We start from the raw sequence: 60,948 nt of genomic DNA on the forward strand, positions 1-60,948 counted from the left end.
ACATGAGTTGCTATCGTCAACTAAGGTAGATATAGATATTATATGTTATACACCTAACAAATTCTCCTTCCATGAGGTGAATGTAGGTTAGCTGGAGTAGTAGACAACGTATGTACAGTTGACAGGGAGAGGCTCATGATAACGTTAATTTTAAGATATACCGAACAAATATATTAGAGGTTCTGATAGATGTAGGGTGTGTGCGCGTATTTATAGGAGTGAGTATATATACAATTTAAGTGTCTATATTTAAAATGTGTTTTAAAAACAAATACTCCTTCACTTACGTTCCTTCACTATTTACAGGTAATAGCTAGCAAAATACCTATGCTTTGTCATAGTTTATCAAATAGGATAGTATCACTTGTTTGTTTATTTAAACATGTGGTATTCACTTATTTGAATTAAATATTGGACTATTCCATGATATAAAAAACAATATGGGCTAATTTGTAAAATTTGCAAAAGGAGTGATGAGGTGGCAATGGCAGATTCACCGCCACCATGACTAGTAGTGCCTTTTAAAGGAGTATAGATTTTGGGAGTAGCTTATTAGAACAAATGGTCCAAGAGCACAGTAGAAGAAAACTTTTTTTTTAAAAAAAAAGATATTTTAGGACCGTGAAGAAAATAATTCGTTGCAATAATCCTGTAGAAAAGCCAAATGAACACTACACTGGTTAGCGAGATATAGAGCTCATAGGTTAATAATGAGCTGATCAAACAACGAAAGTATGATTGATGATTTTTTTTTCTTTTTTAAAAAAGTATGATAGAGCTAGCACCAGCTTCTCTCTCTATATATATATCATGTAAAAACCTAGCTGTGTTTGCAAGAGCAAGTTACCAACACTCCTATCTTGTTTTCCACGCACCCGCTATTCAAACTGCTAAACGGTGTGTTTTTAAAAAGTTTCTACACAAAAGTTGTTTAAAAAAAATCATATTAATCCATTTTTGAAAAAAAATAGCTAATACTTAATTAATCACTCCGTTTTCCGTGCTCACTTAAGTTTACTTTGGTCCCTCTATTTGTCACCCAGTCTGATTTTCGTCCCTTGATCGCAAAACCGGGTACAAGTACAACAGGTCCCCCAACTTACGGAACCATTTAAATAAGGTCCCTCGGCAGTATTTGAACCCGATTTTGGTTGAGGTGGCGCCTACGTGGAAAATTTGACTCAATCTTCATCCGACATGGCATTGACGTGGCGCTTACATAGCAAATTGATCCGAAAAATAATAAAACCTATGGGACTCACATGTTGTTTCACATACACAATAATAGAAAAATGGTGGGGCCCACGTGGTCCCCACCTATCATCCTCACTACCCTTCTCTCTATCTTCTCTCCTTCCTCCTCTCTATATCCCCCATTCTCTCTCCCCTGAGAATGGCGAACGGCAGCAGGCGGCGCAGAGGGGCGGCGATGGAGCTGAGAGGCGGCAGGTGGCAGATGGAGCGGCGGCGAGCGGTGGGTGGAGCGCGACGACAACCACTGCGGTGTTTCCGAAGACGATGACGACGACGACGCTCTGCCCAGAACTCGCGTCCGTCCTATCCTCGCCCGTCCGCCGCACGCCGCTCCTCCTTGGCCGGCCGCTGCGCGGCGACCCTCATCGCTCGGCCGCCGCACGCCACCTCCCTCCTTGCCCGACACGGGAGGCAGTCGGCACGGATGGGCGGCTCCAGCTGCGTTGGCGGGAGAGAGAAGAGGGAGGCATCGTGCCTGCACAAGGAGACGAAGACTCAACCGCCATGTCGCCGGCATTTGCACCCAGCGCGAGCGAGGAGCCGGAGGAGGAGAGCCCTTCCGCCGAGCCAACTGAGGAGCCATCCGCCGCCGCCACCGCCGCCATCTCCCAGACCGCGGCCGCCGTCAGCGAGGGCCCCGCGGGAGCTCCCGACCCCGAGGCTGCCGAGGAGGAGAGCGCGCGGCGCTAGTACCATGCAACATGGCAGCCTCCCCGCCGCGGTGCCGTCGCCGCCACCGCGTAAGCCTCCAGGGAGCAGCGGTAGTTGACGGGGAACACCCGCCCCGACATACCTGGCGATGCGGCGGCCGCCCCACTTCGGCCGCTGCCGCTCCTTGCCCGCCCCACTCCGGCCGGCGCCGCCGCTCCTTCCTTGCCCCACTCCGGCCGCCGCCGCTCCTCCCCGCCGCCGGCACTGCTCCGGCCCGCCGCTCCGGCTGGAGAGAGAGAAGAGGGAGAGAGAGGATAGAGAGAGAGAGAGTGGATAGAGAGAAGGGGTAGTGAGCATGACTGGTGGGGTCCATGTGGGCCCCACCATTTTTTTTAATTGTTGTGTATGTGAAATTGACATGTGGGTCCCATAGGTTTTATTTTTTTCGGATCGAATTGCCACGTGAGTGCCAGGTCAATGCCACGTCAGATGAAGACCGAGTCAAATTTGCCACGTAGACGCCACCTCAGCCAAAACCGGGGCCAAATACTGCCGAGGGACCTTATTTAAACGGTTTCGTAAGTTGGGGGACCTGTTGTACCCGGTTTTGCGATCAAGGGATGAAAATCAGACTGGGCGACAAATAGAGGGAGCCAAAGTGAACTTATTCCAAGAAAGAAATAGTGTACTACTATGTGTGGACTAGCAATCGTGCATGGCCCAGAAAGTTTTAGGCTTCAGGTTGCCAGGCCAGCCCGGCCTGCAAGAATGGAATACCAAAGAATAGATTTGTGGAAGAAGTCCAATCTTCATCCCTTATCTAAGGGTCGAGTTTCAATCACGTCCCTCAACTGCAAAAATAAATCTAACACATCCCTTATCTTACAAAACTGGTGTAAAGATCTAGTTGCCTAACCTTGTGTTTCGATAAGTTTTGGTGATTAATGACAACATGTTCTGGAACTAACTATTGCTATGAGTTTTAATAATAGGTTTATGTTCCAGCATAAGTAAAAAGGTTGATGGCTTATATGCTACTCCCTTCGTTCCTACATATAAAAGATTATGGTTGGATGTGACACATCCTAATATAACGAATCTTGATATGATGTGTCACATCTAATCAAAATCGCTAAATTATATTTAGGGATGGAGGGAGTATAAGGATCAGTGATAAGATTATGGTCTAATACAGAGAGATGATACCTCATATATTACCAATATCTAAACAATTTGCTTGGTTTGCCGTGCATGCATGTGGGGATGAGATCGACATGCACGGATGGAGGAGGAGGGACACGAGCTCGATGGATCGATCATGGCGGGATGCATGTCGTGTCATGTCGCGCCCAAAAATAGCTTCTCCTCCTCCCACCTCCCGCCGACAATCGAGCGCCATCGATCGACGACGTACGACCCACCGACCGATGGCCGACCACGCCGTGCACGTCCTCTCGCCGCCGTGCGTCTGCGCCACCCTCGTCGGAGCCGCCTCCTTCTCCTCCCTCCGCGCCGCCGCCGCCGCCGCCGCCGCGAGCGACGGTCATCTTGGCCGGGATCGGCAGAAGGAGGAGGCGGCGGCGGCGGATGAGCACGCGTGCTCGTCGTGGGAGGACGCGGTGATCGCGGCGGGGATGATGGGGGTGCAGCTCGCCGGGGCGGCGTACATGGTGGTGCTCGCGCCGGCGATGGAGCGGGGGCTCGACCCGCTCTTCCTCGTCACGTTCGGGAGCCTCGCGAACGCGGCGTTCACGCTCCCGTTCTCCGTCGCGCTCGAGCGCCGCCTCCTCTGGCCGCCGGCGGAGCAGCTGCTCACCGGCCGGCTCCTCCTCCGCTTCGTGCTCCTCGCGCTCGGCGGCGTCACGGGGTTCCAGGCGCTGATGCTCCAGGGGATGAAGCGGACGTCGCCCGCCATCGCCGCCGCCATGCCCAACCTCACCCCGGGCTTCATCTTCCTCGTCGCCGCCTCCCTCGGCCTCGAGCGCGTCCGCCTCCGCTGCTGCTACACCTGGGCCAAGATCGTCGGCACCGCGCTCTGCCTCAGCGGCGCCATCACCATGAGCGTCATCCAGAGCGCCACGGCGCCGCCGCCGACGTCGCCGGCGTCGGGGTGGGCGGCGGGGTGCTTCTGCCTGCTGGGCGCCGTGGTGGTGGTGTCGTGCACCACCGTGCTGCAGGCGGCGACGATGGTGGGGTTCCCGGCGCCGATCACGCTGTGCACGGTGACGTCGTTCCTGGGGGCCGCGCTGACGGCGGCGCTGCAGCTGGTGGCGCGGGGGAGCCTCGCCGGCGCCGGCGCGGGGGCGGGGGTCGTGGGGCTGCGCACCGTGCTGGCGCTGGTGCTCGTCGGCGGCGTGGTGAGCTCGGCGTGCGTGGCGTTCCAGGCGTGGGCGCTGAAGAAGAAGGGCCCCGTCGTGGTGTCCATGTTCAGCCCCACGCAGACCGTCGGCTCCGCCGTCTTCTCGGCCATCTTCCTCGGCAGAGTCGTCAAGTCTGGAAGGTAAAGCTGCTTATTCTTCTTCTGCTTTTTATTTCTCGAAAGAAAACACAACCGCAATAAAATTGCGCAAAGTTTCATATCTATCTATTATATACTAAAAGTCCATTAAACTTCTTACAAACACTCCGAAATCGCCATGTGGCGTTTCTACAAACGCTCCTAGGCCACCATGTGACATACTACAATTCCACCATTGATTTTCATTTAAATTGGTGGACCCATTATTTTACACCGTCAGATTAGATCTATTTAAAAAGCATATGCTTTATGTGTCCAATAGAATCCATTTACCAGAAATATTTACATACGTATACGCATGAAAATAGTTACGTAATATGGAAATACTTACGTACATATACATATGCAAATACTTTCATACGTATATGATGGAGTATATATCTAGGTACTGTTTATTAAAAAAAATAAACAAAGAACGTACGTGTGTACGATAAAAAAGCAACTGTTCACTTGGATGGAAATATACAAAAGGAACATACGTATGTACGGCTAACGCATAATAAGAAAAAATGCTATAAAGCCCTAAAGTAAAATATACGAAGTTATAACCATGGAAAAAATATACGGTCTTTTTAAACTAGGATCTTCTATACTATAAAAATAAAATTTATTACTCCACAAATATAGTCATGTTGTGCTTCTATAAGCGCTTTTGAACCATCACGTGGCACTATATAATCTCACTATAGATTTTCATTTAAATTAATGATCTATTTTATACGTTTACATTAGGCCGCTTCCTTTTTAATATCGCCTATTATATATAAAAGTCCATTAAATATCCTATAAACGCACTCAAGCCGCCATGTAGCACTACTACAAATGCTCCTACATTGCCGCATGGCATTTTAATAAATTAGAAAATTCACAAAAAATTGAGAATAAACAAAACATTTTTAGCCGTCAATTTTCACTAATATATGGTGGACCCATTGTTTTCTACCATTAAATTTATTTATCGAAGTAAAAAAAGATAAAAAAGTCCCACATATCCCAAACATCTTCCATCCAGTACGTACCACATATTTCCTTTTTCTCTTATTTTTCCATTATTTTTTGTCATTAGATTTATTTAGCCAAATATAAAAGGATAAAAAAAAGCCAGCATATCCCATCCTCTCCTGTCCAGTACGTACGTGTGTGCATACCTCCATACCTATTTCCTTTCTCTCCTATTTTCTTCTTTTAGATACATGGAAAAATATTTTACGATAACAAATTTTAAACAACTATTTATCTGAATCATATAGCTATTTTTTTATTGGTGCACTCCATTAGATTATTTACTATAAATTATTTTAAAATTAAAGATCCAAGTTTGGGACATATATTATTAAAATCATATAGCTAATATTATTTAAAAAACTCATTACTTTGGGACATATATTCTACGGACTAGCTATTGTTCACTGATCCATATATTTTTAAGAAAAAATCAAATTGATTTTTAAACCTTCTGATTAATAACATGTACCTAAATTAGAAAAAAATTAAGTAGTTTAATTAGAAAATACAATACCCAAAGTATTTCTAATAACTCTAAGATAAATTGTATTTATAGGATACATTCGATCTATCTTGAAAAACAATAATATCCTCGTATCCTCTTGCGTTGCATATACCTTTGACCCTCCCTCTCTCACTCTCTCGTCCTCTACTTCCAATTCAATTATCCCATCTTCTATTTTTTTTAACTAACATAATATAAAAACAATCATAGCTGTTGTTTTATTTTATAACTAAATAAATAAATCAAGATCATATTAGCTATATTTTACGATATAAAAGTAAAAATAAATCATTTGAAGGTAGACACTATCGTTTGCATGGAAACTAAGTAACAACGAAAAATAAATTAAAAATTTGTATCATGTTGTACTAAATCATTGTACATAACAAAAATCAATAAACGCCCTCTGGAACGCTCATAACTCACCATGCATCATATCCTAAAATTCTAAAAAAATCCAATTAAATTGTTGTATATATAGATCTATTTTTATGAAAATAAGTCGCCATGTGTCACATCCTATAAAAAGGGAAAGAATCTTTGAAATTCTTAGAAAAAATGAAACACCCCATCAACGGTTTTCACTTAAATAATATAGAAAAAAAATAGAAGAATAAAATCTCCTCCACCTCCTCGCCCTCACATGCACAAAACATCGTCTGTCCCCTCCCTTTTTTTAGCTATTATTATATTATACTAAAAGAGAAACAATCAATAATATTTTTTAAGAAATACAGCATAACGCATACGCTCTAAGTGCGCGCACACTCACCCTTATGAAAACACACAGAGAGAAACAATATATAATATTGGGTATTTTTGAAAGAAACATCATACAAACGCAAGCGCTCACAACGCGCGCACACTCACCCCTATAAACTCTCACACACACCTTCTACCCCTATGAGTATCTATAAAGACTGGGCTGACATATTTTGAGATTGACGAAATCACCACGAACACCTCGCTGCCGACGGGTATGTCAACACTGAAACAATAATTAGCCGTAAATGCGAGCACCCGTGTCAAGTCTAGGACTTGAATCTGGGTGGGCATATTCCATCACAAGGAACGTAACCAGTTGAGCTACACTCACTTTGCAATAATATTGGATATTAAAACAACTATAATTTTTAAGCTACATTTTTTAATACTACTATGCCTTTTAAACTGGTGGAACCATTGTTATTTCTAACAGTTATATCTATGTTATATAAAAAAACAAGCGTGTATTCATGGGACATCACATTTCAAAAATATTATCGCCCAATTATATTTCGTCATTATCGTATTCATGTTAGGTTGTGTGGAGCCTCTGACCCACTCTAAATGAAAATGTTCATGGATGGATCACCTCTTAAACTACATCAATCATATTAGTCTATATAAACACATACATTTAGTGAATCCTCATGTCCCACCCAATTCATCCTCTAATAAACCATGATAATATATATGCAATTTAAAAAAAATAAAAACACATTACTTTTACTTTGGTTGACATATTTTCTAAAGAAAATAAGACTATATTATTTTCAAGTGATGAAGAAGATTATAAATAAATGCTTACATATATTACTTAAATATGATATAACACAGAATGTAATAGGTTAGAAAATTATATAGGCAATTAATACCGACGAAAATAATTTATGGAGAAATCGTGACAGTTGATCTCCGGTTAATATTTCGCTCTTATAAATATCTTATACTTAGTGTACGTATGATGCATGCCCGTGCGAATGCGCGGGCTACCTTTCTAGTTGATATAGTAGTAAAAAAATAGTTAACATAGATATATACGAATAAGTCGAGTCGACACTGTTCGACTATCCTGAAAACAAGACGGGAAATTCTAAGTTTTCAGCCATGAGCCATCGAATCCATGTTGAGATTCGTGCATACGATCGGAATAAAAAATCAACCACGGGTCATTCTCGCACGTCAAACTCGCGACGCATACCACACTATACTATGGTGCGATTTTAATTTACATATTGTTACATCTGATTTACTTGTATTATAGCTACATTGCATTATAGTTATAATGTTATGCTATAATTATATTATAGTTACACTAAAATTTTTATCAAAATCTTTCGATAATGTTTATAGAAATTCTTTTTTAAAAAATAATAAAATTAGTTTACATCTTTGGTCTCTGTCGATATATAAAAAACCGATATTATTACTATGTCATTTTTGGTTTGTATGTGTAGTGTGGTAGGAATGATTCTCCTCTTCTCGGGGCTCTATGTGGTGCTATGGGCAAAGAAGAAAGAGACCACCATCATCAACAGCGACGACTCATGCTCATCCATGGCAGTGGCGAGCAAGGATGGCGACGACCCAGAGAAGCAGCCACTCTTGTCTCGACGACACTAATACTCTCTCACCTTCACTAATTAAGCTAGCTAGTTGATTAATTAGCTAGTGTAATCTTATGTAAGCTCTTATGTATATTATGCATGTGATTAATTAGTCCTCCTTGGCTTAATTTCGTTTGTATGGATGGCAGCTTATGATGTTTTTTTTTTAGATTATGGTAGATTGTACTTAATCGACATTTTTTTTGCTATAAATACACCATAAGATTTAGATTATTTTGTTTCATATTATTGTATTCTGCATTAGCCTGCAGTACACATTTTTATGCTAATGAAGACAGTATGCATTGTTATATGCTAATGAAGATCATTTTTTTTTAAACTTTTGTATAAACTAGGAAGGAAGCCCGTGCAGATGCGCGGGCAACTTATTTATTGTTTATAAAAAGAAAGCTAAAGAAAGTTGTTTGTCACCTTATTCACTATAAGAACTATATACTGCTACCTTATAATAATAAAAGAATGAAATAACTATATCAAAAACCATTTACTTGATATACTAAATGATAGTAATGTCTTCTATATTGAAACATAAATTATTTTGTCATGGTTATATGCCTATCACCACTAATTATTATGGTACGGAAACATGAATGCATTTTTGATAGATGGAATTGCATTCATACCAAAAGTAAACCTAATACGTTATCAGTACTATAAAGCGTTCATTTTCACTTCATACCACTGCATTCCTAATCGATGGTATCTGTATATAATATTTTAAAATACCTTTGATAAACTAATAGGTTAAAACCATTAAAATATATATCAATGCACCTCTAACGGGTGAAACCGACTGTAGCCACAAATGCTTTCTTTTCTTATGGCTTAAAATTAACATGGGTCTCATACTGACATAATTGTATCTCTTAAGATCAACGTAGAGCACAATTTTAATGTCAAATTCACTATCAACACACTTATAAATAATTACATTAATATGTAGTTCAATTGAGCTCTATTGCTAAATTACATTAATATGTAGTTCAATTGAGCTCTATTGCTAATGATGACTTCTCACTGGGCACCTCTATTGCCTATGCATGCCCCTACCATACATACATTCACGTAGCAAACTCTAGTGTTCACAATTGACGTCCTTCAGGGAATTTAGAGAGAAGATGGATGTGATGCAGATATTCTTTTAAAAAGTTGAGTCAAATTGTGATATAGAATAGACAACAGTACAAATATAATTTTCCCTTTTGAAAATAAGCAGGAGTGATACTTCGACACTACTTTAAAAAATCTAATAGGGTTGATGGAGCCATTTGTAAATGAATATAATGCCCGCTATTAATTATTTGAAAAGGATAGAGTAATTGCTAAGAATATTTGGATGAGATTGAAAAAAACATAGAATATTGTTCCACATAATATTTTTTAAATTAAAATATATAGTTATTTATGGGATGTAACGATATACATCTAGGATATATCCTAGTCAAATACCTAGTAAAACAAAGGGGAGTGAAATTAAAGGATCCACAGAGGAGTGGACTGAAAGTTAGGAGGGAAGGATTCATAGTTTATTCGCAATTAGTAGTCTCCCGGCAAATAGTAATCTCTCTACCATATATAGATGTATATATGTACATATTTTTCCGGGCGAATAGTACAAATTAGACAGGAGATTAGGAGGAAGGGATTATTTACTTCAGGAGATATAATTAATCTACTAATTGAAAATAATAGGTTCACTAGTTTAAGTGTAAATTGATCGCTCCATGTTTTGTTTTCTTCCAAATTTTTTAGATTTTATTGATCCTAAATTATCAGTTTAACTACAAATTAAATTGAGACATTAAACTGCATTAAATTGCTTGCAATTCCTAGGAAGTAGAGAGAAGGGAGAGAGAGGAGATATATGTCCTGCACGTAGCCCATGTACGTATACAGGTACCTACGTATGGGTTCGTTACGTACAGGGGAGAGAGAGGTGGAGGTGGAAGGATTTGTTTCGGTTAATCTAACGGCTGAATATAATGGGTCCACCAACTTTAATATGCTAGATGTTTTGTTTTTTTCTCAGAATTTCGTGGATTTCTCTATTTTTATAGAGCGCCACGTGGCAGCCTAAGAGCGTTTATAGGAAGTTTAATGGGCTTTTAGTATATAATAATAGATAGATAGATAGATGTAAACTTTATTAAGAGGCATTGCATTTTAAGTTCGCGTGCATTTTGGAGGGAATCAAAGTCAAACATATCCCTCGATACTTTGGAACTCATGAATTAATCTAACATGATTCCCACCGGAATCACATTAGTTATTACTCATCAAACTTGAAGTTCACTTAGCTCTGCTTTAAACTTGGGAATTTGTTTGTTAATGATGGTTCTATTTTAAAACATTTAATTTTTAGTGTATTCTACCAAACTGGAGATTTTTTTTTCTGTGACAGTTAAGATTTCGAATTATAACATTTAGCATGTTTCCAAACCGAGACTCCGTGCCAAACACATTGGTATGGATTCCTCCTATGGTTTTTTTCGTGCTGAAAAGCTTAATACACGAACGGTTTGTGATAATTATTCACTAGTACAAATGAACAAATCACTTATTATAAAATCAGAAAGTGCATTTAAAAATATTTTGCAGAAAGTTTTTTTTTAAAAAAAAGATCAAATCATTTAGGAGCTCTCGAAAATCATGCGTATTCATTCATTCATTCATTTGAAAAGAATATGTCGTTGTCCAATTCTATAGCTTTAAATCGTTGTATTTGGTAGGGACTCATTTTAGCTTATATTATAAAGTTTCAATATTTTTGACGTTGCCATAAAAAAGAGTTGTCCATTTTGCCCCACTTAACTTTTGTGTTTATACTAGAAAAAATGACCGTGCGTTGCAACGGGTAGAGAAAATTTAATTTGTACACATGTGTTGCAATGGATAAATAATCACATCCTATTGTTTCATTTATTTATGTGCTTATCTGAATCACTTATTACTAAATAAAAGACTATTTATGCGTGCAAATCTTTTATATACATGTTCTTAGCGACTCAAAAGCAAATCTTGTAAAATAAAGTATAATAAAAAAACCAAAAAGTCGAATTCAAAAGTTAAGTTCTAAAATTTAAAATTTTGACTTCTAGGAATAAGAATAAGCCAAACAATTAGGCCTTAAAAAACGAGCTCGATTTGTCATCCAGCTTGATCTCAAGTCAGACAGGAATTGATGACAGACAGAATTAGCTGGTTTCATTGGTGCGCTGTTGCTGAAGCTGATTCTCAGCAAAAGCCCATCGGTTCAATTATTGGGCTGAATAAGCATCAACGGTTGGTAGTGGGTCCAATAATTCCCGACTCTTTTCTACGGTTGATGGAAACGCTTAGGCCGATAAGCATCAGACTGCTTATGCTGAAAAGAAATAGCATAAGCCAATTGATAGATCTGAGCAACTTCAATTATCCTTTATTTTAATTGGCATGTTCTTTTCGAAAGTAAAACAATCATGGCGACGCGCAAAGGCGCGTGTGGTAAACGGAGTCAGGCGCGCAGACCCAATTAATTCGCGTGCGTATCAGAGGGACACTATACTATAGGAAAAAAGAAAATGATTTGACAAAAACATAAAATTAAAACTGATTCTAATACGAACGACATACCGAAATTCTGTCGGAAATATTTTCAATTTTTATAATAGCAGAGATAATAATAATTATTATTAGTAATAATAATTTTTAAATAATAGTTACTTTAAACATTGAATATATTATCATATCACTCTTTACAAACATTAGCTCTACAATTTTTAAAAACAGAGTTTACACCCATTATATTATATTGTGTACCCATTATTTTAGACTAAATTTAATAAAAATATTTGTATATAGATTTTCACTTAAATCGGTATTGGACCATCATATCTATCTTTTTGAAAAAAAAAACAAAGCCTTGAAATGCTAAAAAATGTGAGAAAAAACATATATCCCTTGATTTTTCAATTAAATCGATAGATGACCATTGGATTAGACTTAAAAAATCATGTTAATCACTCTTCCTAATCATTCTGGCTAATCAATCTTCCTATCTCTGATGCGTAAGTACGTAGTTTGTATGTATGTGTTACATGTAAAAAAACATATGACCGGCAAACCCTCTCACTGAATTAGATTAAAAAGATCTTATCCCACCTGATCTCTAAGTACTTCCTCCGTTTTATAATATAAGTCATTCTAACCTTTCTTATATTTATATTGATGTTAATGAAATTAGATAGAATGTGGAAAATGCTAGACACCTCCTACCGGCTACCGCAGTCCGCATACTCTTGCCACCTTTTATTTTCCTCTTTTTTTAAGCCACTTCTTTTTCCAAGGTACGAATCGGACTTTTTTTTCGCTGTTTCTCTTTTTTTTTTACACCTTTTCGCTGTTTTTCTTTGGCTTTCTTTACGGTTTCTTCGCGTGCTTTTTTTTGCCAAAATTACGGACGGCCGAAACATCTGGACATGGGCCAGACGTACGCCACGCGATTTGGAACGCGTGGAAAGAGGAATCGGATGAAAAAAAAAATATGGCACGACGTACACGCCGCGCGGTGAAAAAAAGGAAATCGGACGGGTAATGAGTCGGACGACGCACGAAAATTTATGGACAAAAATATCTTAAACTTTTATAACATGTAAAGATAAATATACCATGTACTAAAAAACACCTTTCTTCCACACACGCTGAGGCTTCCTTATTAGGCCATGGCCAACGCTCTAGCGTGAAGCGTGGTCTCACCCCTTCCGAGGCAAATATTCGCGCTAGCTCGGTCGGGATCGCACCCCCGCAGAGCGCCGCGACCCCCAGCAGAGGGCCCTGTAGTTTCGTTAGCTTTTGGTCGAGGAGCCGCGTTGAGGAGAGGCCTCACCCCAAGCCGTCGCCCTGCACCAGGGAAGAAGATGGAGAGGGGGTGGACCGGAGAGAAGGGCCACATCGATCCCCACCGCGTGGCTCCGATCTGCACCACCTTCAACTCGATCCGCCGCCGCCACCTTGATCCGCCACCGCCGCCTCGATCCGCCGGCACCGCCCCGATCTGTACCATCTCTTCCTTGATCTCCCACCACTGCCTCAATTTCCACCTACTCCACCTTGATCCAATTCGATCCGCTGGACGTGTGCTCGGGAGGGTGAGGCGGAGCTCGAGCTCGTCGGCTTCTCTGCCACCGAGGAAAGAGAGGGGAGAGGTGGCGCCACCGAGAAGAGAGGGGTATGGTGATGAGGCTTGTGGGAGGAAGAGAAGCGCCAACGAGGCGAGCGTGTGTGGGAGGAGATGAGCAAGCGCGTGCAGGTGAAGTGCGAGCGACGGTGTGGGGTAGTGGCGGGGATGAAAAGGATAGAAAGTTAAGAGAGTATGACAGTGGGCCATTGACCAATATATAATTTTTCTCTACATTAAGGGCTGATATGAAAAAGTGCTATAGGGCCCACTTCAAGGTACATGTATTGGGAGGATGGTTGCTTAAGCCGGGTCTTTAATCACTTTTACTTACGTGTATGGTTGGGGTGCTGCCTGCGTTGGTCATGACCTTGGGTATACATCACTGCCTGGTGACATCCAACGATAGCCCACGTGTACCAAAACCACCATAAGAGCAGGTACAATAGCAGGCTATAAGCCAGCTATAAATATATTTTAAGAAGATAAATCAGAAGAGAGAAAGGCAGCGGGCTATAGATTTATAGCCAGCTGTAGCACGGATTCCAAGACGCAGTGTGTCTATGACAGGTGAGACTATGTATTAATAATGTAGTATGTAACTATTGTATGAATAAGCTATTAGATTGGCTATATATATGAATTGAAGCTAGTAGTTGGCTATACTATTATACTTGCTCTAAAGCCGTTTGAGGGGTAAATCTTATATTCGGCTCTGTAATTCATGGGTATATTGTAGAAAAAAAAAGTTCAAAGGGGATAAAATAATCTTCCAAAAAGAAAAGGAGAAAGGAACGAGAGCCAAGAACCTAAAGTAGTTCTATCCAGATTTCGTGCAGGGGAAAAAAACACATGAAAGAAAGCAAAAAACAACACCAACTAATTTCATTGGAATTTTGTGGGAGGTGGAGGGAGCAGATTGGTCTCTTTGACTCTCCTTGTGCGAGAGATTGACTTGGGATTTGTTGAGTTGGCAACTTTGCTTGGCTCTGCACGGACCAACGCCGACGACGACCGCCGGAGCCGCCGCAGCAAGCTCGCCGCCCCGCCATGCAGCCGCTGCTCAAGGTCTACGCCGACCGCCGGTCGCAGCCCAGCCGGGCCATAATCATCTTCTGCAGGTGACCCCAGCCAGTTCTTTCCTCTTTCTCTGTCACTCGCTTTCCCCCTGAGTCGTCCTGAATCTTGATATCTATCTTCTTGGACGCTGCGTTGGTTGCAGAGTGAACCGGATCGATTTCGAGGAGGTCACGGTGGATCTGTTCAAGCGCGAGCACCTGTCCCCTGAATTCAAGAGTAATCTGACGCTCTTTCTTGATCTTTTTTTTCTTTCCCTTTTTGTTTTTGCTGGCAAGAAAGTTTGCAAATCTTTCCCCACTGCTTTAGTTATACTGTAGAGCTAGTATATATATTATAGTTTTCTTCCTTTCTTCAGAGATAAACCCAATGGGACAGGTGCCAGCAATCGTTGATGGGCGATTCAGATTGTTTGAGAGGTTCGTATGCCCTCTCGAGACTCCTCCTGTCCTCCAGAATAATAGTAGTAACTCTAGCGCACGATTCAGTAATTGTCCTGTCTCTCAGACTCTCACCTGCCCTTTGCAATGTCAATTTTGTTCAGGACCAAATTTTTGTTCCAGTTCAGTTTTCGATGCGTATTTACAGTTTGTTCGGGATATTCTTCTGTCTTGTGTGTACACTTATAGTTTATTAACGCCAGAACTGTGCATGGAATTTGCAATTCCTTGCCTTCCATATTCTGTTTTTTCTGTTTTGTGAAAGATTATCCATGGAAGCTGCACACTTTTGAATGCCGCATATTGCGACTCCATACTTTTGATACTTAATAAACTAGAGATAGAGACCCACCAATTCAATTCCTGTTGAGGAGTGAGGACGCCTTATCTTCTTGACCTTTGCATTCTTCTTGAATTTCTACATTATTTCTTGGTTATTCCTTTTATGCCGAAACCATAAATTAGAGGCATTTGATGCCAACGAAAAAAATGTTTATGTTCTAGACTTTCCAGTAAGTCCATATTTCATTACAGTATAGTATAGTAACCCCATTTACAGTTTTAATCTGTTACATTCCATGACTGTGAACATTGCCGACTATTTTATTAGGTACAATTATAAAGCACTGACAAAACTCGCTCCTTTTGTGACAGCCATGCCATTCTGAGGTATCTTGCAACGGTGTTCCCTGGAGTTGCAGATCACTGGTGCGTAATGCTACTCCATTTGCATTGCCTGCTTTTTCGTGTTACAAGAATTTTTTCTTTAGCTGTGGTTTTCGGGCAACTTATGTGCATTCTTCTGCTATTGGATTGCCTTGAATTATGCAGCAACCGAGGGTCAAGTATACCACTTAGTCACTTACGTTGCCCCATTGTTGCATTTTATCCACATATTTTCGCCAAGTACTAGGTCTAGATGAATCATATCTCTACTCCAAAGGATATGCATTTGGTGTGCTGTCACTTTAGAAAATCTTGTGGCTGAATATACGTGGACAGTTGTGTGTCATTTGCATGGTCTTTTTTTTTTCCTAGAAAAGTGGCATTCTTTGCATATGCATATATGTATGTGATTGATTCATCTTAGAGAAAGTCAGTCATGCATGGTATTTTTAGATTTGAGGGTAGTTTTTTTGTATTTTTAACATTAACTCTTATAGAATTATTTATTTGACATCTTGCCATGCACAGTTACTATGCTTGTTATTATGACAAATAAGGCTATGTTCTTCCCCCATCTTTTCCCACTCAACTCTCTCGTTTTCCGCACGCACGCTTCCCAAACTACAAACTGTGTGTATTTTGCAAAAAAAGTTCTATAGGAAAGTTGCTTTTAAAAAAAATCATATTTATCCATTTTTCAAGTTTAGTTTAGCTAATACTTAATAAATCATGCACTAACCGCCACTCCGTTTTGCGTGTTGGGAGCTCCCGAACTCAGCCTAAGCATGGTATTGGAACCTTCACTTGCTTCTTTTTAGGCTAGACAGAGAAACTTGGATTGCAATTACTTTATTCCATCTTATATATAAACTATATCTTACAGTATATTCAGTCAAGCCTTTTGAGTTTAATGGTTTATTTCCCATGGTATTGCATAATAATTTGATTTGCTTCAACTGGCTTTGAGCTAATGGTTATCCAAAGATTTTGGTTGCTTCTATAACTTAAAGGTTTTGCTGTCGATTTTCCATGACAGCTCGTGCAATCTGATTCGTTTCAGTCACTTGTGATATGCTGGGTTTTCAAATTGATTTTCCTTGCAATAGCCCACAAGCTAGGATTCTTCTGTTCTTATTCCCTCCGGTCATCTTTATTTGACGCTGAGAGAGCTTAGTTTAGTTCTACCAGTGTCAAATATAAAAATGACTGGAGGGAGTATTTTTTAGTTAATACATTGCATTATATATTTACCATTGCTTTAGTCCAAAAAAGTTCAGCTTGTTTCAATTAGTTTTGAGATGACATGCTACTGAGTTTTGGCGAGATGATTCTTGCACTGGATATGCCACATTATAGCCATGAGTCTGCCATAGTGTGAGAGTTTGTCAGTCATTTTTTAATGAATGGATACTGTTCAAAGTTTAAGTCACTGTTTTATCATATCTTGTCTCTTGTAGGTATCCTGCAGACCTGTTCACCAGAGCCAAACTTGAGGCCATCTTGGATTGGCATCATTCAAATTTGCGTCGTGGTGCAGGTGAGAAATGAACCCGGTATAATTTAAAAAGGAGAGGAAGTGTTAGGCTTTTCCGTTCATCATGTGGAGTTATCATTAACCAGAAGTCCAATTTTCTGCTATAGCCCCATACTCTGATTTCAAATGATCCTTCCATCAATGCATTTGAAGCACACCTTAGACATAGAAAGGAACGTTTGCAGTTTGTGGCAACCTAAAAACCTAATTAAGTAAATTTATTTTGCACTAGCTAAGCTTTTTTTTTTCCATCCTTTAATTCGTTTTATGCAGCAACCTTCATACTGAACACCGTGTTGGCTCCTTCTCTTGGACTTCCGTCAAGCCCTCAGGCTGCAAAAGAAGCAGAGAAAGTACTATTCCGGTCCCTGAGACTGATTGAATCTATGTGGCTCAAAGGCAACGCAAAGTTCTTACTGGGCAACCCTCAGCTATCAATTGCAGATCTTAGCCTTGTTTGCGAAATAATGCAGTTGGAGGTACGTGTATATCGCCACATCAATTTATCCGCACCATTTCACATTTAACGCCCATGAGTGTCACCTCTAACGATGTACCTGTAAATACAAAATCTACTGAGTCCAGCCAGACTATGGTTTCCTCTTAAGCATGCAAACAAGCCACAACCACATCACTTTTGACTTGAGAAACTTGAAAACTTCGCATTAGGATGGTTTCTAAAAAAAAAAGAAGGGAAAATGACTCTGAAACTAATATGCAGGTCCTCAGTGATAGTGAACGCGACCGGATTCTTGGACCTCATGAGAAAATCCGCTGCTGGGTTCAGAATGTGAAGAAAGCCACAAGCCCTCATTTTGATGAGGTCCATGAGCTCATTTTAAAGGTGAAGACACGTACGGCTGCAAAGCTGGGATCTGAGCTGAGCAAAGACTTGAAGACAGCATCGAAGCTCTGAGGGTACTACTCTCGTATATAGCAGCAGTGTCCATGATGAATGAACAACAGGAAAGCAATAAGGCAAGGAGAAGAAGGAACAACAAGAAAGTAATACATATCTTGTCTTAAAAAAATGATTTGCGGTAAATTTGGAGGAAATTACGCTTGACTATTCCAATTTGTAGCATTACATTCTCGCAAAAAAGAAAAGTTGTAACATTACATAGTGTTTTTCAATTAGAACAAAAGTGGTGTTTGAAACATTTACTCTGCAATTTACTGTTCCAACTTGTAACATTACAGAGTTTTTTCAATTAAAAAAACTGTGGTGTTTGAAGCGAAGAGTGATCGCACATGCGTTCTCTGGTTTTCAAGGACTACTGTCTGCCTTAGTCCTCACATGTAATCACGGGGCTATGCATTGGAAAATGTATATCTGCACTTCGATTAGGTTAATTAACACTTGGATTAAGTTATTACAGCTTCTGGAAGAGGGGAGGCTTTGCATCTGGCTGGATGCCTGTATGAATATTCTCTATCTCTCTCTCTTCTTTCTCCTTATGTCTCTCCTGAGTCATCCATGGCGGCTCTACCCGCCTGAGCAGCAAGCTCTCCACCTCCATCACCAGCAGCAGGAGCCAAGAGCAGCAAGAACAAGAGTTTGGCTCTCTACTTCTTTTGCAAGGTCAGTAAGTTGTATTCGATTCAAGTATACTCCTACTTTTCAAGTGCAGTTTGTAGGTGAACACTTGTCTGTTCTGAGTTGTCAGGAGTCTGCAAGAACATCTAAAACATTTTTAGAAAACACAGCAAGTAATCTGAGTAGACAGGGTTTTATTGTGTAAAATTGGGACCGAAACAAATAGCAACATTTAGTTTCTTGTATGAGCCGGTCATTGGTACTGCCAGATCTGAGCAAACAATGTATGATCTGGTCATCTGATAGTTGTGTCCAGTGAGAGCTAAAGTTACAGAGGATGCCGCAACCGTCTTCTCTTTTATGCATTTGAAAGAACATCTGAAACATTTTTATACAATTGAAGGATTTGTGCTTTATTATGACTACGAGACCTTGATGTGATTCATTTGGATGCTGAATTATTGTTGTTAGTCCTTGACAAATATTATTGTTACTTACAGATATTGAGTGAGTTTGGCTAGCAACGATACCTGATTACCTGATAACTGTATTTCTGTCCTCTATTTAATAGCTTCAGCAGTTTCAACAATTATTCAGTTTTGCATTTTTTTCAAAACTCTGCCATATGTACAAACATGCTACGCCAGCTCTTTTGCCAAAATTTCCCATCCTTCAATCCTTGACAAATTACATACGCATTCATTGCTAACAGATTTCTTCATATGCTTTTCATTCCAGCAGTGCAGCTGTCTGGTGGTGAAAAGCACCTCATAATCATCACAAGAAACAGAGAGGACGGGGGGTGGGACGTAGTGAACCATCAGTAATGCAGTTCGCCACAGGTGCAATGGGCACGCTCCTCCCCAAGCTGGCGGAGCTGCTCAAGGAAGAATATGATCTGCAGAAGAGTGTGAAGGAGGGGATAACATTCCTCATGGCTGAGCTCAAGAGCATACAAGCTGCTCTTGAGAAGGTCTCAAAGGTGCCCCTAGACCAACTTGACAAGCAAACCAAGATCTGGGCTTGGGACATTAGAGAGTTGTCCTATGACATTGAGGACAACATCGATACGTTCATGGTACGTGTGGATGGTCTTGAGCCAGCCAAGAAACATAATTTCACATGGTTAATCGACAAGTGCCACAAGTCGTTGTCCAAGATAAAGATCCGCCACAAAATAGCCAATGAAATCAAAGATATCAAGAGCCAAGTCAGGGAGGTGATGGAACGACGCGATAGGTACAAGATTGATGATGTCGCTACTAATCTTCCAACATTTGTGGATCCTCGCATCTTGTCATTATATGAGAATGTCACCAAGCTTGTTGGCATTGATAAGGCACGTGATGATCTAATGAAGAAGTTGTCCGTGGGGGATGAGGCACCCAAGAAGATCAAGATGGTCTCTATTTTCGGAATTGGAGGCTTGGGCAAGACAACTCTTTCCAAAGTAGTGTTTGACATGCTTAAACTGCATTTTGATCGTGCTGCTTTTGTTCCTGTCGGTCAAAACCCTGAAATCAAAAAAGTCCTAAAGGACATCCTAGTTGAACTTAACAAGCACAAGTACTTGTCATTTGATGTAACATCAAGTGAAAGGCATATGATTAATGAGCTTCGAGAATACCTTGACAATAGGAGGTAAGTGTGTAGTACCCACCATTATTTTTTGCCTTTCATGTTCAACTTATGCTCATGGGAGTTCTATAAGCTACTAGAAAAGTGTTCTATTAGCTTATGGTTGCGATAGTTGTAGACCTTTATTTGTATTACTGGTATTTAGAACGGTTTATCATTTCACTAATTCATGTCCCTTCTATTCTCATGGGGATAGGTACTTGATTGTTATTGACGACGTATGGGAGCCATCACAATGGAACATTATTAAACTTGCTCTGATTGATAGTAATTGTGGAAGTAGAGTAATCACAACAACTCGCATTTTTCAAGTTGCCGATGAAGTTGCTAAAGAATTTGGTGAAGTTTTCATAATGGAAAAACTTTCTGATGATAACTCAAAAAAGTTATTCTACAATAGAATATTTGGTGCTGCCTGCAATTGTCCAACGAGTAATCAATCGGTTGAGGCAACCAAAAAGATCTTAAAGAGATGTGGTGGCATACCACTATCTATAATTACAATAGCTAGTTTGTTGGTTGATAAACCTGCGAGGGAATGGTCTGCAATTTATGACTCTATTGGATTTGGGAGTGGAGATCAAAATGTGGCAGTTCAGAACATGAGGAAGATATTGTCTTTTAGCTACTATCACTTGCCCTCATACCTAAAGACTTGTATGTTGTACCTAAGCATATATCCAGAAGATCATTTGATTGAAAAGGATAGTTTGATATGGAAGTGGATAGCCGAAGGCTTTGTCCAGGAGGAAGAAGATAAGACGTTATTTGAGATTGGCGAGAGGTACTTTATTGAGCTTATAAATAAAAGCATGATCCAGCCAAAGGATGAAGGTGGTAGTATTTTTTATTGCCACATACATGACATGGTGTTAGATCTCATCCGAAACTTAACAGCCGAAGGAAACTTTGTAAAAATATTCGAGAAACCACATGAGTTGCACAGGTTGTCTTCAGAGAGGACCACTGTTCGTAGGATAGCACTGCACGAGAGTTGGAACCACGGCAAAAACAATGACCTAGATGTTGGCATGACACACTTGAGGTCATTCAATGCTATCAATTGTACTATCAGCATGATGCCCTCGCTTCTGAGCTTCCAGGTTCTACGCGTGCTAGAGCTATTTGAAGTCAAAGTAACGGGAGGTTTATACCTCAAGCATATCGGGAAGCTACGTCAGTTGAGATACCTAGGAATGATGCGCACACGTCTTGCTGAGCTTCCAGTGGAAATAGGGGATCTCGTGCACCTGCAGACACTGGATTTCCGGTACATAGATTTGAAGGAACTGCCGTCGACCATTTGCAAGCTAAGCAAGTTGGTGCGGCTGCGCCTAATTGGAGAAACCAGTGTGCTAACGGGTGTTGGGAATCTGAGTTCACTACAATACCTAGAGTTGGGCGGTGATTCCATCGAAAATATCAAAGACTTCATCATGGAGGTGGGCAAGCTGACGGAGCTGAGAATTCTCAAGTTTTGTGTAGATGACGTGATTGACGAGGGTACGAAGAACACTTTGCTAGCGTCGCTGTGCAGCTTTCGTAGACTCCAGACCCTGGAGATAACTTTCCACTTCTTTTTTCGCGATACGGTGAGCATCTCTGAAAGCTGGCACCACTGGGAGGCCCCGTCGCAGCTCCGTGAGTTCCGTATACCCGGCATGGACCTGCCACGGCTGCCGGCGTGGGTGAACCCCATGTGCGTCCCATACCTATCCAAGTTGCTACTTGCCGTGATAGCCATGGAAGCACGGGACCTGGACATGCTTGCAAGGATGCCAGCACTCCGCATACTCATGCTGCGAACACAGCAGAGAATTTTGTGGACAGTTGGTGGTGCCGGGCTGTTTCCGAACCTGAGATTCTGTAGGATGATGAACATAGCACTCACATTTCTTCCAGGAGCCATGCCGATGCTCACCAAGCTTCAATTATGGCTGTGGGCGTCTGAATATTGTGCCGCCAGTGACGTTGGATTGGGGCACCTCCCTCTGCTCAATCGCGTCAAGGTTGTCCTCGACTGCGAGGGTGCGACGGGCAGGCAGGTGGAGGAAGCAGAGGCGGCGTTAAGGCGCATGGTGAAATCTCACCCGAACCGTCCCGCCATTGGTGTGTACCGACTTGAAGAGGTATGGCTGGTTTGGTTAATCATGATTAATCAGTTGATTAGTTCACATTCCCCTACCTACACGCATGCCTCCCCACTTCTGACTGTTCTGTAACCAATCAGCTTTACTTGTTCTCTGTTGGCGTATTTCGTTCCTCAGTTCATATCCCAATCACAATTTCTTTTTTAGCGCTTGATGAAAAGAGATGAAGATCATGACGACGAGGAGATTTCAGCTAAAGATCACATTGACAGAAATGGTGACGATGGGAATTCAGCATATACGGACAAAGAGGTGCTGCAGTTGCGCGTGACTCGTGCATACCAATTTGATCCTGGTTGCATAATTATTTATATGCTCTTGATTACTGACTACTGGTTAATTTTTTGCCTGTTTCAGCGAGACAATGATCCAGCCAAAGAAGAGGAGGAGGAGGAGAAGGCTACCAACCAATCTTGAACCGGCTCTCTGCACTCATTCGGTCATGCTTTCAGGTACATGGACCAAAGATGCACATCAATATCTTCATAACATTCTTCAACTTTGATCATACGCTGATCTCTAACTTTTCTTCCCGGCTGTAATTAAACAGCGGCAGCTGCAGGGCAAGGAGAAGAATAAAAGGGAGAAGAGTTGAGCGGAACTGAAGAGAAGCTCATCTCCATCGCTGGGCCTTTTTTCTTGGTTGTTGCTGTTTTTCTCTCAAGGATTTATATAGTGTGATTTGTAATAATGGTTGTCTCGGTTACAATAAGGCCCAAGTAGGCTCAGACAGAAATTCCGAGCATATTGGCCGCTAAACTGTCATGTGTGATTTTTACACTATGCTTGTTTCTCATGATCACCTGTTTTACTTGATTCAAAGGTTATTGGTTGGAACATGGAAGCATTTGTTTCAGATATGACGATCGTGGTAGCACCTGAATTCTGAAAGCAGCCGGCAGAAACAGCACACCATACTGATGCCTTGATCCAGGACTACATGATCTGTGATGCACAGGAATGTCCGTACTCTGTTTTCCTTTTCTTTTCACACACATGTAGCAAAGCAGAAGATCTGCAGCAAGTTCGCACCGGAAAATGTACACCGTATTCCTGTGTGTCTGTGTTCTTGTGTTGTGCGTGCCTGTGATCCAGGAGCTGTGCTTGCTCTCCTGGAGGCTGGTGAGCGAGGAACAGGAAACGGAGAGCTTCCTTCCATTGACCTGCTGCACCGATAGATTGAACATATTGGAAATAGAAAGTAAGTTCAGATTCGAGGCGGAAGACAAACCATGAACCATGGTGCTCATAATTAAGGTTTGAATCGCCACTGCACGAATTATATATATTCTTGCATATAATTAATCTGAAGAAATAGGTCTATTGATCTTAAGAATGTTTTTTCCCCTTGTTCTTGCAAATATTCAGCTTGTAGTGTTTCCTGACTGAATTCATATATAATTATGTTTTGTCAACCTGTAGAATATCAAAATTGTATGTTTCAACACCATTTTCCATTATTCCATTGAGCAACAGAAGTAGCAATGAAGACAGTATACTTGGAAGTGCCATATTCAACAAAAGAAGGGTCCTTAATTTTTCTTTCCATGATAGCTTCCAGAAATTGCAAGAGCACACATATATATCTAACTAGGAGGTAGCCCGTGCAGTTGCCCAAGCATGCATATATTTAGTTTGCCTTGAAAATAGGTGTAACAAAATAAGTCCAAATTAAATAAGGTATTTTTCATTTTTAACTGGATGTTCATTGCCACTCTTTCCTGAAATCTTTGAGAAACTTTTATTGCTAAATAAATGTATTTTATTTATACCTTTCTTTAATTCATTAATGCATGGCTGTGAATTAATAAAGATAGCAAAGTTCTTTAATAATATTTATTTTATTCTGAATTTAGGTAGTGAGTTATTTTAATTTCAAATTTGTTTTGAAATCAAATTTGTTGTTTTATTATTTTATTCTAAATTGTCTTTTGGGGGTTTTTAAATTGTATTGTGCTGTATTTAGGTTCTTCTTTTAATAATTATTTTATTATTCCAAATTTCAGATATATATATTCTACATGGACTCTTGTTATATTTTTATTACTAATTAAAATGAAAATTTTATTTTCGAATGCTTCTTTTGATTTTTTTTTCCTGAAATTTAATTACGAACTCCTAGCAGTGGATCTGCCATAGCTATTGACCTCGCAGATCATCTTGTCAATATCCATGTCGGTGAGCCTCTTTTGATTTATTGGCCATGATGTGATGGAGCTCGGATGGAGATGAAGCTGTCTTCTGATCTTTGTCGAACACGCTGAAAAGCTCCATCAGCTCCTCCTCGAAGTCCTTGTCCTTCATCTAATCATCTTACGCGCCATTAGGCCCACAAACTCTCCTGGAAGTCGATGTCGCCACTATCGTTGGCATCCACCTTGCTGATCATGTCCTGAGGCTTCGCCTCCATCGGGTTTCTGGCTGTGGCGGAGCTCGGCGACAGAGATGAAGCCGTCTTCTGGTCTTAATCTAATTGTCTTGCACGCGATTAGGCTCAGGAACTCTCCTGTAAGTCTATGTTGCCGCTGTTGTCGGCATCCACTTTGCTGATCATGTGGTAATTTGAAGATACTTGGAGTGCATGTGGTGAATACTTTTTTTACAAAACACAATACTAACACAGCACTTATAATTATAATTTATAAGTGCCCGTTCTTTGAGAGAGGTATATTGGTGCCGGCCTTTAAAAATAACCGGCAGGAATATCCCTTCATCAATGATCCTCCGCCCACTATTGATGTCGGAGCTTTATTAAAAACCAGCTTGTTTGCTTCTAAATAAAGTCATCACCACGCACGTTAAATAAAGTCGCTTGTTGCTGCTAAATAAAGTGAGATTTTCCAGTGAGACGCACTTGGCCTTATTTTTTTAGACCGGCGATCGAATAAAGTCGATTGCATTGCACAGGCGAATAAAATTTATCACCTCTAGTGCCGCACTACCGCTAGTACAGACGCTTTTGACTCCAACACGAAAAAAATTCATCTTTCTCGTCATATCAACTCGCACCATCCTGAGTGACTCATCCATGTTCCTGATGCCTTCACCAAACTAATTTAATTAACCAGAGCAAGCTGAGAATCAAGCTCTCCCCACCATATGATCACTTTCCCTGAAGACCTGCAACCTCACGCTAGCTGATCCAGCTGCTAGCCATGGAGACGCCTCCGAGCCCCAGTTGAACCAAGCTGCGCCAACATCGATCTGCAGGAAGAGTTGCCGGCTGCTCTTCAGTTTGTGAGGTCAGGTATACATCCAATAAAAGAAGACTCCTTTAATTTGCCCAGTTGTTTAGTGCAGTTTGTAGGTGTTTCAATTCCTGCGTTTTGTTGGAGCACTCCCAATTATCCTCTAATTAGGACACACAATAGAGGAGAGTCAAGGGACGACACAGAAGGGAACGCAGGCACCAGGTGGAGGACCGCCCATCAGAGAAACAATTGATGATGGTGAGTCGAAGAAGTTCTATTCTTTCATGTTCTTTAACTCACCATCATCAGCCTCCACCTGGTGCCTGCATCCCTGTCGGAGGGTTAACTCCTCCACCAGGGAACCGTGAGCCCTTTTTTGGTTCGGCCGGGGGCAGCGGGTGAAATTTGAGGCTTCGAGAGCGAAACTGAGTCATCTTGAGGGGATCAAGCCCCGCCCCCCCTCCCCCACAAGACGATGAGACAAAAGGGGTTTATACAGGTTCAGGCCGCTATGAAGCGTAATACCCTACTCCTGTGTGTACGATTCTTCTGTGCTTAGAAAGTCCCTGAATCCCTAGTATGCAAGCTAGGGTTAGACAAGCTTTGGCTCAGGGATTCTAAGTCTGATCCCCCCTCCTCGCTAGGCATGGTCCTCCTTTTATACTCTAAGGGGATACCACATGTGCTGCGAGTGCTACCTAGGGAGAAGGGAAAATATTCTCTATATTAATTACATGTCTTGTGCCTTAGCCCAAAAGCTATCTGCACGTCGGTTGCTGCGCGGGGCCCCTCAAATCATGCAGGGCGCCTTTGTCATTCGCCATTTAATGGATGAGGACTTCCGGGTTCTCGTTCACACCAGAAAACGGGAACCCGGGTCAGTTCAGAGTGGTTGGACCAGCTCTGACCGAGGTAAGAGGCTGTGAAGCCCCTCCTCATTATGATGGGACGGGATGGAGCATGCTACTCGCTGCCTGACACACTGACAGGGTGGGGGTACATAGTCACCGTCCCATCGATCATTCAACCGGTCACAGTCCGGTCAGAAGCGCAACACGCCGCATTAAATGCGGCATGGCGCGGTTGCATAGACCGCTTTAAATGCAGTTAGGCAGGCGTTAGGCGTGCCCACCTAACCCTGTACACGTGGGCTGATACGTGGAGGGGGTCGGAGCAGCTCGACCCCACGCGAGGGCGGCCTCCTCCCTCTAGCTGGGAGGGGGCAGCCGCCGCGCCACCCCGGGCTCGACCCCCCTCGGGGGGAGCCACGTGGGTTTGGGGGCGGCCCAACCCCAAGCTGGGAGGGGGCAGCCGCCGCAACACCCCGGGCTCGACCCCCCTCGGGGGCATAGTTGAAAAAACTGAACCGGCGATCGAACCGCTCGAGTCCTTGGGTCACCGGTCCAGCGGTTCAACCGCCGGTTTACACGGTTCGAATGTTGAACCGGAAGTGTTATATTGTATGCATATTCTCTTCTTGTCACTTGCCAAAGTTAGCTGGGTGGTGGATGCATGGGGCTTTCAGCCAGCCAACCAGTGTTCGAATCCCCTTTCCACCTCTTTTTCTTGCTATTTTCAATAGTACACATGCACGTGCACAAGGCCTTGACTGGCCCATCAAGGCCCATCCTCTCTTGGCATGACAAACCGGCCGGCTTGGCTTGCTCTGGTTCGGCGGTTCACATGAAAACCGGCCGGTTCAGGCGGTTTCTTCCGGTTCAAATGCTGGGGCGGTCTTTACAGCAAACCGAGCCGTCCAGACCTCTGGTTTCAGTTTAGCCGCCGCGCCACCCCAGGCTCGACCCCCCTCGGGGGGAGCCATGTGGGTTTGGGGGCGGCCCAACCCCAAGCTGGGAGGGGGCAGCCGCCACAACACCTCGTGCTCGACTCCTCTCGAGGGGAGCCACGTGGGTTTGAGGGCGGCCTCCTCCCTCTAGACGTGATACCCCTGGGTGGCCAGGGTTGACGCCACTCTCCTAGTCTAACGATGTGGGCCCGGTCTCTTCTCCATTCTTTGCTGGCACTAGGGCCCATGCGCCTTTTTCGCTCCAACTTGAGGGCGACTCGCCAGCCCGTACCTTAGGTTGTGAACTTATTTTCTGTATATATTCAGCAAATGTTGTTAGATTCTCTCGGGTCTGCGACTTCATGCTGCGCACCTCGCTTGCCCCTGTCTTTTGTTAACCTCTGTTCATGTTCTACTTCATCTATTCAAACGATTATTTTCGCGTGAGTGTGAGGACTGAAAACATAGCCAGCAATCCTCACCCGCGATCAAGCCAAGCTAGGTGCCATAGCCAGCCGGCGGGGCCAAAGCCAGCTGCTATGGGAGAGCCAGCACATAGGGCCCCGGGCGTCGACGACGTCCAGAGCTCGACGCAGGGCTAGGATAGAGACAGGAATCGTAGCCTCCACACTTTTAGCAAAGAATCATTTGAATGGGTGAAGTGAATACAATCTTTTTGTTACCAAGAGGGGCAAACGAGCGTGCGACACATGGGTATCGCGGGACTGTGAGGAAGAGATGGGTGAGAGATAAATATAAGTCATAATAACTTTGCTGATAAGCATGAACAAAGAAGATACAAACTTAAAGGAAGTATTACAAATGCTATGCTCAAAAAGAGCCCCCGGCCAACGCTAAGCTTTCCCAGAGAGGTCTGCTTTGGTCCGGATATTGTAATACCTCCTTTGTTACCTTTGTTTATCCTTGTTTGCACGTCGCGACCTTTCAAACCTTTAGCTCAAAGAAGGCCTCCCACCATGAGCTCGGAACCAGAGGTCTGGGCGGCCTCCTCCCTCTAGCTGGGAGGGGGTAGCCGCCGCGCCACCCCAGGCTCGACCCCTCTCGGGGGGAGCCACATGGGTTTGGGGGCGGCCCAACCCCAAGCTGGGAGGGGGCCGCCGCCGCAACACCTCGGGCTTGACCTCCCTCGAGGGAGCCACGTGTGTTTGAGGGCGGCCTCCTCCCTCTAGCTGGGAGGGGGTAGCCGCCGCGCCACCCCGAGCTCGACCCCTCTCGGGGGGAGCCATGTGGGTTTGGGGGCGGCCCAATCCCAAGCTGGGAGGGGGTAGCCGCGGCAACACCCTGGGCTCGACCCCCCTCGGGGGAGCCATGTGGGTTTGAGGGCGGTTTCCTCCCTCTAGACGTGATACCCCTGGGCCCATCTCATCGACAGTCCCCTTCTGTGTCGTGCTAGGATTTTATCTCTAGGAATCTATCTTATCTCTACGATTATATCTTATCTCTATAATTTATATTTGACTCTTATCTCTAACTGACATATCTGTACTTCTGACACAAACTCTATAGAATTTATAGTTGGATAGGCAGCTGCTCGTTCTCTAAGCTGAGGACGTGGGTTAAGGGTGTGTTTAGTTGGCAAAAAGAAAATTTTTGAATATCACATCGGACGTTTGACCGGATGTCAAAAAGGGTTTTCGGACACGAATGATAAAACTAATTTCATAACTCGCCTGGAAACCGCGGGACAAATTTATTGAGCTTAATTAATCTGACATTAGCACATGTTGGTTACTGTAGCACTTATAGCTAATCATGGACTAATTAGGCTCAAAAGATTCGTCTCGCGATTTCCATGGAAACTGTGCAATTAGTTTTTTAATCTATATTTAATACTCCATGCATGTGTCCAAAGATTCGATGTGATGTTTTTGGAAAAAAAATTTGGTAATTAAACAAGGCCTAATTTGTTTGGTTGATAAACTGAGTGGAATGCCTGAACAATTATATGGGCTTAGCTAGGTGGAAGGAAAAGTAGGTGGAAGGAAAAGTTTGTGATGATGTTACCTGACAAGTGCATACCTGAATTTTTTTTAAGTCGTGGCTGAGCAAATGGATCGGAATCACTCGTGCAGTTTCAATAACAACTACTCCATCCGTTTCATATTATAAGTTGTTTTGCTTTTTTTCTAGACAAACTTCTTCAAGTTTGACTAAATTTATAGAAAAATATAATATTATTTTCACACAAAACAAACATATTATCAAAATATATTTAATATTAGATTTAATGATACTAATTTAATATTTTAGATGTTGTGAAATTTATCTACAAATTTGGCTAAACTTAACAAAATTTGACTAGAAAAAAAGTCAAACGATTTATAATATGAAAAGGAGGGAGCACATATTAAGCTACTGGCTACTGCACGCAATAGCAGCCATCCATTTTTTTTTGTGAACGGACCAGATCGTAGCTACAGTACCAAAACATACGTACATAACACTACTTGCTAAAGTGGTCTACAACTCCCTAATTATAGATGACCATGTAGGCCGCCCGGCACGGCACGGCCCAGGCCCGGCCGTGCTTGGGCCGAGGCTTGTCGGGTCGGCTCGGCCTGACCGACGCACCGTGCCAGCCCACGTGCCACACTCACAGCCCAGGCACGGCCCAACACGACTCGGGTCGTGCCGAGCCGGCCCGAAGGCACGATGGTCCATCGTGCTTTTCCTCAGAATAAGTCTAATTTTGCTCCCTCCTATTGGGCTGTGATATATATATATATATATATATATATATATATATATATATATATATAAGTCTATTTTACCTCCCTCTTCTTAGGGCTGTGGTATATAAATAGCTAATATATGTCTATCTAAGGTCCCTATTCTTTGAACGGTGACATTTATATGTCTATTTTTAATCCCTATACTTTGTGTGCCGGGCTGGCCCTACCGTGCCGGGCCAGCCTAGCGTGCCGGTGAGGAGGCCCAGGCACGGCCCAATGGTCGGGCCGGGCCGGTACGGGCCCGACCCAAGTCGGGCCGTGCCATGCTTGGGCCGGGCCAAAATACCGTGCCGTGGGCCGGACCTTGGGACTCGGGCCTTATGGCCATCTATATCCCTAATGACGTGATGCTTCTTATTTGCTGGGTCGATTATTTAGAATACTTGGACAAAGTAACTTTCTTTGCAAGGACAAATGGTTTATCTTTGTAACAAACCTTCGTTAGATTAAGTATGAAACCCTGCTTATCGATCTTAACTACTACGCGCAGATTGATCGATCAGCAGCGAAACAACGGTAATTTGAACTTCACATAATTCAGCTTCTAGATTTGCTCTATGTGATCACCGCTTCTCCCCGAAGCAACCGACACCATTGCTCCCCGCGAAAGCCGCCATCTCCAATCACCGGAGTCGGCCTGCGTCGAATCCCGTCAGCACCTACACGACGACCACACCAAGCCGTGTTCCTACCCCCAAAGTTCGTCGCAAACAATTCCGCTCTGACCACCGATTCACCACCTGTCAATCTAGCCCCGAGCCGAAGCCGACAAATCACATGCCATCTTCCCAGCCACCGAACGACCCGAGCGCTACGTCTAGCCATCTCTTTGTTAAACGCAGCTCATCGAAAGGCCCGAGCCACCCTGCCCGAAGTGTTCGATTCCACCACGGAGAACACCGATCACCTCCAGCTTCAATCAACCCCAAGCATGAGGCCTCACGTTTCCCTGTTGAAAATAGCTCACCGGAAAGTTCTGGCCACCCACTCGAAGGGTTCAACCCACCGATTGGATCGCCAATCGCTTTTGTCGCCATCAACCCGAGCATCATGTCTGGTCGTCTCCCTATTGATTGTAGCCAATATCGAACTGTTCAGACCACCGTTTGAAGTGTTCGATTCCACCGATCAAATTCCATTGATCGCCGCTGTGCTCCACCTTGCGTCCATGTCCGTCCCTAGACATCCTGTGTAGCATCACGGCGTGGAGCACCTCCCTCGTACCTCTACCACGGATCTCCCGCAGGCTCTGATACCACTTGTTATATAATCAGCCCCGAAAACGACATCATTGCTAAGCATAGAAGAAAAACGCCATAGGAGATCCAAACACGATGACGACACCGAGGCACGATATTTGATAATGAAGTTCAGCCGGGGCCTACATCTCCGGGGCACTGATGACGGGCGCTCCTCCCCAATCCAGCATATAACAGTGTATCAGAATTACAACGACTCACGGCCGGTCGCCGCCAGCAGCTGCTCCCTCTTGCTATGCTAAGTCGCCATGCGGTTACAACAGGCACGCTCCTCTACTTATGAGAGATACTAGGTGTCACGCCCCGAACTAGCCCTGAACAGAACTAGCCCGTGACGCTCCAAATTAACCTGTTAATCGATACCAGTCCTAGGAAACAGTGCTGGTATCACAGGAAGACAGAATATCACAGCAACAGAGGTCTCTTTATTACAGAGTAGGAGTACAGTCATGTTGGGCTGCGGACAGATCCCGAGCTCACAACTGCATTACAAAAGGAAAAGCGGAAGCCAAGACTTGGAACAATCATCACAGGCGTGACTTGGGAACTAGGCCGAAACCCTAAAACTCATCGTAACCGACTTGCTCCTGGAAGAACTCCTTGTCAGCAGCATCCACATCATCTTCTTCAGCGACTGGGGGGGATTATTTATATAGAGCAAGGGTGAGTACAGGAGTACTCAGCAAGCCATGGGAATTAAGTGTTTAATGCATGTTTCAAAGGAAAGGCTGTTGTTTTTTGCAATTGATTTTATTTAAACTCCTTTTTGAAACAACTAAGTGAGTGCTTCTCAAACGACACGGAAGAGGCAGTGCGTCTCGTCCGGTCGGAGGATGTGCAATGTATCAGTCTTTGAATTGATTCAAGGATGGCACCCGGCCAACAACCTTAAAACGGCCACCCGGGCCTGGCTGATCCCATCAGCCGCAGATTTACCAAACATCGAACCCATTCCACAGCAGCAATTTCACAAAGCAGTAGTCAAACAAAACTATGCTAGGAATCACCTCACATCCGCCCATGACCGTGGGCACGGCTGTTCGAACAGTTTAATAACCTCTGCACAAGGGGTACACTTTACCCACATGACATTACTAACCCAGATCATCCAGCCCGTGCAGAATGGCCACGTCTAGAGACCTTAAGGCTTTCATGACAAGGCATTTCGAAAGCCGACACAGGTTCACCATATGCCAACGAGAGGGGTCCTAGACCAACACCAGATTAGGTCCCAGACCATACTGTGCTAGGAAACCCGAGGGTTCTCCCCGACACCACCCCGTTGAATCCACATGTCTCTTGGCATCATGGCTCCCCCAATTAGCTAGTTACTCAGCCAGGGGTGTCCCATTCCACCCATGTGGTCGCACTTGTCTTATGTTCGGATGAAATTCCAAGGAAACAGTCCTTAAGTGCAAGAGCGGGAAACCGTACTCCCGGTACGTTCCTCGGTCCGCGATTTTGGAAATTCATTTAGTTCGCAAGCACCGACCCAGGTGTCGGGTTTTCCGAGTCTTTTGTAAAACCCCAAGTTTTACCTATCGTTGGATATTTTAAATTTGAGGGGAGGTGTTCCGATGCGCGTGTCCGAAGGCCCGTGCATTGAAGCACAACGGTCGACAAAGGAGGTTTAAGTGTTCAATAATTCAAGGAGGGTAATTGCAGCAATTAGGATTGGGGCCGGCAGGCTATCTCGCAAGCCGCGGCCGATTTACTTGTGTTAATCCTATTCATGCAATATTTGCGGAAGAGAAATACTTAGATTTAAATTATAGGTGCAAGATGATCAATGGTGACTTGCCTTGCTCGAGATCTTGAGCTTGATCTTCGAAATCCTCGCACTGCGGGTCTTCGGGCTCTGAAACTACATGCGAAACGGGGCAACTCAACAAACAGCGAAAATAAAGCCCTATTATTGACCTCTAAGCGTGCCATTAGCTGGATCTCGAGATTTGAGGATTTTTGGAAGTTGAACGGAGTCAAACGGATGCACGGTTGAGAAGATATTGAATTTCTAAGATTATTGGATTTTTGGTCTAAAGGAAAAGGATTTATTTAAATCCTTTTTGAAAAAGAAAAGAAAGAGGGAGGGGGAATAGACTTCGCGGGCGGCTTGAGCGCGGCCCGAGAGGGGTTGGCGCGGCCCGGCCTTGCCATTGGGCTGGCCGGCCTGAGGGGCGGCCCAAGGGGGCTCGCGGGGAGGAGAGGAGAGAGGGAGCCGGTGGGCCGGGTTCACCTCGCGTGGTCCCGAGTGGGACCCGCTTGTCGGCGACTTGGCTCACTGTGAGCGAGGTGCACGCGGGCGTGCTAGGGTTTGGGGAGGGGAGGCGCGGTGCACGCGCGCGGCTCGTGGTGTACGTGGTGCGCGGCGGGCCCACGCGCAGCCTCTTGGCTCTCCGTGGGACGCGTGCACGTGAGCGGGGACGGAGGGAGCGGCTGACCGGGGTCGGCTTGACCCGGTCTTGGCCGAGCTGGCACCGACGTGGCGCCTACGTGGCTGCCACGCGGGCCGGCTGGAGGAAGACGACGACGCCGGCCGGAATGGATGGCGAACGGCGGCGGCGAGCGACGGGGTGATCTACGGCGAGGCAGGCGAAGGCGAGCACACCGGGAGGTTGCACGGAACGAGGGGAGACGAGCCAACGGCTCGGATTCGCCGGAGGGAGTTCAACGGCGGCGGATTGCGGCGGCGACCACCGGCGGCGAGAGAAGAGGGAAACGGCGACGAGATGACTAGGGTTCGATTCATTTACACTAGAGCATCTTCGCGGTCTCCAGAGTTTGATTCTAGTGCCTGATTGGGCGGAGCTACGCCGAGCGAGGCCGGCGATGAGAGGTGCTATCGAGCTCGGGCGGCGACGGCAGCGAGCACACAGCGAGCGGTGGCAAGGGTTGGGGCGGCGCCAGCTAGCTACGGGGGCGGGGGGTCTACTCGTGCTACTACCCGAGTATAAGGGGAGGAGATAGAGCGAGGAGGGAGAACGGGGAGATGCACTACCGTGCGGGCGGGCGCAGTGATGATGGCCGACGGCGCGGGGCGTGATCGCTCCGGCCTCGGGCCGGGGAAGAGGAGGAAGACGTGCGCCTGGAGTCCCCTTCACGCGTCCTTCGCACGCACCGACTCTCCCGGTGCTTTGGCGACGAACGGCGGAGGCGAGACAGAGGGGGGGCGGCAATGGCGCGGTGGAGCGAGGGCGAAAGGGAGAGGGAAAGGAAGGAAGGGTGCCTTGGATTTATAGGGGCGACAATGTCGGTTTGGGAGGGAGGAACCGACATTGGGTGGTCAAGCCAGCAAGCTGGCGCTCCGGCTAGCGGCCAAAACGGTGACAGGGAGGATGACGCTGGCGGAGGAAGAGAGAAAAAGGAAAAAGAAGAAAGAAAGGGGGGGGGGACGGGCTTGCCTCTTGCCTTTTTAGGAAAAGAAGGAAGAAAAGAGTGGGCGACGAGGCAGTGGGAGGAGGAGCTCTGCCTCCGACCCTTGGAAGCATGCGCGGAGGTGGCGGGGTCGGGTCGTGACGACGGCGATGACGGCAGGGTGGTGTGGAGCAGAGCGGCGACACGGGCGGCAGGCGCGGACAGGCGCGGCAGACGCTGACGGTGGCGGCGACCAGGCGGTCGGCCACCACGGCGCGCGCGCGCGGGAAGCAACGGCGCGCGGCGATTTGAGCGGCGCGGCTCGGGCACGCGTGCTGGCTCGCGGGGCCGAGCGGTTGCACGGCTACAGGCGCGGTAGGGCAGCGGGGCCGGGCGGCGCAGACGGCGCAGGCACGGCACGGGCGGTGACCACGCGGGCGTGCGCGCGAAGCAACGGCATGCGGGGGCCGATTTCACGGGCGGGGAGCTCGCCGGGGATGGAGGTGGGGAGAGGGAGAGCGAGGGGGGGGCACTCGGCGCGGCTCTCGCGCACGCGCGTGCGGCGCACGGCAGAGCGAGGGAGGGGAGGGAGAGAGAGAGAGAGAGAGAAAGATGGGCCGAGAGGGAACTCGGCCCACCGAACCTGAGAGAGGCAAACTAGACTTTTGCGGAGGAATTCAATTTGGGAAGGAATTGGATTCGGGATTTGAGATCTGGAATTGGCACGGAGACTGACTACAAGCAAAGAAACAATTTTCGCAAATAGGGTTTTTAGAATTTAAATTTTCCCGCTAGGCGCCACGACAGAACGGGCGCTACACTAGGATAGAGTCCGACTCTTACTCTAGTCCTAATACCTGATACAACTCTAAGTCCTAAACTGTAACCGACTACGTACACATATTCAACACAAAACTCTAACAAGGGGTATCAGGGCTCATGTTTGGAACCCAGAAAAATTTCCATGGGTTACATGGTAGGAAGGCCAGGTAATAGATCTTCGGGGTCACATGGGTTGATGTGACGGGGGAGATTTGTTAGGCCCGATGTATGACGGGGGAGATTGTTGGGTTTAGTGCCACATCGGTAATTGATGATGGGAGAGCACAACTTAAAAAATGGGGGCGGTTCTCACCCATCATACTAGTGTTTTGGATTGTATAGGCCCAGAACCTAAAATTGTGGCTCTGGTTGGGCCTATGGTGGAGTAGGCCCAATGTGACCTGGGTGGCCCACGGTTGGTTAGGCCGGGCTGCGCACTCTAACACCAGCAGCAAGAACAAGAGCTTAGCTCTCTACTTCTTTTGCAAGGTCAGTGAGTTGTATTTGATCAAGTATACTCCTACTTTTCAAGTGCAGTATGTAGGTTAACACTTGTCTGTTCTGGATTGTTTGGCGTCTACAAAAACATCTAAAACATTTGCAGAAGGAAAAAGTACGAATTATCCCCTTAAACTATCACAAAAGTACGAATTACCCCCCTAAACCACAAAACCGGACGTTTTTAACCCTGAACTGTCTATACCGCACAAATAACCCCCCCTCAAGCTAATCCAGAGTGATTTTGTCCAATGCGGCATACGCGTGGCAATCCAGTCAGCATTTTTCTTTTAAAAAATAGTGGGGCGACTATCTCACCTCTCTCTCTTTCCCCTTATCCTCGACCACTAGCGGCGTTGACTTCGTATCGCCGCCGGGACAAGGAGTGGAGGCGAAGAGGGCACCGTCGGAGTCAAGGGCACCGTCGGGAGCGGTGGGCAGTCGGTGGAGGTGAGCGGAGCAGCGTCGAGGCAAACACCCCGGTTGGCGGCCTAGAGCGGTGGCACAGGGTGTAGCGCAGCGGCGGTGGAGATTGGTCCATGGCAGCGCGGTGGAGAGGATATGGTGCCAGCGACGAGGCCTACGTCAGCGCCAGTGCCAACGCACCCCGCGGCGACTCTGATCCCATCGTCCGCATCTTCTGCAAGGCTGATGAGGGCTTCAGCGTCACCATCCGCCAACGGCTCCGTCTTCGGGCATTATGGCCTTGTGACAGCCGACCATGTGTCCTGAACAGCAGGACCAGAAAATTCACTCCATGAACATGCACGTCGACGGCGGTCCAGCATGTCGGCGGTGATGGGAAAGACCAGCTGATCCAGCACACATTCAATATCTAATGCGTTGACGAGGCGTACTGCTTTGCCTTGCCCGTAGTGGCCTCCCACCTCTCCGCCATGCCCGCTGCTCGCCGCGCCCTTGCCAACCGTGCTGCTCGCCGAGCACCGTGCGCCTGCCGCACCCGCCTCTCCGCCATGCCTGCCGCTCGCCTCGCCCCTGCCACCCCCGCCGCACCGCCTCTCCGCTACGCCCCCACATCGCCAGGAGATGAGGACTGGCAGAGAGAGGAGAGAGAGGTGTATGACAATTGGGGCCCATGGTTTTTATTTATTTTTTCTTGATGGAATTGCCACGTGTGTATACCACGTAGGATAAAACCGCTACAGATTTGATAAGGGGGGTTATTAATCCGGTATACATAGTTCAGGGTTAAAAACGTCCGGTTTTATGGTTCAGGGGGGTAATTCGTACTTTTTCCTTTGCAGAACACACGGCAATTAATCTGGGTAGACTGGGATTTATTGTGTAAAATTGGGACCGAAGCAAATAGCAACGTTTAGTTTCTTGTATGAACCAGTCATTGGTACTGCCAGATCTGAGCAAACAATGTATGATCTGGTCATCTGATAGTTGCGTCCAGTGAGAGTTAAAGTTATAGAGGATGCCGCGACCATCTTCTCTTTTCTGCATTTGAAAGAACATCTGAAACATTTTTACACAATTGAAGGATTTGTGCTTTATTGTGACTATGAGAGCTTGATGTGATTCATTTGGATCCTGAATTATTGTTGTTAGTCTCTGACAAATATTATTGTTAATTACAGATATTGAGTGAGTTTGGCTAGCAACGGTACTTGATTACCTGATAACTGTATTTCTGTCATCTATTTAATACCTTCAGCAGTTTCAACAATTATTCAGTTTTGTATTCTTTCAAAACTCCACCTTATGTGTAAACATGCCATGCCAGCTCTTTTGCCAAAATTTCCCATCCTTCAATACTTGCCAAATTACACGTGCATCCATTGCTAACAGATTTCTTCATATGCTTTTCATAATCATCACAAGAAACAGAGAGTTGGGGAGTAGTGAACCATCAGGAATGGAGTTCGCCACAGGGGCAATGGGCACGCTCTTCCCCAAGCTAGCGGAGCTGCTCAAGGAAGAATATGATCTGCAGAATAGTGTGAAGGAGGGGATAACATTCCTCATGGCTGAGCTCCAGAGCATACAAGCTGCCCTTGAGAAGATCTCAAAGGTGCCCCTAGACCAACTTGACAAGCAAACCAAGATCTGGGCTTGGGACATTAGGGAATTGTCCTATGACATTGAGGACAACATCGATACGTTCATGGTACGAGTGGATGGTCTTGAGCCAGCCAAGAAACATAATTTCACATGGTTAATCGACAAGTGCCACAAGTCGTTGTCCAAGATAAAGATCCGTCACAAAATAGCCAATGAAATCAAAGATATCAAGAGCCAAGTTAAGGAGGTGATGGAACGACGCGATAGGTACAAGATTGATGATGTCGCTACTAATCTTCCAACATATGTGGATCCTTGTATCTTGACATGATATGAGAATGTCACCAAGCTTGTTGGCATTGATAAGGCAAGTGATGGTCTAATGAGGAGGTTGTCCGTGGGGGATGAGGCGCCCAAGAAACTCAAGATGGTCTCTGTTGTTGGAATCGGAGGCTTAGGCAAGACAACTCTTTCCAAAGTAGTGTTTGACATGCTTAAACTGCAATTTGATTGTGCTGCTTTTGTTCCCGTCGGTCAAGACCATGAAATCAAGAAAGTCCTGAAGGACATCCTAGTTGAACTTAACAAGGACAAGTACATGTCATTTGATGTAACAGGAGTAAGTGAAAGGCATATGATTAATGAGCTTCGAGAATACCTTGACAATAGAAGGTTAGTGTGTAGTACCCACCATTTTTTTGTCTTTCATGTTTAACTTATGCTCATGGTAGTTCGATAAGCTACTAGAACAATGTTTTATTAGCTTATGGTTGTGATAGCTGTAGATCTTTATCTGTATTACTGGTATATAAAACTTTTTCTATATTTCTTTAATAAAAAGAAACCGCTACGAATATATTCTAATGTTAATTGCAGAACAGGAAAATGTATTTGACCATCTAACTACCATTGGTGGAGAAACCATCTTTACTCCCGGTTGGGAACCCCCCTTTAATCCCGGTTTTCCAACCGGGAGTAAGGATCCGGGACTAAAGATGTCCATCTTTAGTCCCGGTTGAAATAACCGGGACTAAAGATACATCTTTAGTCCCGGTTGGTACCACCAACCGGGACTAAAGAGAGGGGATCTTTTTACCCACTGGGACTAAAAAGACAATAGCGGCAGTGCATATGGTTCCTTTTTCTTTTTCTTTTTTTATTTTTATTTTCTCCCGAATCAAGTAGGCAAATCCCCAAATCTAACTAACATCCCAAATTCACATCACCAAATCCACATCACAATCATAAAGTTACTTATACACACAAATCAAATACATCACAATATCCTAAGAAATTACTCAAATACATCACAGATCCAAACAATGAATCACAAATTTGTAACTTCTCAGTCAAATACATCACAGCGAATCATCACAAATTAAAAAAAAAAAGAAGCCGCTGCCGCCGCCGGTCGCCACGAACGATGGGCGCGGTCCCGCCGCCCGCCGCCGCCCGAAGCCCCGCCGCCCGCTGCCCTCCGCCGGGCGCGACCCCGCCGGGCGCCGCAGCACGCAGCCCCGCCGCCGGCCGGCCCGCCGGATGGGAAGGGGAAGCCGGCCGGGAAGGGAAGGAGGAAGGGGAGAGAAGGGGAGGAGAGAAGGAAGGGGAGGAGTTGGAGAAGAGTGTTAGAGAGGATAGATCTAAGGAGAGGGGTGAGATTCGATCTGTCTAAGTTGTAACTGTGGAGGAGAGGATAAGGGATAGGGATTATATGCTACGTGTTTAATTTTAGTCCCGGTTGGTGCTACCAACCGGGACTAAAGATCAAGATCAAGATGATCTTGTAGCGCCCGTTCCGTCGTGGCGCCTAGCGGAAAAACTAGCTCTTAAAAATCCTATTTGCGAAATCCGTTTCTTTGCTTGTTGTCTAGTGCCCGTGCCACAAATCCCCAAGCCATCGTCGAGTTCAATCCCGAATCCAAATCCTTCCCAAATCAAATCCCTCCGCAAAAGTCTAATTCGCCTCCCTAGGGTTCGATGGGCCGAATCCCTCTCGGCCCATCTCCCCCTCCCTCCCCGGCTCTCTCTCTCTCTCTCTCTCTCTCTCTCTCTCCCTCTCCCCGCTCTGCCCGAGCGCTGCACGCGCGTGCACGCGAGCCGCGCGGAGCCGACCCCTCCCTCCCGCTTCCCGCTGCCGTTCCCGCCGACGCCGCCAAATCGTCGCCGCGCGCCGTTGCTTCCCGCGCGCGCGCGCGCCGTGGTGGCCGACCGCCTGGTCGCCGCCGTCGTCAGCCTCTGCCGCGCCTGCCGCGCCTGCCGCCAGTGTCGCCGCTCCGCTCCAAGCCACCTCCGCCGTCATCGCCGACGTCATCGACTCGGCCCCGCCACTCCCCGCGCGTGCCTCCAAGGGACGGAGGCAGAGCCCCCCCCCTCTGCCGCGTCGCCCCCGCTCCCTCCTCCTTTTCCCAAAGAGGCAAGGGACAAGCTCCCTTTCTCCCTTCCTTTTTCTTTCTTTCTCTTCCTCCGCCGGCGTCATTCCCCTCCTTGTCACCGATTTGGCCGCTAGTCGGAGCGCCAGCTCGCTGGCTTGACCGTCCAATGTCGGTTCCCCTCCCCCAAACCGACATCGCCGCCCTATAAACCCAGGCGCCCTCCCTTCCTTTTTCCCTCCCAATCTTTCCCGTTTTCCGCCCGCGCCATTGCCGTCTCTCTCGCCGACCGCCGTCGTCGCGTGTGCTGGAGGAGCCGGCACGAGCAAGGACGCGGAAGGGGACTCCGGGCGCGCCCTCTTCTTCCTCTTCCCCGGCCCGAGGCCGGAGAGATCGCTCCCGCGCCGTCGGTTCTCGTCACTGCGCCCCCTTCCCCGCACGGTAGTGTCTCCCTCCGTTCTCCCTTCTCGTTCCATCTCCTCCTCTTAGGCTCGGATAGTAGCATGAGTAGCCTCCCCGTAGCTAGCTGGCGCCGCCCCGACCGTTGCCGCCGCCCGCTGTGTGCTCGCCGCCGTCGCCGCCCGTGCTCCATAGCACCCGCTCGTCGCTGGCCTCGCTCGGTGTAGCTCCGCCCAATCCGACACTAGCAACGGATTCCCGTAGCCGCGTAGATGCTCTCACCGCCGGGAATCGACCCCTCGTGACCTCGTCGCCGTTTCGCCCTTCCCTCGCCGCCGGTTGCAGCCGCCGCAATCCGCCGCCGTCGAGCATCCCCCGGCAAATCCAAGCCATTGGCTCGTCTCCTCTCGTCCCGTGCAACCTCCCGGAGTGCTCGCTTTCGCCTGTATCGCCGTGGTGCGCTCCGCCGCTCGCCGCCGTCGTCCGCCGTCCGTTTCGGCCGACGTCGTCGTCTACCTCCCGCTGGCCCACGTGGCAGCCACGTAGGCGCCACGTCTGCGCCAGCTCGGCCAAGACCGGGTCGAGCCGACCCCGGTCAGCCGCTCCCTCCGGCCCCGCTCGCGCACGCGGTCCACTGTGAGCCGTGAGGCTGCGCGTGGGCCCGCCGCATCCGCGTCCGCCGCGAACCGCGCGTGTGCACCGCGTCTCTCTCCCCGAACCCTAGCACGCGCCGCGTGCACCTCGCTCACGGTGAGCCGAGTCGCTGACAAGCGGGTCCCACTCGGGACCACGCGGAATGGACCCGGCCCACCGGCTCTCTCTCTCCCTTCCCCGCCCGCACGCGCCATGGGCCGCCTTCCTGGGCCGGCCGGCCCATTAAGCTTGGCCGAGCCGCCCCTTTCTCTCGGGCCGCGCCCTAGCCGCCCGAGGAAAGTCTAATTCCCCCCTCCTTCTTTTCTTTTCTTTTCTTTTTCAAAAAAAAGGGGTTTAAATAAATCCTTTTCCTTTAGATCAAAAATCCAATAATCTTAGAAATTCAATATCTTCCCAACCGTAAGTCCGTTTGACTCCGTTCAACTTCCAAAATTTCCTCAAATCTCGAGATCTATCTAATGGCATGCTTAGAGGTCAATAATAGGGCTTTATTTTCGCCGTTTGTTGAGTTGTCCCGTTTCGCGTGTAGTTTCGGTGCCCGAAGACCCGCAGTGCGAGGATTTCGAGGATCAGGCTCAAGATCTCGAGCAAGGCAAGTCACCTTTGATCATCTTGCACCAATAATTTAAATCTAAGTATTTCTTCCCGCAAATTTTGCATGAATAAGATTTACACAAGTAATTCGGCCGCGGCTCGCGAGATAGCCTGCCGGCCCCCAACCCTAATTGCTGCAATTACTCTCCTTGATTTATTGAACACTTAAACCTCCTTTGTCGACTGTTGTGCTTCGATGCATGGGCCTTCGAGCACGGGCATCGGAACACCTCCCCTCAAATTTAAAAATATCCAATGATGAGTAAAACTTGGGTTTTACAAAAGACTTGAAAAACCCGACACCTGAGTCGGTGCTTGCGAACTAAATGAATTTCCAAAATCGCGGACCGGGGAACGTACCGGGTATACGGTTTCCCGCTCTTGCACTTAAGGACCGTTTCCTTGGAATTTCATCCGAACATAAGGCAAGTACAACCACATGGGTGGAATGGGACACCCCTGGCTGAGTAATTAGCTAATCAGGGGAGCCTTGATGCCAAGAGACATGTGGATTCGCCGGGGTGGTGTCGGGGTGGACCCCTGGGCTTCCTGGCACAGTATGGTCTGGGACCTAATCTGGTGTTGGTCTGGGACCCCTCTCGTTAGCATATGGTGAACCTGTGTCGGCTTTCGAAATGCCTTGTCATGAAAGCCTTAAGGTCTCTGGTCATGGCCGTTCTGCATGGGCTGGATGATCCGGGTTAGTAATGTCGTGTGGGTAAAGTGTACCCCCTTTGCAGAGGTTATTAAACTGTTCGAACAGCCGTGCCCACGGTCATGGGCGGATGTGAGGTGATTCCTAGCGTAGTTTTGTTTGACTACTGCCTTGTGAAATTTGCTGTTGAGGAATGGGTTTGATGTTTGGAAAATCTGCGGCTGATGGGATCAGCCAGGCCCGGGTGGCCGTTTGAAAGCTGTTGGCCGGGTGCCAAACTTGATCAATTCAAAAGACTGATACATTGCACATACTCCGACCGGACACGACGCACTGTCTCATCCGTGTCGTTTGAGAAGCACTCACTTAGCTGTTTCAAAAAGGAGTTTAAATAAAAATCAATTGCAAAAACAACAGCCTTTCCTTTGAAGCCTGCATTAAACACTTATTTCCCATGGCTTGCTGAGTACTCCCGTACTCACCCTTGCCCTATATACATAATCCCCCCCCCCCCAGTTGCTGAAGAAGATGAAGCGGATCCCGCTGACGAGGAGTTCTTCCAGGAGCAAGCCGGATACGATGAGTTTTAGGGTTTCGGCCTAGTTCCCAAGTCGCGCCTGTGATGTTTGGTCCAATTCTTGGCTTCCGCTTCCCTTTTGAAATGCAGTTGTGAGCTCGGGATCTGTCCGTAGCCCAACATGACTGTACTCCTACTCTATAATAAAGAGACCTCTGTTGCTGTGATATTCTGTCTTCCTGAGATACCAGCACTGTTTCCTGGGACTGGTATCGATTAACAGGTTAATTTGGAGCGTCACGGGCTAGTTCCGCTCGGGACTAGTTCGGGGCGTGACAAGAGATGGTATCAGAGCACAGGCTTGGCCCTAGGGCGAAACCCGACGTTTAGGACGACTCTAAGGATACTAAGTTCAAAACTACTTGCGAAAAGCTAAGGCTTCTTTTGGTTTCTTCATTTTCAATAGTTTGTTGCTAAAATGGTTACTGATCTTTTCTCCCTCTTTCAAAATTGTAGATGGCAGTGGACGCTAGCTCTAGTTCCCACGGTTTTGGTGAGGGTCACCACGTCGCTCAGCTTCGTGACCTCGTCCGCTTCCTTGGCTTCTCGTGTCCTGTGTACACAGGGTACTCCGTGGACCGTGTTCCCCCTCGCTGTGAGCTCTCTGTGTACCTTTACCCTCGTGGAGGTATATACGGAGCTGGCCTTCGCCCACACCACTTCACTGTGGCCAGGCCCACTATCCAGATCGCGTACCAGGACCTCTCCTGGACTGCGCTTCGTCGCTTGGCCCACGACTACAGCCACCGTCTCGGGGGCTCTGCCTTCCGGCAGCTCCCACGCCTTCGTTCTGGCCACCTAGACGCCAGGTACCCTTGTCCGTATAGCGAGTCTCAGCCAGTGCTGACTCGCATGGTTGAGCTTTCGGAGGCTCAGGCCACTCAGCACGACCTACTCCTTGAGGCTTACCGCTCCCTTGCCCGCCGCTACGCCGCTCTGGAGGCCCGTCTGGCCGAGGAGGGTGTCACCTCAGTTGACACTGTCTCTTGGGACTTAGGCCGCCTCTGCCACGCCAGCCACCTGTCCTCTCACAGCTCTCGCGGCTCTGCTCGCACTCCTAGTGGCCCGCGCTCCCCCAGCTCGCGTGCGCCGTACTCACCAGTGTACTCCCCCTACCCACACCCAGTTAGCCCCTCCTACACCCCCGGACACACTCCCGTTGCTTCCTCCCGCCGTGGCCCACGCTTTATCCGCACTGCGCGGAAGCATGTTGTTGGTGCTTCCACCGTGTTCCGTTTCGACTACCCAGCTCCCCCACCGCCAGCGGCCCGTGCTGCTGCCGGCCCTCGACAGGTTCCGCCGGTCCCTTCGCGTCAGCCGATCGACGTTTCTTCGACTGAGGAGCCGACTACAGGAGGCAGTCAGGCAGACGAGGAGTAGAGGAGGCAGTCTTCAGCAGCCGTCCGTGTGTCAGGCCCTTTTGTTCCGCCGCCAACTCTTTTGGAGTCGTGGCGAGGTAGTGCGTGCGTGTGGGTGTTGTTTGGTAGTCTGGATCTCCTAGGTGGTGTGCGTACAGTCAAGCTCGGCGTAGCTCTGTGACTGGTCCACACCCGTTGTATCAGGTGTTTTTTTATGATTTGAAAAATCCAGTTTATGCCTAGTGCGTGCTATCTGAGTTGATATTTATTTTGCTCCTTGCCCTCCTAAGTGCTTATATGATTCTTACCTCGCCCTCTTCTGGGAGTTTAGATGGCTAGCCGCCCCCGCCGTGCCGCTCGTGCACCGGCCCGCCTCGGTTTTGAGGAAGGTAGAGTTGAGCCAGAAGCAAATCATGAGTCAGCTAATGAGCAGTCTCACCACAGTAGCCGTTCGCACCGTACTACTTCCCGCAATGCAGAAGTTGAGCAACCTCACCGCAGCAATTGCTCACATCACACAGCTTCTCGTAATGCAGAAGAAGAACAATCTCACCGCTCTCACCGCACCGCCAGTCACAATTCTGGAGAAGAACGCATCCCTTCCCCACCTCATGTGGAAAACAACATGCAGCACTTGATGGCAGTTCAGACACAAATCTTGCAAGGATTAGCCGCAGCCATAGCCGGTTTTCAGCATAATGCGCATGGAAATGGCCACCCTCACATGGGCAACAATAGATCCAAGCTGACAGACTTCCTGAGGTCTCGGCCGCCAGAGTTCTCTCAGACCGTTGAGCCCGTTGAGGTTGACGATTGGCTGAAGGATGTTGATAGAAAACTCAACTTAGTGCAGTGCACTCCTATCGAGAAGACGCTCTACGCCTCTCACCAACTAAGAGGACCTGCCGCAGATTGGTGGGAGAATTACTGCAATGCACACCCTGAACCCACTAACATTACTTGGGATGAGTTTGCTATGGCTTTCCGTGCAGCTCATGTGCCCGAAAGCGCTATTGATATGAAGAAAGAGGAATTTAACAGGCTTAAGCAAGGCCATAGTAGTGTCAATGAGTACCTAAGTCAGTTCAACAAGTTGGCTCGGTACGCCCCTGAGGAAGTGGACACAGACAAGAAGAAGATCAGGAAGTTCTTGAAGGGAATCGCAGTTGGAATGAGACTCCAGTTGCTTGCCCACGATTTCCCCACTTTTCAACATATGATCAACAAGGCACTTCTACTTGAGGACGCCAGAAAAGAGGCGACCGAAGAATACAAGAAACGCAAGTCTAACCATTAGGGAAATTCTTCCCGAGGCGCACCTCGCTCTCGCTTTGGTCAACCCATGCAATATCACCAATCGGTCACTCAGGCTAACCGCCAGCCAGGCTACGCCCCTCGCCCTCAAATGAACCGACCGGCACCTCAGCCACAGCAGCGCGCCCCAAGTGGCAATACTGCGCCAAACAGTGTTTCCTCTTTCAAGTCACCGCTAGGACTGTCAGCAGTTCAGTGTTTCCGGTGCAACCAGATGGGTCACTATGCCAGACAGTGCCCTCAGAATCCTACCAACACCAACTCAGGGCATGCTAATGGCAGCACTGCCAGAACTCCTACTCCAGCGGCAGCTCAGTCTCGTCCTAGCTCTCAAGCAAGTGGACAAGGTTCTCGTGCTTCCAACAACTTTGGTCGAGGCCGGGTGAACCACATTCAAGCTGAGACCGCTCAAGATGCTCCGGACGTTGTGATGGGTATGTTCTCTGTCAACTCCGTACCCGCGATAATCCTGTTTGATTCGGGAGCTTCCCATTCTTTCATATCACAAGCTTTTGTGAAAAGAAATGGTTGGAAAACCCAAAATTTACGTGTACCAATGATAGTACATTCCCCTGGAAGGAATATAAGGGCAACTCAAATATGCCCGGAAGTTAACCTTAGAATTGAGGAAGTTGACTTCCTAGCCAAACCGATAGTCCTAGACTCGCAAAGGTTGGACATCATCCTAGGGATGGATTGGTTGGCTAAGCACAAAGGACAGATAGATTGTACTGAAAGGTCCATCACCTTGCAAGGACCCGGAGGAAAGCAAGTCCGCTTTACCTCTAACACCCCTACAGCAAGTCGGTCTATCCTAACCTGTTTACAAGTAACCTCCTTGGAGTCGGTGCCCATAGTCTGTGAATATCCCGACGTATTTCCAGAAGAATTAACGAGTATGCCACCAGATCGAGAGATTGAGTTCGCCATAGAACTGGCACCAGGCACCGCACCAATTGCAAAAAGACCCTACCGAATGGCAGCTAATGAGTTAGCAGAAGTCAAAAGACAAATCGAAGAATTGAAGAGTAAAGGTTATGTGCGACCTAGCTCATCCCCTTGGGGAGCCCCAGTGCTCCTGGTTAAGAAAAAGGATGGCTCTGAGAGAATGGTAATCGACTATAGAGCCCTGAATGAAGTAACTATAAAGAACAAGTACCCGTTGCCACGGATTGACCACTTGTTCGATCAACTTAAAGGAGCAAGAGTTTTCTCTAAAATTGACTTGAGATCAGGTTACCACCAATTAAAAATCAGATCTGAAGATATCCCGAAGACCGCTTTCTCAACGCGTTATGGTCTATATGAGTTCACAGTGATGTCCTTCGGACTCACCAATGCTCCAGCATTCTTCATGAACTTAATGAACAAGATCTTCATGGAATACCTGGACCAGTTTGTCGTGGTATTCATCGATGACATCCTGATATATTCTAGGAATGAGGAAGAACATGCTAAACACCTGAGGCTGATAATGGGAAAGCTTAGGGATCATCAACTATTCGCTAAGTTCTCGAAATGCGAATTCTGGTTGGACCGAGTAGTATTTCTTGGACACGTGATCTCCTCCAACGGTGTCGAAGTAGATCCCAACAAGGTTGAAGCTGTACTTGCTTGGAACCCGCCCAAAAATGTGTCAGAGATCCGCAGCTTCCTTGGCTTAGCTGGATATTACCGAAGATTCATTGAAGGATTCTCTAAGCTAGCCAGACCTATGACCGAGCTGTTAAAGAAGGAAAAGAAATTTGAATGGTCAGCAGCCTGTGAAGACGGCTTTCAAAAAATGAAGAAAAGGTTAACCACTGCCCCAGTTCTCACCTTGCCAGATATCCGAAAAGACTTCGAGATCTTGTGTGATGCATCAAGACAAGGCTTAGGATGCGTCCTAATGCAAGAACGAAAGGTTGTGGCCTATGCATCCAGGCAGCTCAGTCCCCATGAAGTCAACTATCCCACCCACGATCTCGAGTTGGCAGCCGTGGTTCACGCTCTTAAGATCTGGAGGCACTATTTAATCGGGAACAGATGTGAAGTATACACCGATCACAAAAGTCTTAAGTATATCTTCACGCAGACCGAGTTAAATATGAGGCAGAGAAGATGGTTGGAACTAATCAAGGATTACGATCTTGGAATTCATTACCATCCCGGTAAAGCTAATGTGGTCGCTGATGCGCTAAGTCGCAAGACCTATTGCAATGTAGCTCAAACACGACCAGACCAAGATCGCCTGTGCAGAGAATTGGAGGAGTTAAGGCTGACCATGGTACAGTCAGGTGTCCCTGCCAGCTTGACAGTGCAGCCTACCCTAGAATCGCAAATCCGGGAAGCTCAGAAAGATGATAAAGATGATACAGGAGAAGAAGAACACCGATTTCTCCATAGACGATCAAGGCACGGTTTGGTGTGGTCCACGCATCTGTGTACCGGCCAAGAAGGAGTTAAGAGATCTCATCCTAAAGGAAGCTCATAAGTCCGCCTACTCCATTCATCCAGGAAGTACGAAGATGTACCAGGATATCAAGGCATACTTCTGGTGGGCTGGAATGAAGCAAGATGTCGCAGAATACGTAGCCCTGTGTGACATTTGCCAAAGAGTCAAGGCAGAGCATCAGAGGCCAGCTGGTCTGCTGCAACCCCTACCGATCCCCGAGTGGAAATGGGAAGAGATCGGAATGGATTTCATCACCGGTTTGCCAAGAACCCCTAGCGGGTACGACTCCATCTGGGTAATCGTGGACCGACTCACGAAATCAGCTCATTTCGTGCCAGTGAAAACCACCTATGATGGAAAGAAATTAGCAGAACTCTACATGACCCATGTCGTATGTAGATTTGGCTGTCCCAAGAAGATTGTGTCAGACCGAGGCACTCAGTTCACCTCAAGGTTCTGGAAGCAGTTGCATGAAGCTCTCGGAACCGATCTAAATTTTAGCACAGCTTACCATCCGCAGACTGATGGTCAGACAGAAAGGGTAAACCAAATCCTAAAAGACATGCTACGTGCGTGTGCCCTGGATTTCGAAGGCACTTGGGATCGTTGTTTGCCGTATGCTGAGTTCTCATACAACAACAGTTATCAGGCCAGCATTCGGATGTCGCCGAATGAGGCAATGTTCGGAAGAAAGTGCCGCACTCCCTTGTGCTGGAATGAGGTGGGCGAAGCACAGGTATTCGGTCCCGACATACTCAAGGCAGCAGAAGAACAAGTTAAGCTGATCCGAGAACGTTTAAAGACAGCTCAGAACCGTCAGAAGAATTACGCTGACAATCGGAGGCGTGACCTTGAATTCGAAAAAGGAGACCACGTGTACCTGCGGGTATCACCTCTCCGTGGTATGAGGAGGTTTGGGATGTCCGGCAAGTTAGCACCCCGCTACATCGGCCCCTACCTCATAGCCGCCAGACGTGGCGAAGTGGCTTATCAGCTTGAGTTACCTGAAGGTCTCGCAGATGTGCACAATGTATTCCATGTATCCCAGTGAAAGAAATTTCTTCGAGTTCCAGAAGAACAAGTCCCCCTCGGAAATATCGAGCTGGAAAAGAACCTGACCTACAAGGAAAGACCGATCAAGCTTCTTGAAGAGGCAGAGCGTTAGACCCGAAGAAAGACTATCAAGTTCTACAAGGTCCAGTGGAGCAATCATTCTGAGGATGAGGCAACCTGGGAACGAGAAGATCTTCTCCGCGCCGAGTTCCCGGAGCTGCTCCCTTAGGTGCTGAATCTCGGGGTCGAGATTCTTGTTAGGGGGGTTGGTCTGTAGCGCCCGTTCCGTCGTGGCGCCTAGCGGAAAAACTAGCTCTTAAAAATCCTATTTGCGAAATCCGTTTCTTTGCTTGTTGTCTAGTGCCCGTGCCATCTTAGATCTCAAATCCCCGAGCCATCGTCGAGTTCAATCCCGAATCCAAATCCTTCCCAAATCAAATCCCTCCGCAAAAGTCTAATTCGCCTCCCTAGGATTCGATGGGCCGAATCCCTCTCGGCCCATCTCCCCCTCCCTCCCCGGCTCTCTCTCTCTCTCTCTCTCTCTCTCTCCCTCTCCCCGCTCTGCCCGAGCGCTGCACGCGCGTGCGCGCGAGCCGCGCGGAGCCGAGCCCTCCCTCCCGCTTCCCGCTGCCGTTCCCGCCGACGCCGCCAAATCGTCGCTGCGCGCCGTTGCTTCCCGCGCGCGTGCGCCGTGGTGGCCGACCGCCTGGTCGCCGCCGCCGTCAGCCTCTGCGCGCCTGCCGCCCGTGTCGCCGCTCCGCTCCAAGCCGCCTCCGCCGTCATCGCCGACGTCATCGACTCGGCCCCGCCACTTCCCGCGCGTGCCTCCAAGGGACGGAGGCAGAGCCCCCCCCTCTGCCGCGTCGCCCCCGCTCCCTTCTCCTTTTCCCAAAGAGGCAAGGGACAAGCTCCCTTTCTCCCTTCCTTTTTCTTTCTTTCTCTTCCTCCGCCGGCGTCATTCCCCTCCTCCCTGTCGCCGATTTGGCCGCTAGCCGGAGCGCCAGCTCGCTGGCTTGACCGTCCAATGTCGGTTCCCCTCCCCCAAACCGACATCGCCGCCCTATAAACCCAGGCGCCCTCCCTTCCTATTTCCCTCCCAATCTTCCCCGTCTTCCGCCCGCGCCATTGCCGTCTCTCTCGCCGACCGCCGCCGTCGCGTGTGCTGGAGGAGCCGGCACGAGCAAGGACGCGGAAGGGGACTCCGGGCGCGCCCTCTTCTTCCTCTTCCCCGGCCCGAGGCCGGAGAGATCGCTCCCGCGCCGTCGGTTCTCGTCACTGCGCCCCCTTCCCCGCACGGTAGTGTCTCCCTCCGTTCTCCCTTCTCGTTCCATCTCCTCCTCTTAGGCTCGGATAGTAGCACGAGTAGCCTCCCCGTAGCTAGCTGGCGCCGCCCCGACCGTTGCCGCCGCCCGCTGTGTGCTCGCCGCCGTCGCCGCCCGTGCTCCGTAGCACCCGCTCGTCGCCGGCCTCGCTCGGCGTAGCTCCGCCCAATCCGACACTAGCAACGGATTCCCGTAGCCGCGTAGATGCTCTCACCGCCGGGAATCGACCCCTCGTGACCTCGTCGCCGTTTCCCCCTTCCCTCGCCGCTGGTTGCCGCCGCCGCAATCCGCCGCCGTCGAGCATCCCCCGGCAAATCCAAGCCGTTGGCTCGTCTCCTCTCGTCCCGTGCAACCTCCCGGAGTGCTCGCTTTCGCCTGTATCGCCGTGGTGCGCTCCGCCGCTCGCCGCCGTCGTCCGCCGTCCGTTTCGGCCGACGTCGTCGTCTACCTCCCGCCGGCCCACGTGGCAGCCACGTAGGCGCCACGTCGGCACCAGCTCGGCCAAGACCGGGTCGAGCCGACCCCGGTCAGCCGCTCCCTCCGGCCCCGCTCGCGCACGCGGTCCACCGTGAGCCGTGAGGCTGCGCGTGGGCCCGCCGCATCCGCGTCCGCCGTGAACCGCGCGCGTGCACCGCGTCTCTCTCCTCGAACCCTAGCACGCGCCGCGTGCACCTCGCTCACGGTGAGCCGAGTCGCTGACAAGCGGGTCCCACTCGGGACCACGCGGAATGGACCCGGCCCACCGGCTCTCTCTCTCCCTTCCCCGCCCGCACGCGCCATGGGCCGCCTTCGTGGGCCGGCCGGCCCATTAAGCTTGGCTGAGCCGCCCCTTTCTCTCGGGCCGCGCCCTAGCCGCCCGAGGAAAGTCTAATTCCCCCCCTCCTTCTTTTCTTTTCTTTTCTTTTTCAAAAAAAAAGGGGGTTAAATAAATCCTTTTCCTTTAGATCAAAAATCCAATAATCTTAGAAATTCAATATCTTCCCAACCGTAAGTCCGTTTGACTCCGTTCAACTTCCAAAATTTCCTCAAATCTCGAGATCTATCTAATGGCATGCTTAGAGGTCAATAATAGGGCTTTATTTTCGCCGTTTGTTGAGTTGTCCCGTTTCGCGTGTAGTTTCGGTGCCCGAAGACCCGCAGTGCGAGGATTTCGAGGATGAGGCTCAAGATCTCGAGCAAGGCAAGTCACATTTGATCATCTTGCACCAATAATTTAAATCTAAGTATTTCTTCCCGCAAAATTTTGCATGAATAGGATTTACGCAAGTAATTCGGCCACGGCTCACGAGATAGCCTGCCGGCCCCCAACCCTAATTGCTGCAATTACTCTCCTTGATTTATTGAACACTTAAACCTCCTTTGTCGACTGTTGTGCTTCGATGCATGGGCCTTCGGGCACGGGCATCGGAACACCTCCCCTCAAATTTAAAAATATCCAATGATGAGTAAAACTTGGGTTTTACAAAAGACTTGAAAAACCCGACACCTGGGTCGGTGCTTGCAAACTAAATGAATTTCCAAAATCGCGGACCGGGGAACGTACCGGGTGTACGGTTTCCCGCTCTTGCACTTAAGGACCGTTTCCTTGGAATTTCATCCGAACATAAGGCAAGTACGACCACATGGGTGGAATGGGACACCCCTGGCTGAGTAATTAGCTAATCAGGGGAGCCTTGATGCCAAGAGACATGTGGATTCGCCGGGGTGGTGTCGGGGTGGACCCCTGGGCTTCCTGGCACAGTATGGTCTGGGACCTAATCTGGTGTTGGTCTGGGACCCCTCTCGTTAGCATATGGTGAACCTGTGTCGGCTTTCGAAATGCCTTGTCATGAAAGCCTTAAGGTCTCTGGTCATGGCCGTTCTGCATGGGCTGGATGATCCGGGTTAGTAATGTCGTGTGGGTAAAGTGTACCCCCTTTGCAGAGGTTATTAAACTGTTCGAACAGCCGTGCCCACGGTCATGGGCAGATGTGAGGTGATTCCTAGCGTAGTTTTGTTTGACTACTGCCTTGTGAAATTTGCTGTTGAGGAATGGGTTTGATGTTTGGAAAATCTGCGGCTGATGGGATCAGCCAGGCCCGGGTGGCCGTTTGAAAGCTGTTGGCCGGGTGCCAAACTTGATCAATTCAAAAGACTGATACATTGCACATACTCCGACCGGACACGACGCACTGTCTCATCCGTGTCGTTTGAGAAGCACTCACTTAGCTGTTTCAAAAAGGAGTTTAAATAAAAATCAATTGCAAAAACAACAGCCTTTCCTTTGAAGCCTGCATTAAAGACTTATTTCCCATGGCTTGCTGAGTACTCCCGTACTCACCCTTGCCCTATATACATAATCCCCCCCCCCCCCCAGTTGCTGAAGAAGATGAAGCGGATCCCGCTGACGAGGAGTTCTTCCAGGAGCAAGCCGGATACGATGAGTTTTAGGGTTTCGGCCTAGTTCCCAAGTCGCGCCTGTGATGTTTGGTCCAATTCTTGGCTTCCGCTTCCCTTTTGAAATGCAGTTGTGAGCTCGGGATCTGTCCGTAGCCCAACATGACTGTACTCCTACTCTATAATAAAGAGACCTCTGTTGCTGTGATATTCTGTCTTCCTGAGATACCAGCACTGTTTCCTGGGACTGGTATCGATTAACAGGTTAATTTGGAGCGTCACGGGCTAGTTCCGCTCGGGACTAGTTCGGGGCGTGACAGATCTTTAGTCCCGGTTGGTAGTACCAACCGTGACTAAAGTGGTGATTTTTAGTCCCTGTTATTGACATCAACCGGGACTAAAGATCCTCGGCTCCCTGACATACATCTGATAAGGAATGAACCGGAACTAAAGATCATCTTTTGTCTCGGTTGGTGTTACCAACCGGGACTAAAGATCAAAATTTTTATAACCGGGACTAAAAACAATCTTTAGTCCCGGTTCTTTTTGGATCTGGGACTATTATGGATTTTGCCGGACCGACCAAAGATGGTTTCTCCATCAGTGTACATTAAACCACTCGTTGCTAGTGCAAGGGACCAATTTGATCTAAAATCCATTTGATTCAATAGAATTAAATAATAAAATGAGAATTATTTTTGCACATCATTGTTTTGGGCACTCATATTGCTTCAGTTTGAGAAAATGAGAATTAAATAATCTCTTATTTGTACGTATGTACGGTTCATCATTTCACTAATACATGTCCCTTCTATTATCATTGGGGTAGGTACTTGATTGTTATTGATGACATATGGGAGCCATCAAAATGGAACATTATTAAACTTGCTCTGATTGATAGTAGTTGTGGAAGTAGAGTAATCACAACAACTCGGATTCGTCAAGTGGCCAATGAAGTTGCTGAAGAATTTGGTGATTTACATGATGGAACCACTTTCTGATGATAACTCAAAACGTTATTCTACAATAGAATATTTGGTGCTGCCTGCAATGGTCCAACTGGTAATCAATCGGTTGAGACAACCGAAAAGATCTTAAAGAGATGTGGTGGCATACCTCTATCTATAATTACGATAGCTAGTTTGTTGGTTGATAAACGTATGGGGGACTGGTCTACAGTTTATGACTATATTAGTTTTGGGACTGGAGATCAAAATGAGGCAGTTCATAATATGAGGAAGATATTGTCTTTTAGTTACTGTAACTTGCCCTCATACCTAAAGACTTGTATGATGCATCTAACCATATATCCAGAAGATCATTTTATTGGAAAGGATACTTTGATATGGAAGTGGATAGCCGAAGGCTTTGTCCATGAGGAACAAGATAAGGGGTTATTTGAGGTCGGCGAGAGGTATTTTATTGAGCTTATAAATAAAAGCATGATCCAGCCAATTAAGGAATTTTGTAACGTGAATGGCTGCCGCATACATGACATGGTGTTAGATCTCATCCGAAAGATAGCAACTGAAGGAAACTTTGTAAAAGTATTCGACAAATTACATGAGATGCACGGTCTGTCTTCACAGAGGACAACTATCCGAAGGATTGCACTGCACGAGAGTTGGAACCAAGGCAAAAACAATGACCTGGCTGTTGGCATGACACACTTGAGGTCATTCAATGCCATCAACTGTACTATTAACATGATGCCCTCGCTTTTGAGCTTCCATGTTCTACGCGTGCTAGATCTAGATGATTGTAACGTCACGGGAGGTTTATACCTCAAGCATATCGGGAAACTACGTCAGCTGAGGTACCTAGGAATGAAAAACACAAGTGTTGCTGAGCTTCCAACTGAAATAGGGGATCTCGTGAACTTGCAGACACTAGATGTCTGGGAAATAGGTCTGAGGGAACTACCGTCGACCATTTGCAAGCTAAGCAAGCTGATGCGGCTATGCGTCTTTGGAATAACGACCGTGCCAATGGGTTTTGGGAATCTGAGTTCACTGCAATACCTAGAGTTGGGCGAAATGTTCCATCAAAAGTATCGCAGACTTCGCCATGGAGGTGGGCAAGCTGATGGAGCTGAAAATCCTCAGTATTAGTCTAGATAAGTTTGACGAGGGCACGGAGAAGGCTTTGCTACAGTCTCTGTGCGGCTTGCGTAGACTCCGGAACCTGAGGATAGATTTCTGGCTATGTGAGAGTACGATGATCTGGGAAGGCTGGGATCACTGGGAGCCCCCGCCGCAGCTCCGTGAGTTCTGTATATTTGACGTGGAGCTGGCTCGGCTTCCAGCGTGGGTGAACTCCATGTGCGTCCCGTACCTATCCGAGCTGCGACTTGACGTGGTGGTAGCCATGGAAGCACGGGACCTGGACATAGCACTCACATTTCTTCAAGGAGCCATGCCGATGCTCACGGAGCTTGAATTATTGCCGTGGGAATCTAAATATTGGGCCGCCAGTGACGTTGGATTGGGGCACCTCCCTCTGCTCAATCGTGTCTTAGTTTTCCTCGATTGCGAGGGTGCGACGGGCAGGCAGGTGGAGGAAGAAGAGGCGGCATGGAGGCGCATGGTGAATGCTCACCCGAACCGTCCTTCCATTCTTGTGCACCGACTTAGAGAGGTACGGCTGATTTGGTTAATCATCATGATTAATCAATTGATTAGTTCACATTCCCCTACATGCACTCCTTCACACTTCTGACTGCTCTCCAAATTCTGAACAATTCAGCTTTACTTGTTCTCTGTTGGCGTATTTCGTTCCTCAGTTCATATCACTATCATAATTTCTTTTTTAGGGCTGGATGAAAAGAGATGAAGATGATGATGATGAGGAGATTTCAGCTAAGGATCACGTTGACGGAAATGGTGCTGATGGGAATTCAGCATATACGGGCCAAGAGGTGCTGCACTTGCGCGTGGCGTGCATACCTATTTGATCCTGGTTGCGTGATTAATTTCATATGCTCTTGATTAGCGACTACTGGTTAATTTATTGCCTGTTTCAGCCGGACAATGATCCAGCTAAAGAAGAGGAGGAGGAGACTACGAACTAATCTTGAACTGGCTCGCTGCACTCATTCGGTCATGCTTTCAGGTTCATGTACCAAAGATGCACATCAAAATCTTCATGACAACTTCGAACACATGATATCTAACTTTTCTTCCCGGCTGTAATTAAACAGCGGCAGCTGCAGGGCAAGAAGAAGATTAAAAGGGAGAAGAGTTGAGGGGAACTGAAGAGAAGCTAATCTCCATGTCAGAGCCTTCATTTTTTTTCCTGTTGTTTTTCTTTCCCTGTTTTTTCTCAATGATTTATATAGTGTGGTTTGTAATAATGGCTGTCTCAGTTACAATAAGGCCCGACTAGACTGAGACAGAAATATTGAACATATTGACCACCAAACTGTAATGCGTGATTTTTACACTATGCTTGTATTTCAATTTCACCTGTTTTACTTGATTCAAAGGTTGGTTGGAACATAGAAGCATTTTGTTTGAGATATGACGATCATTATGACATCTGAATTCTTATACCAGAGTGAGAACTCACTCCTCAATGTCGGTGGCTCTGGAGTACGTGATCTGATCCTCTGAGTAGTAAACTTGTGCTTATTACACATTTTTATGTTCCCCTGTTTTCTTTCTGTTGATTCCTGTAGTGATCTCAATGCCCTTACTCTGTTTGCTCTTTTTTTTTCACAGTTGCTATCAAAGCTGAAAATCTGGAAATTTGTGGCAATTTTGTAGCGTAAAATGCACCACCTCTTTGTTGTGTTCTTGTTTTTGCGTGGGTGTGATCCAATCCAAGAGCTGGGCTGACCTTCAACGTGGAATGGGAAAATGGCAAAGCTCCCTTCCCTTGCCTTGCCTCCACCGCCGGCAGCGGCGGTGTTCTTTGCCATGATCAACCCGATGATTCCCCCGCCACCGTCCTCGCTCGCTCCTACAAAGATCTCGTGGAATTAACCCAAAGATTCGATGAAACTTTCGGAAGAAAAAATCCGTAAGATTGAACTCAAAAATTACGCCGACGAGAAGTGAACTGAGATCATCAGGAGCAGAGATGAATTCACATCGAGTAGCATCTGCACTGCAGAGGGGCTTTGTGTGGCCTTCCATTAGGTCCAAAATCATTTCTGAGAAAAGTGCGCCCAATAAATCTGATGAAACATGGCAGACTATGTGGTTGCCTCCTAACCATGCAAGCAACGACAACCACGGCACTCTTGACATGGGAAACTTTGGAAGATGCATACTAGGAGTCTAGGAGTAGTTTCCGAATCCAAAGAACATGAGCGCCTGGGAGCGCAGGATCCACTGGAACCCCCCGCGGCAGCTCCGCTTGTTCTCTATGTTTAGAATCTGCCTGCCTCGGCTACCGGCATGGGTGAACTCCATGCGCATTCCTTACATGTTCCGCTTGGAACTCGCAGTGTCATCCATGGACGCGCCGAGCCTCGACATGGTCGCGAGGCTGCCGTCGCTCCTCTTTCTTAAACTGTACATCTACCAGAGATCTCCGTGGGTAGTTGCTGGTGGCGGGCTGTTTCTGAACCTGAGATTCTTCTGCACGAAATATAGTGCCCACATTTCTTCGGGGAGCAATGCCGATGCTCACGAAGCTTCAATTCTGGCTGCCGGCATCGAAGGAGGGTGTCATCGCCGGTGACATTGGTTTGGGGGACCTCCCGATGCTCAATATCGTCGAGGTTTTCCTCGCGTGCCAGGATGTGATGACCGAGCAGATGGAGGATGCAGAGGCGGCGTGGAGGTGTGTGGTGCATGCTCACCCAAACCGTCCTGCCATTCGTCTGCACCGATTTGGAGAGGTATGGCTGGTTTGGTTAACCATGATTTCTCAAAACTAGGAAAGTAGCCCGCGCATATGCGCGGGCATGTGTGTAAAGTTTTATTACGAATGTCCTTGTGTGGATGGTTTTCTACCAAAAATATTCTTTTACTTTATCATAAATTAAAATTGAACTTACACAAAGTGCTTTGAACGCTGGTTACTTGTAACACATAAATTGTGAACTAAAATTACTTTAAATCGTGTTGTTTCTAATTCATGAGAAAATTTTGTGTTGAAACAATAGATGTGTTTCCTATGAATGTCCAAATTTTTTTGGTTAGATTCTGTTTGAAATTTTAAATATATTCATTTTATTAGTCCTGCTAAAATGTTTGAATACTTTTATTTAGAATGGGTTATAAACCCAACAAAAAAAATTTAAATTAGATAATTTTTTTTCAATTTTCATTTCTTTTTATCTTCATTTTTTTGGATAAATCCACTTTATGAAGCATCTTTGAAATGCTTTGATTTCTGTATGTCAGGATGAAAATATAAGTGGATTGATCCTACAACCTGGCATGAGGTAAAGGCATTAATTCTAAATTATCTCGCTCCAATTAAGTAAGAAAAATTAAAATAGATATTGTAGTATTTTCTTAGCAAATTACCACTAAACTGGAGGACAATTAGTATGTTGTTCAACTGGCCACGTGACTTCATAGGTCATATATATATATACATATATATATATATATATATATATATATATATATATATATATATATATATATATATATATATACACACATATACATACATACATACATACATATAATTTAGATGCTATGATCATCTTAAGATTATTTATTTATCTCCTAAAATGATCATTTATTGATAAAAGCATCAATATCAAAATGTACGGGTAAATAGCTCCTATATACAAGCTGAGAAAAAGTTCATAGAAAGACGTTAGATGTCTAACGGGATATAAGTAATGGGTCTACCAGTTTTATAAAAAATTAAGCTAGGATATTTTGATTTTTAGTGAGCAATTTTAGTATTTTCTTTTATTTAGGGTAAAATTTCCTATGGGACATTAAAAAACGTGTAATTGGCCGGAGGACACCACAAGAACGCGTATCTGTTGTGGGACACCGAAAAAACTGGTAATTAGCTACTGAAGGCCCGTGACATTATTTTATAATATCCAAAGGAAATGCAGAGAGAAACGATAACAAAAGTATGACTTTTCCCCTGCCTACCAACTCCAGCTCACATACACCTTCGACGCTGCAACCGCACCCGCTGCCGCTGAGGTGGCTCTCTAGAGGGAGGGGGGGTCAAGGAGGGCACGTGCGCCTGGGCCTGTGGCTTCAAGTCACTGCTGTAGCGCGAGGGCCATGCTAGCGCCGATGCTCCGCCACACACAGCGCTTGGGGTGAGCACAACGTGGACCACCTCCAGATTCATGTCGAGGAGGGCGCCGCAGAGCGCAGGCTATTGTTGTCGGTCTCACAGCCGTGCCACGCCACGCTGCCATACCCTCCACCGTCCATGTCGTGACTACCATAGCGTCAGAGCGATATGCCAGCCGCACATGGCGAGAAGGGGCAAAATCATACTTTCGCGATTGTTTATCTCCCTTTTCTTTTGGATACAACAAAATAATGCCACGGGTATCCAGCAGCTCATTACCAGTTTTTTGCGGTGTCCCATAGCAGATATACGTTCTTGCAGTGTCCCTTAGCTAATTATACTTTTTTTATGTCCTGTAGCAAATTTTACCTTTTTTGAGTTGAGGCTTCAATATGGATGTGGGTCCATAATGTAATTTTTTTTGTTAGCAGTTAAATATAGTCAATATGGCCATTAAGTTATTGTTTTCACTTAAAAAAATAATAGCTGGCTAGACCTGATAGGTGGAGATTCGTTTGTGGTACGTCTTTTCTTTGCCTACAAAAATAATTTTAATTTTAATTACCATAGTGATATTAAAAACATAGAAAAGTAATACTGCACACCGCTTGGGAACGGGGATGGAGAAAGGGCTAGGATGTTTCTTCTTTTTTAGAAAAAAATTGATTGATCTGACGACCTAAAATAATGTGTTGATGTTTAAGTAAAAAACCGATGGTTGGATGCTATTTTTTTCTCAGATTTATTAGGTTTTTTTTCTAATTTAAGTGAGACAAGTAGCAGCTTAGCAAAACAGCCACAGGGATGGAGAGGAATGGAAGATGGTTTGGGATGTTTTTTTATTAAATAATTAGATACAATAACGATGTAAAATAATATGTGAATCGATTTAAGTGGAAACCAATGGATGGATGTTTCTCTAATTTAAGAATGTCATACAATGATTTAGAAATATTTATAAAATATTTAATAGACTTTAACACCTATTTTTGATATTATTTTCCATAAAAAAATTAATTTTATTGTGATACGAAGCCTACAAATTGATCACTCTATGCGTGGTGCACGGTATGGGGACGTGGGATGTTTTAGTTTTCTAATATAGATCTAACAATTTAGAATAATTGTCCACCGATTTAAATGAAAATTGAAGGTTAGATTTCTCTATTTTATTTTATTAGGGTGCCACATAACGACTTTAGAGTATTTATATGGTGCCATGTGACGGTTTGAAAGTGTTTGTACGATGTTTAATGGATTTTTAGTATATAATAGATAGATAGATAGATAGATAGATAGATAGATAGATAGATAGATAGATAGCACTACATACATTGATTCTCTCTTTATCTTATATGGTAGAAAATTATATTTTATATTTTTCTCCTGATTATACTATGTACC

The 60,948-nt window shown here is 46.6% G+C and overlaps 2 protein-coding genes and 2 pseudogenes across 3 annotated transcripts; all 4 read left to right on the forward strand.

The window, feature by feature from the left end:
- Window positions 1–3,117: 3,117 nt before the first annotated feature.
- LOC127755199 (WAT1-related protein At5g47470-like) lies at window positions 3,118–8,508 on the forward strand (annotated as a pseudogene).
- A 5,736-nt stretch (window positions 8,509–14,244) lies between these two features.
- Window positions 14,245–18,434, forward strand: LOC127754956 (glutathione S-transferase T1-like). The gene is made up of 7 exons (XM_052280564.1): window positions 14,245–14,599; window positions 14,701–14,774; window positions 14,914–14,974; window positions 15,650–15,703; window positions 17,119–17,198; window positions 17,469–17,674; window positions 17,917–18,434. The coding sequence occupies exons 1-7, from the start codon at window positions 14,529–14,531 to the stop codon at window positions 18,109–18,111; spliced, it is 741 nt and encodes a 246-aa protein (XP_052136524.1). The 5' UTR covers window positions 14,245–14,528; the 3' UTR covers window positions 18,112–18,434.
- Window positions 18,435–18,538: 104 nt separating this feature from the next.
- LOC127754955 (disease resistance protein RGA5-like) lies at window positions 18,539–23,357 on the forward strand. Of its 2 annotated transcripts, none has more exons than XM_052280562.1 (6): window positions 18,539–18,777; window positions 19,471–20,373; window positions 20,567–22,499; window positions 22,668–22,772; window positions 22,878–22,972; window positions 23,071–23,357. In XM_052280562.1, the coding sequence occupies exons 2-5, from the start codon at window positions 19,559–19,561 to the stop codon at window positions 22,935–22,937; spliced, it is 2,913 nt and encodes a 970-aa protein (XP_052136522.1). In that variant the 5' UTR covers window positions 18,539–18,777; window positions 19,471–19,558; the 3' UTR covers window positions 22,938–22,972; window positions 23,071–23,357. The 2 variants fall into 2 exon arrangements, with proteins under 2 accessions (XP_052136522.1, XP_052136523.1); XM_052280563.1 differs by having other exon boundaries at window positions 19,474–20,373.
- A 2,113-nt stretch (window positions 23,358–25,470) lies between these two features.
- Window positions 25,471–56,837, forward strand: LOC127754640 (disease resistance protein RGA5-like; annotated as a pseudogene).
- The last annotated feature ends 4,111 nt before the right edge of the window (window positions 56,838–60,948 follow it).

This window comes from Oryza glaberrima, chromosome 11 (genome assembly GCF_000147395.1).
Source record: "Oryza glaberrima chromosome 11, OglaRS2, whole genome shotgun sequence".
Lineage (NCBI taxonomy): Eukaryota > Viridiplantae > Streptophyta > Magnoliopsida > Poales > Poaceae > Oryza > Oryza glaberrima.

What these genes read in the sequence shown, in the direction of transcription:
- LOC127754956 (XM_052280564.1), top strand. Translation starts at nt 14,529, where the DNA reads ATGCAGCCGCTGCTCAAGGTCTACGCCGACCGCCGGTCGCAGCCCAGC. An exon ending in GCCATAATCATCTTCTGCAG is followed by an intron (nt 14,600 to 14,700) that starts GTGACCCCAGCC and finishes CGTTGGTTGCAG; the next exon opens with AGTGAACCGGATCGATTTCG. An exon ending in GCGAAATAATGCAGTTGGAG is followed by an intron (nt 17,675 to 17,916) that starts GTACGTGTATAT and finishes ACTAATATGCAG; the next exon opens with GTCCTCAGTGATAGTGAACG.
- LOC127754955 (XM_052280562.1), top strand. Translation starts at nt 19,559, where the DNA reads ATGCAGTTCGCCACAGGTGCAATGGGCACGCTCCTCCCCAAGCTGGCG. An exon ending in GTGTGTACCGACTTGAAGAG is followed by an intron (nt 22,500 to 22,667) that starts GTATGGCTGGTT and finishes TTTCTTTTTTAG; the next exon opens with CGCTTGATGAAAAGAGATGA. An exon ending in CAGCATATACGGACAAAGAG is followed by an intron (nt 22,773 to 22,877) that starts GTGCTGCAGTTG and finishes TGCCTGTTTCAG; the next exon opens with CGAGACAATGATCCAGCCAA.